Source organism: Cavia porcellus, unplaced genomic scaffold (genome assembly GCF_034190915.1).
Source record: "Cavia porcellus strain 051 isolate PalLab524CR breed Dunkin Hartley unplaced genomic scaffold, mCavPor4.1 scaffold_3, whole genome shotgun sequence".
Taxonomy (NCBI): Eukaryota; Metazoa; Chordata; class Mammalia; order Rodentia; family Caviidae; genus Cavia; species Cavia porcellus.
The window spans coordinates 73,423,973-73,496,061 of NW_026947486.1; positions in this window are offsets into that span (position 1 = coordinate 73,423,973).

Below are 72,089 nucleotides of genomic sequence, written 5' to 3' on the forward strand. Positions count from 1 at the left end.
TGTTTGGCTAACTATAGTATTTTCCTTCAGCTATAAGATCTAACAACCTTGGTTAAATTTTGAAAGGATGATGATGTGTAATTAGTACAACAACTGAGTTTTCTGTGAATTTAATACCACAATGGTAATCTGATTTTTGGATTTGAGATAAATAGCAACAATAATTCAGTCTTCATAATATCAAGCAAAGCAACTATAATAGTTCCATACATGAAAAATTTGTTGTTATTATAGCATAATAACCAATTCTGTACCACCTTTAGGTCTAGATATGAAATCTAAAAAAATCTTGAAAAAGTCAGATATTGACTTGCAGCTAATATGTACAAAATGTGACAAGTATAACACTGCTAATGGTATAAAAGGATTCAACTGTAATTTTATAGAGGTAAGCATCAAAAGATTGATTAAAGTTTATCATTTAAGCTAAATATAGCTTAAATCCATCAGGAATCTCTTTCAAGACTGACCATGGTTCCCTTACAATAGCTGTCTTTAATGACTGTCTCTCACTGTGTCAGGGTGGGAATGTGATACCTGAAGTCATGAATTAAAGACATTCCACAGCTGCTTTGAATCCTGCCATTCAAAGAAATCAACTCCTTCCTAGAATGGCTTCTGACCAATCACTCTCCCCAAGATTTATCTTTTTTTTTTTTTGTCTTTTCCATTTTTATTGGACCAGGGATCGAACTCACGACCACCTGCTTGCCAGGCAGGTGCTTATGCCGCTGAGCTAAACCCCCAGCCCCTCCAAGATTTATCTTTAGCACTTGGACTGGAGTTGCTTATCAACTGTTATCTTTGAAGAACTTATTTAGGAGTACAACTTCACACTAATCCTGGAGGTCACAAGTTCTCGTAAATTACACTTTGGCATTTCTTCCCAAAACCTCTGGAGTTCAGAGGTTTCCCCTTTTCTCTGTAGATTCTTTCTCACTTTTCCACAAGTTACATGTCAGAAGCTGGTGAGAAAGTGAAGATTTTCATTTCCTTTTATCACATTATGTTCTCTATCTTCAATTCTTTATAGGTTTGAATTTTCCTGTCAGTTTCCACCTGGTTCCTGGGGGATCAACTTCTCTGTGTTTTTTCTTTCTCAAATTGTTGTTTTCCAATATTTAGATTATGAATCTTGGAGAAGTTGAATTGTGGTTTATCACTTTGCCATTTTAATGGGGGTCATTACTTGATTTTTTACAATAAGAGATTCTATGACAACAGCTTCCAGTGAAGACAGGGCATATACACTCACCAATGTCAACCCTGGGCACACGTCCCACACTTCAGACATAAATGTTTACAAAACTTTCCTTGGAAAACTCTATAAGTATAAGGCTCCATAGACAAACACTAGATTTTAGTGACCAGAGACCTGTGCAGATGTACAAGTTCTGTCTATTCTAATAATAGTATCTAATTCATAGGGCTGGTATAAGGATCAACTTCATCCAGGAAGACTTCTCTGAGTCTTCCAAATAACTCGAAATTATGTATCCTGGCACTGCCTTGTAGTCTTTTGCATTGCAGTGTTGCTATTCTTCTTGATTCCCCCATACCAGAATCCTTCATGATTCTACAATGTATTATTGTTCTCATTGGTGAGACAAAGTATCCAACACCCAAATTTAAAAGAGGAAAGGTTCATTTAGGCTACAATTTATAAAGGTTTCAATCCATAATCACTTGGAATCATGGTAGTGTGTCTTAGCAGAGAAGTAACAAATCATGATGGTGGAAGACAACAGAAACAGTAAGAGCAAATAAGGAGAAAGAAGCCTCTTTTCCTCCTTTTTTTTTTTTTTTTTGCAAAATATCCTCCTTAGGGTGGGTGTAGCATCCTTAGTCCCAGCATTGCACTAGGAATCCTTCACAAACTCTAAATTCAGCCACCTCCAAAAAATCCAGACCCCTGGACCACATTAGGCTTTGGGAGGCAACTAGTCATAAAACATAGAAGTCCCCAAAATCTGCCCCCATGCCTGTATGAGGCCTGGGGGAGCATCCAAAAGCAAACCATAACATCATGACATTGGGCTTATGTCTTTTTCTCATTGTGGTTAACATTTTTCCCTGCTGGTCCAAGAGTTGACCCATCTACTCTAGTCACCTGCAGGAGATCTCTCTGACACTCCATCCAGCCTTGGAACCACCTGATTATGGTTTGAAACCTCCATAAACTGTGAGATAAATTAAAATTCCATTCCTTAATTTGAAGTATCAGGTATTTTTGTCTCATCAATGACAGAAAACTAACCCAGACAGAATTTGGTTCCAGACAAATGGTGTCATTGTTGTGAATGCACTTGATCATTGGGATCTGGATCCTTTGCAGTTGGCTTGGTGGAAGAGATTAGAAAAGCTAAAATACACCAGCTGAAAGAGTAGAGCTGGAGTCCTTTAGATATTCTGTATGGGAAATTCTAGTCAGAGTTCAGAAAACAAAGATGCTAGAAATCCTGCCAGTAAAGACCAGGCCCAGGAGGTTTCTGTCAGGTAGAAAGACTGCATGGGCTACTGCACACCAGATGACATGCATCATGTCTTGGCAAAACGTCTGCCTGCATTTTGCTTATATCCAGAACTTGAGACTGAGATTAAGGAGGGCACACTAATTAAACTAGAAGAAATTTCAAGGTAGTCTAATGTTGAAGCAGTGACATAGAGGAGACTTAGGGTTTGGACTTTTCAGCAATGCTGAAACTGTTAGGAGTTTAGAAACTATTAGAAGTGGACTAAATGCCTTTTGCATAAAGGCATGTGAATGAGAATTTGTGGGACAAGGGGTGGAATTATATGGTTTGTGTCTGGATGTCCCCTCAAATTCTCATGCAGTTATAGGGCAAGGCTATGTGGAAGTGGCTACATCTAGAGTTTGTGACTTATTCATTGTGTATTGCTGGAATTTGGGAGTGTGAGTCCTAAATCCACACTAGGGTGGGGAACCTACATACAATATAAGGAAGGAAAAGAGGCTTGCCTTTCATTTTTGCTGTTTTCTGCTACCATGAATTGACATCACTTTGCTACGCCACCCTGAATTGGAGCCAAATGATTGTGTACTGAAGCCTCCCCAAATTGAGCTAAATAAATTTTTGTCTCTTAATTTTATCATAAGGAGTTTTTTTTTTAGCAATGAGAAATAAGTAACCAAGACACACCACCTCCAGACTTTTTCTTCCTTTAATAGTGTTGTACTACTTTATACACCAGTACTCAGTTCTTTCAGTTACCTTTGGGTTGCTGGTGCACTGAAGTTGAGCTAGTACTTGTCACACATTCATGAGTTTCCCCTATCCAGTTGTTTTATCACTGTTGATTTGTGGCATATCTTGAAGTCAGATATTGAGGAGACACCTACATTGCTCTTGTACATGGCTACTTTTGCTATTCAGGATGTTTTTGATTCCATAGGAATTTTAGGTTTTTTTCTCTAGTTTTCTGTAGAATGTATTGATATTTTGATATGGATTGAATTAAAATTGTGCTTTAGTTTGGAGAGTATTACTGTTTTGACAACATTGTAATAAGAGACATCTCTATTTTCTGATATGTTCTTCGATATTTCTTTTTCAGAGAACTGCAAATTCCATTGCAAGTGTCTTTCAGTTGGTTGACTAAGTTAATTTCTAAGTATTGAATATTTCTTGATGCTATTGTGAATGGTATTGTTTTCCTGACTTATTTCTTTGAGAGTAGATTATTGATATACACGAATGCCATTGATTTTTGTGTGCTGATTTTGTGTCCTAATACATTGCTGATATTAGTTAATTATAGCAGTTTTTGTGGCCTGCTTGGGATTTCTATGTTGAGTAACATGATATCTGTAAATAATGATAACTGTATTTCTTTTTCCCTATATATCTATTTTCATTTATTTCTCATGGCTCATTGGTCTCACTAAGGTTTTGAGTACCGTGTTTTCAAAACTGAGGAGATAGGCCCACAGCCACCTGGGTTTGGCCTTGTGAGCTGAAAGTAAATGCAGCAACTTCCATCCAGTGGAGAAGCTTTGGTGGATTGCTCCAAGACTGATAGGTCCTTGCCCAGTTTCCCACATCACGTATGGATGCACTGGAAGGTCCCTCAGAGCCACCCAATCACCCCTGAGTGGTCTGCAGTGGTTTGCACTCTGGCTTGTGAACCAAAAGGGAACATAGTGATTTCCAGCCCATGGGAAAGCATTGGTGCAAGCTCTGAGACTGTTAGGGCCCCACCAAACATCCTACATTACCATAGGCTACAACAGAAGGTCCTTCAAGGCCTATTTGGGCCACACCCAATGATGCCTGATGGACCTGCAGACAACTGTGCTCCACCTCTCAAGCTAAAAGTGCATGTAGTGATTTCCATCCCACAGGGAAGCCTTGGTGCATTGCTTAGAGACTGTTAGGGCCACACCTGGTTACCCCAATTGGCTGGGAGTCACCTGGTAAGGTCTGTCTAAGGAACTTTATTCCACTGGTAAAACTCTGTGCAATAGGGTTAGATATTCTCAACCCTAAAAAACAACAGGGCCCCTGCTTTGGCTTCCTTAAGAGAATATAAGAAAATGACAAAATGAAAGAGCAAAATACAATATTAAAACTCCAGACCATCCTGAGCAAGCATAGGAGATACAGACATTGAAGACAACTTATGCCATACACCTAAAACTCCTGAAAAGACAACAATTGAAGTAAAGAAAAACTCTGGGAAGCTATAAAAGAACTCAGATCAGAAATAATCTCCCAGGTAAAAGAAGAAATGATAAATGTAAAGAAAGAAATGCTGAACACATTTAAAGAAGACATAGTTAAAAAAAACTAAAGGAACATTTTAAAAAGATAGAAACCTTGAATGAACAATACAAGAAACAAACAGAATGCATGAAACAGATTCAAAGAGATAGAACAAAATAAAAAATTCTATCAAAAGTTGGCAAAACTCCCTCAGTGAAAGTGAAGATAGATATTCAAACCTTGGAGACAATATTACAGCTAGTGAACAGGAAAAGAAAGTTCTTTCAAAAAAACACAGAATCAGGAAATAATTCAACAGCTGCAAGATGATGTGAATAAAAATAACATAAGATTGTTACTATAAAGAAACAGAAGGTGACAACACAAATAATATTGAAACACTATTTAGAGAAAGAATAAATGAAAATTTCAGAAAACATAAAAATAAAAACTGATATACAAATAAGTGAAGAATATAGAACTGCAAATAGCTATAACAAAAACAAAACTACACCAACACATATAATAATCAAAATCCTGGAAATCCAAAATAAATACAGAATATTAAAAGCTGTGAGAGAAGAGACAGATCACTTACAAAGGAAAGCCTATCAGAATCACAGCAAACTTTACCACACAAACAATGAAGTCAAAAAGAGAATGAAGTATTTCAGGTCATAAAGGAAAATGACTTCCAACCCAGACTGATGTACCCTGAAAAACTGTCTTTCAAAATGGATGGAGAAAAAAGATACTTCCACAACAAAAACAGTGGAACAATTTTATGACCACTAAACCAACACTGCAAAGAATACTGAATGACATTCTGGGTAGATATAGGAAAAAATTACTAAGCAAGGCAAACAATTAAACAAAGCAGAAAGATAAAGAATCAACAGCAGGAAGATAACATGTCAAAAATAAAAGAATACATATTAGTTAGGACCATTAATGTAAATGGCCTCAATTTAACAATTAAAAGAAACAGACTGAATAATGTATAAAGAAACAACACCCAACCATATGCTGTATACAATAAACCCATCTAACCCAAAAGGCAACTCAGACTGAAAGTCATAGGATGGAAAACAGTAATTCATGCATCAAGGGAAAAAAGCAGTGGTAGCTATTCTGTTTTCAGAAAATGAACTTCAAACTAAGAATGATCAAAAGAGATAAAGAAGTTCACTACATACTAAGTAGGTGAAAATTTCAAGAGGAAGAGATGACAATCTTAAACACATATCCACCAAATTCAGAAGCATCCAGCTATAGAAAACAAATATTAACAGAAATGAAAATTCAAATAAACAATAACACAAATATAATGGGAAACCCTAAGACCCCACTGACACAATGAGACAGATTAACTAGACAGAAAATCAGCAAAGAAATAACAGAGCTGAATTACACCTCTGAATAAATGGACTTGGACATATTCAAAGTGTTCCACCCAACAACATCACAATATACATCCTTCTCAGCATCACATGGGATGTTATCTAAAACAAACTAGACCATAGAACATGCTTATGTAAGTGTACAAGAACTGAAATTATGCCAGGCATATTATTGGATCATAGTGCCATGAAACTAGAAATTAATAACAAAAGAAACTGCAAAAACTCCACAATCACGATGAATTCCCACATCAGGAAAACAGAATGAACACAAATAAGGAAGCTGATGCTACAACTCAAACATCTAGACAAAGAGCAAATCAAGCCCAAAGCCAAAAGTAGGGAAGAAATTGTAAAGATCAGAGTAGAAATCAATGCAACAGAGTCGAAGAAAATAATACAGAAAATCAATGAATCAGAGTTGCTTCTCTGAAAACTGGAATAAAATTCATAAGCCCCTAAACAACCTTATTTTAAAGAAAGGAAAGAAAAAACTCAAGTTCATGCAATAAGGAATTAAAAGGGTGAAATCAATATAGATCCTGTAGAAATAAAGAAGATCATCAATAACTATTTCAAAATCCTCTACTCCCACAGACTTTATAACAGAAAAAAAAAATAGACAGATTTCTAGAAACATATGAATTACCAAATCAGGATCAAGAAGAAGTAAAGCTGCTTAATAACCCAATTAAAATTAAGGAAATTGAAGATGTTATTAAAACCTTCCCAATAAAGAAAAGCCCAGGTCCAGATGGATTCACTATGGAATTATACAAGAAATTCCAAGTCTTAGTGCTGACCCTCTTCAAAATCTTCAATGAAATTGAAATGGAAGCAGTTCTCCCTAACTCATTCCTGTAATCAAGTTTTACTCTAATTATAAAACACGAATAAGAACCAACCAAAAAGGAGAACTACAGACCAATCTCTCCAATGAACACAGATGCAAAAATTCTTTATAAAATAGTGGCAAACAGAATGCTGCAAATCATCAAGAAGATTATACACCATGATGAGCTGGGACTTATCTCAGGAATGCAGGGAAGCTTCAACATATGCAAATCAATAAATGTAATCCACCATATCAATAGAGCCAAAAATGAGAAGCACATGATCATTTCTATAGATGCAGGAAAAGATTTTGATAAGGTGTGCCACTCATTCATGGTAAGAAAATTGGAATAGATGGTCTTTGTCTCAATCTGACAAAAGTCATCTATGACAAACCAACGGCCAGCATCATATTAAATGCCCAAAAACTGAAAGCATTTCCTGTAAAATCAGGAAAAAGACAAGGATGTGCATTATCACTATCATTATCACTCTTATTCATTATAGTGCTTGAAATACTAGCCAGAGCAATCAGACAAGAGAGAGAAATAAAAGAAGGATAGGAAATGTACAAATTATATTATCATTGTTTGTATATGACTTGGTACTCAACATAGAAGACTCCCAACTCAATTGGAAAATTCCTAGGTATGATAACTAAATTGAGTAATGTAGTGGGATTACTCAAAACTGAAAAATAAATAGCATTTCTATATATAAACAACAAACTCACTGAGAGAGAAACAAGGGAAGCCCACTCTGCACAATAGCATCCAAAAACACTTAAACACTTAGGAATCCATTTAACAAAAGAAGTAAGAGACATATTAAGGGAAATTATAATACCCTGAAAAAGGTAATTTAGGAGTATCTCGGAACAAGCCATTCCTTGTTCATGAATACGAAGAACAAATACTGTGAAAATGGTCTTTCTCCTACAACTGTTATACAGATTTAATGCAATTCCAGGCAAAACACCACTAGCATACCTCACAGATCTTGAGAAATCATTCCTAAAGTTCATTTGGAACCAGAAAAGACCTAGAATAATAAAGGCAATTCTGAACAACAAAGGCAAGGCAGGAGACATCACAATCCCTGACTTCAAGTCATTCTCTAATGCTACTGTAATAAAATAACAATGATACTGGAATAAAAATGACCCGAATATCAGTGGAATAAATTAGAAGATACAACTACAAACAAAATTAGCGAACTTATCTTTGACTATGGGGCCAAACTCGCTCAATGGAAAAAAGATAGGCTCTTTCAGTAATGCTGCTGGAAAAAACTGGCTCTCCATATGATGAATACTAAAAATAGACCCATGCTTATCTCCATGTACTAAATTAAAGTCAAACTCAAACAAAGATCTAAAAATTAAAATAGAAATACTAAATCTGCTGGAAGACAAAGTAGGTAGAAATCTTGAACACATAGGGATAGGTAGAAAATCCATGAGCAAAAGTCAAACTGCATAGGTAATATTTCTCAGAATCAATAACTGGGATTTCATCTTATTAAAAAGTATTTGCATGTCAAAAGAAGAGTAAAATTGGAACCCATGAATTTTGAAAAAATCTACATCAACTCTCCCTCAGACAAATAACTTCTGTCTACACAATATAAAGAATTAAAATATATCAGACTCATCAAAATCAAAGACCCCATCCATAAATGGGAATCTCAAAAGATCACACAGTTCCAAGATAAGGAAATACAAATGGCAAATAAATACATGACAAAATGTTCAACATCATTGGTCACTAGAGAAATGAAAATTAAAACCACACTGAGATTCCATCTCACTCTGGAAATAATGGCCAGGTTAAAGAAAACTATGAACACAAATGCTGGGGAGGGTGCATCAATAAATGAACTCTTCTGCACTGCTGGTGGGAGTGTATACTGGTGCAACTATGGTGAAGTTCAGTCTGGAGGTTCCTCAGAAAGCTGGGATTGGAAGTCCTATTTGATCCAGCTATTCTACTTCTGGGCATATTTCCAGAAGAACTGAAAACATCATATCACAGTGATACTTGTGCAACCAGGTTTATAACAGCACAATTTGTAATAGTCAAATCTTGGAAACAACTTAAATGCCCATCAACTGAGGAATGGATAAAAAAGACGTGGTATTTTATACAGTAGTGTACTACTCAGCTATAAAGAATGATCACATTGAGATATTTATAAGTAAATGGATGCAACTTGAGATCCTACTCACAAGTGAAATAAATCAAAATTATACATGTAAATACATCATTCTCTCCCTAGTTTAAGAAGTAGTAAGAGTGCATAAGATAAAAAAAAATCTTCAATAAATACAGAGAAATGGTTAAAATCTACTCAAAAGGGAAAATAATATCTCAGGGAAAAGGAGGAAAAAGAAAAAGTAAAGGAAAATAAAAAATATCTAAAATTGTATAAACACATTTAGGATAGCTAAGATCATTGTGCTACAAATTCTATAAGTTCATGGAACAAAATAGTTAACATTCATATGATTGGAACAATTTTGCATGTTAGTGTCTGGTGATCTCAGAAACTATTGAAGATCACTGTATAAAATAAAAACCTTAGTTATGTTCTTACCACCTTGTTTTGAAGGCCTATTTTGTTATTGTTTTGAGCTCTTTACTATTGTGATTTATTCATCTATTTTGTTTCTTGTTTGTCTAGTAATCTGTTTTGTTTTGTCTTACACTCTCTCTCAGAAATGAAAGATGTACATGTAGATGCTTATACATATGTAGAACTTCTAAACAGTTTATGAGATTTGATATTATATGTGATGAAATGAACAGCTATTTTGAAGAAAAACAGGAATTATGCTATCCATTTCTGATTTCCTATCATGATGATGTGAAATCCTGTAATGATTTTATTCTTTGTTTATAGTGGTTTTAGTCTGTTTTGTTACTGTTTAATTTCAACATAGATGAAGGCATGGACAGCTATTTTGAAGAGAACAAGAGACCTTACGGCAGTCATTGTTTATTTTCCTATTGTCTGTCTTGAAGGTCTGTGATACTTTCATTCCTCTGTTCTGATCAGTTTTATACTATTTTGTTTTGTATGAGTTCATTGTGTGTGAAGATATACACAACTACTTATAAGGAAACAAATTCTGTGTCACATTGTTTTTTTCTGATCTTTGTTCTGTTTTGTTGTGTTTAGTTATAGTTTCTTTAAAATGAAGATATCAAATAAATAAATAAAAATGAGATACTGTTTCTGACTTAAGAGAAAAATATTTCACTTTTTCCCCATTTAATATGATATCAATCATTTTTCTCAAAAAAAATTTCTGCACTTATCAGTAGTTCATGCATTTTTTCTTGCTCCTTTTATGTGGTGTATTGTATTTGATAATTCATTTACTTTGCAACCCTGTAATGGAATCTACTTGGTTGTAATTTATGAGCTGTTTGATTATACTTGCTTCTTATTTCCCAATGTATTATTGAGGGTATTTTTGTCTACATTCATTAAGTATAGAGGCCTGTAGTTTTCCTTTGTAACAGACTTTATCTAATTATGTGCTCAGAGTGATGCTGGTTTTCAGAGATGAATTTTGAAGAACTTCTTTCCTTTCAAATTCTTTCAATATTTTAATGTGTATTAGTTGTAAACATGCTTAAAGATTTGCAGAAATTTAGCAGAGTCCATCAGGTCATGTGCTGTTTTCAGTTACTAAATGTTTATAACTTTTTGAATTTCAATGCTTGTCATGCAATTATGTAAGCATTTTATAATTTCTTGGTTCATTCAGAGGAACTCATTATGTTTAGATATCTGTCCATTTCCTTTTGATGTTTCTATTTCCCAAATACAGCTCTTCATAGTAGTTACCAACTATCTTTTATGTTTCAGTGAATTCTAGAATGATTTTAACTACTACACTTTTACTTGTATTGGTGTTAGTTGTCTCTCTTTTTTTTGTTAAGTTAGTTGTTTATCTGCTTTGCTTGTTTATTAAAACATACAGCTATTCAATTTGTTGATTTGAATTTTTATTTTAATTTTTTATTAATTTCTACTCTGATCTTTATGGTTACCCTTCTTAAATATGTTTTGGAATTTGGAATTTTAATATCTAAAACTTATGATGAGATTAAGTATTTTAACTTCTGCTTTTGTAATGTGAGAAGTGATTTCAAGAAACTTCCCTACCAGGACTCCATTCATAAAGTCTTATATATTCAGATGTCTTGTACTAGCAATGCTATTCAATTCCAAAGAGTTCTTTTTTTTTTTTTTTTTTTTTTTTTCTGTCTTTTTCGTTTTTACCGGTACCGGGGATCGAACTCACAACCATCTGCTTGCAAGGCAGGTGCTTATGCTGCTGAGCTAAATCCCCAGCCCAAAGAGTTCTTTCTTGATTTCACACGTGACCCACTGGGTATTAAGGAGTGCAGTTTCTATGAATTTCTAAATTTTTTTTTGTTTTTTCTGTGATTGATTTCGTTTCATTGCACAATGATTTGATAATAAACAGGAAGTGATTTTCATTCATTAACATTAATTTAAACTGACTTTGTTGACGATTTTGTGATCTATTTTGGAGAAAGAACCATGTGTGTCTGAAAAGAATGTGAATATTTTTGGAGTAAAGTAGAGCCATCTCCAAATGTCTACTAAATTCACATACTCAAGGTTGTGGTGCAGCTTGGATGTTTATTGGCTTTTGGTTTTTGTTGATCTGTCACTTTGCAAAAGTAGGGTATTGAAGTCACCCACTATGACTGTATTATCCTGGCAAGCATAAGGTTGTGAGCTTGATTCCCAGTACCGAAAATAAATAAATAAATAAATAAATGTAGATTGTAGGAGAATAACAATGATAAGTATGTTGTGTATTGTTACCTCCAAAGTAGTTGCTTATATTAAAAGATATAGATGTGAATAACTGATCAAACAATACAGGAGCAAACTATTCTTTTCAATGAACTAATAACTCTTAGTACTATAGCTATCTTAACTATGTTGTCTCTGTGTGTGTATATATACATACATATATATATATATATATTTTTTAATTTTCCTTCTTTTCTACTTTCCCTCACTCCAATTTCTCTTTCCTTTTTACAGTTCCTATTTCACAATATCTGCTGTATATTTTGGGTCTTAATTACTTTTTCAGCTTTTTACACTAGAGAGGAAACAAGATGTTTATACATGTGATTCTAATTTATTTCACTTATTAGTATTGTGTCAAGTTGCATCATTTTCCCTATAAAAGTCTCATTTATTTCTTTTATAACTGAGTAGTATTCCACTTTGTAGAAATGTCACTGTTTATTGGATTGTTATCTGTGTTCTTTCGAAGATTTAGCTTTACAAGTTGTGCGGCTATGAACTTGGGTGCCCATATATCAATGTGGCATGACTCCTTTAATTCTTTTGGGAAGATACCCAGGAGGTGAATCGCTGGATCAAATGAAATCTCTAACTCTAATTTTTTGAGGAATCTCCACAGTGATTTTCATAGTGGTTGAACCAGTCTAAATTCCCACAAACAGTACAGAAGTGCTCCCTTTATCCACAGTCACTTGAGATTATGTTATTGGTTGATTTCTTGATGACGGCCACTCTTACTGTGGTGAGATGGAATAACAATGCTTTAAGTTGCATCTCTCAAATGATCAATGATGTTGAACATTTTTTTTTAGATATTTGCTATTTGTATTTCTTCATCTGAGAATTATGTGCTCATCTTACCTGCTGGTTTTCGGTTAGGTCATTGAATTTGGGATGCCTGTTTTTTTTTTTTCAAAACTTTATGTTATAATGTATATGTCTCTTATTTGTGGTACAATTGGCTAATTTTTTTTCTCAGTATCTTGCATTTTCACTTGGTTGGTGATTTTTTTTTTTCATGTGCAATGGTTCTTAACAAGATGAAATCCCAATTGTTAACTATTTGAAGTGCTGCCTCAGCTGTTTGGCTTTTGTTCAAGACTCTGCTTACCCATGTGTCCTCAAGATTTTTATCTAATTTTTATTTCAATATATTTACTGTTTATGTTTTATTATTTACAAATTTGATCAATTTTAACTTTAGTTTAGTGCCTGACAATGAACATAGGTCTAGTTTTAGTCTTCTGTATTGGGAGAGCCTGTTTTTTCAGTATCATTTATTAAAGAGCCCATCTTTCTTCCAGTGAATATATTTGCTCTTTGTCAATGAAAAGGTGGCTAGATGTGTTTATAGTTGTGTCTGCATCTTCTAATCTGTTACAATGGTCTGCAAGTCTGGGAATGTTTTTTGGTTGTTGTTTGCTTTTTTTGCCAGTATCATCAGGATTTTATCACAGTAGCATTGTAATATAATTTAAATGAGGGATTGTTATATCCCCTACCTTGCTTTTGTTGCTCACGATTGCCATTGAATTGTAGGTCTTTTCTATTTCCAGATGAAATTTTAAGCATGTGTACTTTAGCTCGGTGAGGTATGTTAATGGTGTTTTGATTAGGATTGCATTAAACCTGTATAACAATTTTGGGAGTATGAGCAACTTCACTATGTTTGTTCATATCATCCATGAGGAAGGGAAACCTTTCCATTTTCTGATATCTTCTTTGATCTCTTTTTTTCAGATTACTGTGATTTTCAATATATAGATCCTTTACTTTCTTTGTTATATTGATTCCCAAGTATTTAATGTTTTTGGATACTGTTGTGAAGGTTGTTGTTTCTCAAATTTCTCTCTCAGTAAATTTGATTTTGTGTACAGGAATGGCATTAATTTTTGAGAGTTGACTTTATATCCAGCTACACTACTAATTGTGTTATTAACTCTAGAAATCTTTTGGTGTAGTTTTTGGTGTCTTTTATGAAGGCTATCATGGCATCAGTGAAAAATAATAGTTTAACTTCTTCCTTTCTTATTCTCTTTTCTTTCAATCTCTTTTGTCTAATTGCTCTGGATAATGGTTCCAGAACTATATTAAACAGGATGGATGATAGTAGACATTCTTTTCTTGTTACTGATTTTAGAGTGAAATCTTTCAATTTTTGTTCTTTTAGTATAAAGTTGGCTGTAAATTCATCATTGATGGCTTTTATCAGATTAACATAAAGATCATTTATTTTGTTTTTCTGAAGTTTTTATTATGAATGGATATTGAACTTTATCAAAATCTTTTTCCTCATCTATTGAAATGCTAATGAGATTTTTTTCCTTTGGCTTTGTTGATACGATGTATTAGATTTATTGATTTGTGTATTTTGAACTATCCCTGCCTTCCTCGGATGAATCCCACTTAGTCATGGTGTATAACATTCTTGATGACTTGCTGAATTCTGTTTGATAGTGCCATATTGAGAATTTCTACATCCATGATTTTAGGGAAATTGCTCTGTAGTTCTCTTTTATCATTGGATCTTTCTTTGGCTTTTGTATCAGGTCAATACTTGCCTCCTAGAATGAACAGAGAGTATTGAACAGAGAGTATTGCCTTCCTTTCAATTTTACTAAAGAATTTCAGGAATTTTGACATTAAATATTCTCTAAATTTCTGGTAGAATTCATCAATGAATGATCAGAATCTGGATTTTATTTTTGTTAAGTGTTTCATTGTTTTCAGTCTTATTAACTCACATTGGGTTATACAGACTATGTATATCTTCCTGGTTCAGCTTTGGAAATTTATATGTATCGAAAAATCTGTCTAATTCTTCTGTTTTCCAACCTATGAGAGTCAAGATTTTCAATATAGGTATTGATCTTCTGAATTAGCACACTTCATTCTTCTACATGTGAATTTGAGTCTTTTCTTTCCTTTTTTGATGATTGACTAATGATTTATCAATTTTATTTATTCAATCATAGAACCAAATCTATTCATTAATTCATCATACTGTTTTCTTGATCTCCATTGCATTAATTTCTGCCCTGATTTTTACAATTTCCTCCCTTATATGAGTTTTGGGTTTGTCTTGATTTTGTTTTCTAAAACTTTGAGGTGTTACATTAGGTTATTTGTACTTGTTCTGTTTTCCTGAGGTAAGAATAGCTTTCCGAGTTTTAAATGTATCTCTCAGGACTGCTTGCATTGTGTCACATAAGTTCTGGTATGTTTTAATGCATTCTTGTTTAGTTGTAGATATTGTTTAGTTTCTTCCTCTTTTTCATCTGTGACCTATCAGTTTTCAAAAAGGATTTTATATAATTTCCATGTGTTTATGGTGCTTTTGTGGTTTCTTTTGCCATTAACTTCCAAATTTATTGCACTATGGTCATATAATATGCATGGGGTAATTTCAGACACTTTGCATTTACTTAAGCATATTCTGTTGTCTAATATATAGTCTAATTTAGAGAATGTCCCATGAGTAGTTGAGAAGAATGTATATTCTCATAATGTTGCATGTAATACTATGAAAATATCTGCTAAGTCTATTTGTTCAGAGTTTTAATTAAGTTTCAGTATTTCTTTGCTGAAATTTTATCTAGTTGATCTATCTCTTTGTGACAATGGGGTGTAGAGGTCTCCTGTTACATGTGTGTCATTGTTTATTTGATTTTTCATGTCTATTAATAATTGTCTTATGTTTTGGATGATCCCATATTTCATGCACACGTATTTATGATTGTTATCACTTCGTCTGAAATTTTCCCCTAATAAGTGACCTTCATTATCCCTTTTGATCATTCTTGATTTGAAATTCACACTGTCTGCATACACAGCAGCCACCTTTGACTTTTTTCTGGGTTCCTGTTTTATGGATGATTGTTTTCAATTTTGCTTTTCAGTCTATGAATTTTTTGTTATTTGAATAAGTTCCTTGTATACAAGGACATTGTTGGACCTTGTTTTTTGATTCATTCTGCCAGTCTGTGTCTTTCGATTGTTAAATGGGGTTATTTACAGTGATAGATATAACTGGTATGTATTGACTCTTCTTTGTCCTTGTGTTTTCCTGCGCTGTCCCCTCAGTTTCAATGCTTACCTGACTGGTAGTTTTTTCTCTTGTTGTTCCTGGAATTGTGGTCATTTCTTTCTCTGTCTAGAATATTTTTCAACAGTGTCTTTTAATTTTAAAAGTGAAAAAAGAACAACATAGATGTATCTTATTTCTACATTAATTTTGAAAAATGAATTGCAGGATCCATCAATCTGCATTGGGAGTTATTTTTTTTTCAGTACATAAAATACTTCAAGCTCTTCTTGACTTGGTTTTGTTGAGGAGTCTGTAATTCTGATGTACTATCTTTTATAGGTGATCTGATTCTTTTCTCTAATAGGTTTTATTATTGTATTCTTGTGCTGAATTTCTGAAATCTTGCTTATTACATACCTTGGTGAAGTATTATTTTGGTCATGGTTGCTTCGAGTTCTATACGCTTAGTTATTTGCATGTCAAACACTTTATTGACAATTCAGAAGTTGCTTGCCATTACTTCTGTTAAGATATTTGTTTTAAATTTGTGCTATCAACAGATTTTTCATTGATGTCAATCAATCTTATGTTATCTCATTTGCCGCATGTCTTCTTGTAGCCGTTGGATTAATTTTTCATAGTCATTTGCTATATTTAAGATGCTTTTGTTTACATGGTCACTAGGTGTAATTCTGTCTTCAAGATCTGAAATTCTATCCTTTCCATTAATTCTGTTCCATTTACTTTCAGCGGAGCGTCAATTGACTTGGATTTCTCCTTGGATCTGTTTCACGTATTCCATTTTTTTCTTATTTGAGAAATTTGTTGTTTACATCATTTTTCTATGTTTATCTTTTCCTTTATCTGTTTCTTTTCTTATATCTTTGATTTTAAGCATCATTTCTTTGTGCTGGAGAGATTACTTTCTCTATAGTTTTTTTCACTCATGTTTTTCATTTCCATTGGTATCACTTTAGAAAGATTTAATGTCTGAGTGCAAGTTTTATGTATGTCTTTGAGTTCCAGGCTTTTCCTAGTTCTGCAATTGCATTTGGCTTCTTTGTCTTGTCATTTTCCATTTTCTCCTTTTTATTTTGCATTGCTTTCTATGGTGATGTTTGCTGATTTTTTATAATGCATAGCTTTATCACTAGTATTGAGGTTTCCCTAGGAAATGTCCGTTATTCAGGGTTGTATTTTACATATAGTTGTTCTTCACGGATATCTCAAGAACTTATGGCTCCAGTTTATAAAGGATACAAAATTACTATTTGGCTCAACTCTCAATCCTTTCATTATGTCTAGATGCATTTGCTTTATGAAAATTGGTAGTGTAGTACTTGGTAAATATATATTGACAAGTCTTGCCAGAATAGTCTTCGAACTAATATATAATGATTTTTTTTCTTTTATAAACCGATTTAGCTTGATATTCTGTGAGAGTAAAATTTCTATCACTGTTTCTTTTAATATCTTGGTGCCTGCCATACTGTTTGTTTTCATTCAATTTTTAGTTTTTGAGTATCATTTTGAATATTATTTTGTACAATGCAAAAGACAATTAGATTTACAGAAATGAAAAACCAAATTAGCAGTAAAGCAATTATGCCAGGAGACCTGAACACATCATTGACACCAAGGGACAGATCAACCAGACAGAAAATCAGCAAAGAAATAACAGAACTGAATCACACCTGTGAACAAATGGACTTGTTAGACATAAACACAGGGTTCCATTCAACAACATCAGAATACACATTCTTCTGAGCAGTACATAGGACATTCTCTAAAACAGACCACATATTAGCTCACAAATATATTTAAATGAATGCAAAAGAGTTGAAATTATCCCTTGCATGACATCGGATCATAGCACCATGAAATTAGAAATTAATGGTAAAAGATACTGCAAAAATCCCACCAACACATAGAAACTGAATAATAAACTCTTGCATAATCAGTGGGTCAACAGCGAAATTGAAAAAGAAATCAAACAATACTTACAAGCAAAGAAAAATACAAATACAACTTACCAGAATCTGTAGGATGCAATGAAAGCAGTCCTCAGAGGAAAATTTATTGCACTGAGTTCCCATAACAGGGAAACAGAACAAATACAAATAAATAACAAGACACTACACCTCAAACATCTAGAAAAAGAAAAGCACGTCAAGCCCAAAGCCAAGAGACGAAATTATAACAATCAGAGCAGAAATCAATGCAATAGATACTAAGAAAACAATACAAAGAATCAATGAATCAAAGAGTTTATTCTTTGAAAGAAAAATAAAATTGATAAGCCCCTACACAACCTTATTAAAAAATGGAAGAAAAAGCTCAAATTCATGCAATAAGGAATGAAAAAGACAAAATCACAATAGACTCTGTAGAAATACAGAAGATCATCAACATCTATTTTGAAAACCTCTACTCTCATAGGTTTGATAACACAGGAGAAATAGACAGATTCCTAGAAATATATGAAGTACCAAAGCTAGGCCAAGAAGATGTAAAACTGCTGAATAACCCAATTTCTATTAATTAAATTGAAAATGTAATTAATTCCTTACTTACAAAGAAGAGCCCAGGCCCAGATGGATTCACTGCAGAGTTCTACAAAAAGTACAGAGAAGACTTAATGATGACACTCCTCAAACTCTTCAATGAAATTTCAAGGGAAGTAATCCTTCCTAAATCATTCCTGGAAGCAAATATTACTCTAGTACCAAAACCCGAGAAAGACCTAGCTAAAAAAGAGAACTACAGACCAATCTCCCTAATGAACATGAATGCAAAAATCCTCAATAAAATATTGAAAAATAAGATGAAGCAAATCATCAAGAAGATTATATACCATGACCAAGTGGGATTCATCCCAGGCATGCAGGGATGGTTCAACATAAGTAAATCAATAAGCGTAACCCAACATATCAATAAACCAAAAGTAAGAATTACATGATCATTACTATAGATGCAGAAAAAGCTTTTGATAAAGCCAAACATTCATTCATGATAAGAACCTTACAGAAAATTGGAATAGATAGTCTTTACCTCGATACAATAAATGCCATCTATGACAAACCAACAGCCAGTATCATACTAAATGGCCAAAAATTGAAAGCAGGCACAAGACAAGGAGGTCCCTTATCACTGCTCCTATTTAATATAGTCCTGGAAATACTAGCCAGAGCAATTAGAGAGGAGAGAGAAATAAAAGGCATAAAGATAGTAAAATAAGAAATTAAATTGTCATTATTTGCAGATGCCATGATACTCTACATAGAAGACCCACAAAACTCCATGGAATGACTCTTAGATATAATAAATAAATTCAGCAATATAGGTGGATACAAAATCACTACTCAAAAGTCAATAGAATTTCTACATACTAACAGCAACCTCACTGACAGAGAAATAAGAGAAGCCACATCATTCACATTAGCAATCAAAATATGAAATATTTAGGAATTACTTTTATGAAAAAAGCAAAGGATCTATACAGGGAAAATTATAATACACTGAAAAAATTGAAAATAAACTCAGTAAATGGAAAGATATCCCTTGCTCATGGATAGGAAGAATAAATATTGTGAAATGGCCATTGTCCCAAAACTGTTATACAGATTCAATGCAATCCCAATAAAAATACCATCAACATACATTATAGATCTTGAGAAATCACTCCTAAAATTCATCTGGAACCACAAGAGACCTAGAATAGCAAAGACAGTTCTAAGCATCAATGGCAAGGCAGGAGGCATCACAATGCCTGACTTGAAGTTATACTACAAAGCAACAGTAGTAAAATCAACATGGTATTGGAATCAAAACAAAGCCGAAGATCAATGGAATAGATTAGAAGATACTACCACAACTACAAACACACTCAACCATGTTATCTTTGATAAAGGGGCCAAACATGTTTACTGGAAGAACAACAGTCTTTAATAAATTGTGTTGGAAAAAATGGCTCTCCATATGCTGAAAACTAAAACTAATCCCATGCCTATCACGATGTGCTAAATTAAAATCTGAATTAATCACATATCTGAATATTAAAACAGAAATACTGAATCTATTGGAAGAGAAATTGCGTAAAAACCTTGAAGACATAAGGGTAGGTAGAGAATTCATGAACAGGAATCAAACTGCGTGGGAAATACTTCGCAGAGTCAGTAACTGACATCCCCTCTTATTAAAAGTTTTTGCATGTCGACAGAAATCTCCAGCATAGTGAAAAGAAAACCCAAAAACTGTGAAACAATCTTAGTTAACTGTCTCTCCAACAAAGGAATTCTGTCTAAAACATATAAAGAATTTAAAAAACTAAACCTCCAAAATTCAATGATCCAACTCAAAAATGGGCATCTGAGATGAACACACAATTCTCAGATTCAGAAATACAAATGGCAAATAAATACATGAAAAAATGTTCATCATCATTACTCATTAGAGAAACGTAAATTAAAACCACACTGAGATTCCATCTCACTCCAGAAAGAATGGCCAGGACCAAGAATACCATCAACAACAAGTGCTGGAGAGGCTGTGGGGAAAATGGAATTCTCCTACACTGTTGGGAGGAGTGTAGGCTGGTGCAACCATTGTGCAAGTCAGTCTGGAGATTTCTCAAAAAACTGGTATTGGAAGTCCCATTTGTTCCAGCTATTCCACTCGTGACATATTCCCAGAGGAACAGAAAGCATCATACCACAGTGATATATGTGCACCCATGTTTATAGCAGCCCCATTTGTAGTAGCCAGGCCTTGGAAACAACCTAAGTGTCCATCAACTGAAGAATGAATTAAAAAGTTGTCATATTTTTATATAATGGAGTACTACTCAGCTATAAATAATGATCACATTGAGATATTTTAAGTAAATGAGCACAGCTTGAGACCATACTCGTAAGTGAAATAAATCAATGTCACATGTGTAAATACTGAGTAGTTTCCCTAGCGTAATAAATGAGAAGAATACATAAAAGTATGTGTTAATCATGATTTCCCTTTATATTGCTTTGAAGCCTCATAATGTTGTCATCCATTAATTGGAATGGTTTTATTCTGTGTTTTTTGATTTTGTCTGTAACGGTATGAACATGTATTTTGAAGAAAACAAGACATCATAATAGCTAGTGCTGATGTAATATCATCTTGTTTTGAAGTCCCATCAAGCTTTTGTTCTGTCTCCGTCATTTTTATCTTGTTGTATATTACAGGATTTTATTATATGTGATAGTACAAACAAAATTTTTTATAGACAGGGAGATTTTATAGAAACCATGGTTCATTCTCTGTTAGTTGGTTCTAAATACCCTGTAATACTTTAATTCTCTTGAATGGTTACACATTGTCTCGATATGGTTTATGCTACAGTATATGAAGTTATACTCAAATATTTCAAGCAAAAAGACTCTATGGTAACTACTGTAATGTTGGATTACCTTGTGGTGAGACACTATATTGCTTAAATTGTTCTGTTCTGACCTGTGCTGTTGTGCTGTTATGTCCTCTTTTATCTCTGTCTCTTTTTGTTTATTCATTTATTTTTTAATTAAGTAAAAAATACAAAAATAATATAGCAGGATATATTGTTATAACCATTTTGATTTCTTATTAATTGATTTGAAGCCCTGTATTGCTCTCACCATATTGTTCTGACTGATTTTAGTCTATTCTGTTTTATTTGATAGTATCAAGTTTGAGGGTATAGGCAATTACTTTGAAGAAAATAGGATTCCCTGTGATGCCCATCCTAGTTTGACTATACCTTCTTTTGAAATCCTATAATGTCTTCACTGTTTTTGTTTTATTGTTTTTGTTCTGCACTGTTTTATTGAATTTTATTATACCTGATTATATAAGCAATTCTTTTTAAGGTAGCAAGAGGCATTATGGTAATGATTGTTGGTCACCTTGTATTCTGTTTTTACATCATGCAGTATGTTCATCCCTTTATTTTGACTGACTCTGTTTTGTTTTGTCACATTTGGCTTTATTCTCTTCAAAAAAATAATAAGAACTGTGGGAGTAATAAAAACCAAAATGTGTAATTGTTATTGTAAAAAAGAGAGGGAAAGAAAGTGCTCTAAAGTATATAACTGCATGTATGTTTAAGTGTGTAAGACAGATAACCTCATTACTAAGTTTTTGTTGGATCATTGAACAGAACTGTTTGCAGTCTCACTGTTTGAATGTCCACTTTATATGCTTTAATTTTGTAACTTGAAAAACTATTTCTAAGATGACAATATGTAATGTATTTACTAGTGATTTCTTACTGTTTATTTTTTTTAATTCTTATTGCTTGTACCATTTTCTGTTGTGTTTTGTTTTTCTTTTTAGGTAAAATTTTAAATAAGACAATTAGATTCTGTTTTCTGATTCAGGATGCCAATATGCAATTTTTTAAATGGGAAATTGAGACCATTAACTTTGAGAGTTATTACTATAATATGATAATATTTTTGTATCATTGTGCTCTTTTTGTATTGATGACTTGTTTCTCATTTCTTTTTTCTTTTTCTAGCTATCTTGCTAAGGGTATTCATTTTATTGTGATTTTGACTGTGTTAGCTTCATCATTTCATTCTAGTATAATCTTGACTGTTTTCTGCAATTCTAAGTTTGTGTTTCATAAGTAACTTCACATGTTCTTTATCAAGAAATGTCATATTTCTCAATCTATTTTGGAGTAAAATTTTGATGATTATGGTAATCTAGATTTGAATTTGTTTTTGGACTTGAAGTATTCTATTTTATGATCTTATGGGCTTTAATGTTTGCATTGAGAAATCTGTCACCCATAATTATAATATTTGTATATGATTTTTCCTGTACTTTGGGACCATGTAAGTTATGGCCTCATGTGTGACATTCACAATTTTAATTATCATCTTTTGTGGAGATTTTCTTTTTTCATAGTAGTTGGTTGGTGTTCTGTAAGCGATGCTATGTTTATTTGAACTTTCTTCATATTTGCAAAGTTTTCTATTATGATTTATATAAATAATTTATTAATTCAATATGTTCTATCTTCTAGCTTGTATCTAACTGCAATTAATGTTGGTCTTATTAGTGTGATCTACTAAGTGTTGGTGAATTTTTCTAGAACTGTTATCAATTTTTAGGCTTCTCTGAGTCATTCATCATAATTTAACATTTTTCCTTATTTCAGAAATTGTTTTCATGTTGGTCATTTTGTGCAATATATAAACTCCATAGTTCTCTTAATTTAAAAATGTCAAAAAGATAGAAGGATAGAAATTATACAGAATTTCAAAAAATAACATTAAGAAATTATCACTAGTTGATATATTATGTATTATTGTCTTAGAAGAAGTTGTTCAAGTTACAAAATCAAAGCATAAAAATGAACAAACAATGGCAACACAAACTATTCTGTTTCATGTATTAACAAAAACTTATTTATATATTTATATGGTTATCTATCTACTTATATGCTTATCTATCTTGCACACATAAACATACATCGAGTTATAAATATATACCTACAAGTTGTTCTTTCCTTTTGAGCACTTTCCTTTTCATAATTACAGTGTGTATTATACACTTTGGGTTTTACTACACTCTCAGGTTGTTTTTATAACTATTTTTCCACTAGAAAGGCAATATGGTATTTGCAAATGTGAGACTTAATTATTTCACTTATGAGAATAATCTCAAGTTGCCTCCATTTACCTATAAAAGACTCAAAAACATCTATTTTGTAGCTGAGTAATATTCCATTGTATAAAAATACCACATCTTTTTCATCCATTCAGTGGTTTATATGCATTTGGGTTGTTTCCAAGACTTAGCTATTACAAATTTTGCTGTCTACTAACGGTTGCACATACATCACTGTGACATGATATTTTCAATTTTTTTGGGAAAATACCCACGAGGAGAATATCTGGATTGAATGGAACTTCCAATCCTACTTTTTGAAGGAATCTCCATACTAATTTCCAAATTGGCGGCACCATTCTACACTCCCACCAACAGTGAAGTGTTCCTTTTTTCCTATAGCCCTACCAACATTTGTTAATCATTGATTTCTTGATGGCAGCCATTCTTTCTGGAGATGAAATCTCAGTGCTGTTTTAATTTACATTTCTCAAATGACCAGTGATGGTGAACATTTCTTCATGTATTTATTTGCCACTTGGTAATCTTCATCTGAGAAAAGCGTATTCATTTCAAATGTCCATTTTTGGAGTGGATCTTTGAATTTGGGAGGCTTGATTTTTTAAAATTCTTTGTATGTTCTGGATATAAGTCCTTATTTGCAGGACTTCTGGCTAAAATTCTTTCCCATTCTGTGGGTTTTCTTTACACTTTGTTGGTGATTTCTTTTGAAGTGAAAAAGCTTTTTAATAAGATGAGATCCCAGTTGTTGATTCTTTGAAGTGCTTCCTGTGCAGTTTACATTTGGTTCATAAACTCTTTTCTTACCCTTGTGTTTCCAAGATTTATAACGTGTATTCTGATGTGGTTGGGTAGAATACACTATAAATGTTTACTAAGTCCATTTGCTCACAGGTTTGATTCAATTCTGTTGTTTCTTTGCCAACATTTTAAATTGATATATCTGTTTATGACAATGGGTTATTAAGGCCTGCTGTTACAATTGTGTTGTTGCTTATTTGGTTTTTAGTATCTATTAATATTGTCTTATACAGTTGGCTACTCCTGTATTTGGTGTTTATGTTTATAATTGTTAGCACTACTTCTTGAAATATTCCCTTGGAAAATATTTACTGATCTCCTTCATCTCTTTTCATAATTTGGTTTTAAATTCATATTATCTACAAATAGCATAGGTACTCCTATATTTTTCTGGATTCTTATCACATGGAATATTGCTTTCCATCCTTGGTTTTTAGTCTTTGAGTTTCCTTTGGAGTCAGATGTGTTTCTTGTATACAGCGTACTGTGGGATCATGTTTCTTGATCCATTCTATCAAACTATTTCTTTTGGTAGATGAATTGAGGCTATTTGCATTGATGGATATAATGATATGTACCGGATCAACTTTGTCATGTTAGTTTTCTGCTGTGGTATTCTGCTTTTCCATCTTGTTTAATTGCTTGCCATTTCTGGTGGTCTCTTTCTGTTGTTGTTCTGGAAATTTTAGTCATTGTTATATCTATCTAGTATATTCTTCAGTCCTCTTTCTAAGATTGGTTTGATGGACATGGATTTCTTCAGTTGTTCTTTGTCATGGAGGTATCTTATTTGTCTATTAAATTTCAAAGAAAATTTGCAGAGTATATCAAACTGGGTTGAAAGTTGTTTTCTTTCAGGGTTTGAAATACTTCACTCCAAGCTCATCTTAACTTGAGGGTTTATTTTGAAAAGTCTGCCATGATTCTAATGGGCTTTTCTTGGTAGGTGAGTTTTATCTTTTTTCTAACAGGTTTTATTATTCTGTTTTTATGCTGTATGACTGTGATCTTAATTATCATATGTCAAGATGTAGATTTATTTTTATTATGATTGTTGGGCACTCTAAATGCCTCACTTATCTTTATATCAGATTCTTTCCCAATGTTTGGAAAATTTTCGGTGATTCTTTCTGTGGATAATTTATTGATGTTATTTATGTTAACTACTGCATATTTATTGATTCCTATTAGTCTTATATTGTTTCCTTTGCATCATCTTGACTCTTTTGGATTGTCATTTCATACTGCTGTTTTGTTTTCAAAAGTTCTATCCTTGCATAATCACTAGCTGTGGCCTCCTCCTCAAGGCCTGAATTTCTATCTTCAGCTTCATTTAAATGTTTTTGCAAGCTTTCAATATAATTTTTATTTCTTGGATATCTCTTTGGATTTGTTTCATGCATTCTCCTTCTTTTGTATATTGTTCATTCAAGGTTTCCATCATTTTCCCATGCTCTTTTACTTTTTTATCTATATCTTTCCTAGCTCTGCTGGGAAACTTCTTTATTAAGGTTGTCATTTTTGTCTTTACCTGGGACATTGTTTCTAATCTGGTTTCCTCTATTTGCTCAAGAACTTGTGTCTTCATTTCACTTGATATCTTTTCAGAAATTTCAAGTACATGACTTCTAATGTCCTCTATTTCAATGTGTCCTATACTTATTCCTGTTGGACTATATGTTTGAGATTGCATTTTGCTTTTTGTTCTGTCATTTGCATCTTTTAAGCTAATATTTGCTTTTTAAATTTCACTATTCTCAACTGTCTGTAGTGCATATCTTAGGGTCCTACTCTGTGGTTGATGTTTATCCAATTTCTGGGTACCACAATGAAGAGGAAAGCCAGTCACCTGAATTCCTCCTGGAAGGCCATTTGGGTGAGTCTTATATTCTTCCTAGGCTGACTAGCCTAAGAGTATTGATGTAAATCAACCCTTAGTTCCTCCTATTACTAGGTCTTCAGGTTGTTCCAGGCTACCAGATTTATCTGTCTGCCTCAGCTGTGACCCTACTGTGTCACTAGGAGTCTCATAAGCTTATTTGACACCATCCAAGTAGAGGGGGGTTTATGGACACTATCCTCAACACACTTGATGTTCTATGTATACAGGGAATTCTCACTCACGTTCTTGCTAGGCTCATCAAGGTCATACTGCTGAAGAGAACTTTGCTACTACTCCTGCTTACCCACTGAAGTCTTCTGTTTTAGGGTAAAACTTATCACACCAATGCAAAACTGCTGAAGTTCTGCATTTGGATAAGGAGGTTATGAGTCTCCCAGCAGTCCAGCAAGGTTAATCCACTGCAGTAAAAGATCCTGGGAGGAGGAGGGGCAACTGAAGATCCACAGCAGTACTAGGTCCAGAAGGTTGAGGGGGGAGGGGCAGCCAAAAATCTGTCATCCTCAGGGAGGTCCAGGGTGTGATGGGATTGGGCAGCCTAAGGTCCACCACACTATGAGTTTTGAGGGGAGAGGGGCTGGGCAGACAATAGTCCACAACCCTCCAAGGTCCAGGGGGTAAGGAGGCCTGTAAACTTCATAGTTTTTATATGTGTGATTTTTCTCTGGTATATTCTTTTTTAAAAATTGTATTTAAAGAGAAAAAATAAAAATAGAAAAAAGGATAATAATACAGAATTTCAAAAAAATAAGCAGTAAGAAATCACTAGTTGATAAATTCCATATTTTCCTCTTAGAGATAATTGTTCAAGTTACAAAATTAAAGCATACAAAATGGACATTCAAACAGTGAGACTGCAAAGAGTTCTGCTCAATGATCCAACAAAAACTTAATAATATGGTTGTCAATCCTACACATTTAAACATACATGCAGTTATGTCCTTTAGAGCACTTTCTTTCTTCTCTTTTTTATAATAGCAACTACACAATTTGAGTTTTATTACTGCTGCATTTCTTATTACTTTTTACACTAGAGACACAATGTGATATTTATAAATATGTTTCTTATTTATTTCACTTATGAGGATAGTTTCAAGTTGTCTCCATTTACCTATGAAGGCCTCAAGATCATCCTTTTTATAGCTGAGTAATATTCCATTGTATAAAAAACATCTTTTTTCTGTGGTTGGTGGGCATTTTAGTTGTTTCCAAGATTTAGTTCTTACAAATTCTTATGTATTCTATCTTTAGTAAATTTATTATTCATGTTTTGAAATATTTTGGTCACCTCTTCCAATGTTTTATTTGTTTTCCCAAATTCACATATGGCAGTTTGTATAATTTCAAGAATTTTGGTCAAGTGCTCGCTGACCTCTCCGAATTACATTATTTTGTTTTAATCAATTTGTACACCTCTGGCATCTGATATTTGATTTCCTGCTCATTGGTGCACCCTGGATCTTCCTTGGGAGAGTTTGGAGACCATAGGTGCTTTCATTGCAAGGTTTACTATGTTCCACTGTGTCTTCCCATTTGTTTATTTCTATATTTATGTCTGTCTATATCTATTTATTTATTTATCTAGTATATATATTCATTGTGTACTTTTTTGCTTTGTTTTGGGGGTATTTTTGGTTCTGAGTGTTGATGTGAATTAGAATAAAAAATTGTTGTAGTTGATACATAAATTTTTAGTGATATACAACCTTGCAATGTTATGTTTCCAGTTCTGTTTATCCAAAGATAACATTTACCACTTTAGCTATTTAACTGAACTGGTTTGGACTGTCCTTGGGTTTTGAGGAAATAATTCTTGCTATTGCAGTATCATCAGATTCAAACACATATTGCTTGTATGTGAAATATCTTGAATTTACACTTCCACAGTTTATTACCATTATTTGTATCTACTATTAAATTTTTGCTAGCAGTTATTCCATAATTTGGAAGTCAAGAGGATAAAAGAAATGGAGTATTGGGGGAAACATGAGTGTAAGTCTGTAGGAGGAGATGTAGATAAGAGAAAAAGTTGAAGAAAAATTTGATATGAGATCAGAGTTAGCTAAAAAAGTCTCTTAGTTGGATTGCAGCGTTATATTTGAAGGTTTTAAGAAGATATTTGTGTGCACAAGAATAGGATATTTTAGGGAGGATTTGTAGTTTGAAATTGAGGAAAGCTATTAGGTTTTTAGAACCAGTTGATTTTTTGAGCACTTTTTAAAGTAAGCCAGAAGCAATGCAAAACAGAGAGCTATGTAAGATAAGAAAGAGTAAAATGTATAGAATAGAGAGTACAAAAATTTAATTAAAGAGAAGATCAGAGTTACAGAACAGGAGCAGAAAGTAATAAACTAAAAGATTGAGATAAAGATTTAAAAAGTGGGACAAGCAAAAATAAAATATCACTGTGATGGAAGCTTCAACTGAAGACATAAAATAGGGAAATCAGAAGAAGAGGTGAAAATAAATACTCACTAAAGTGAAGGTTAAAAAAACAGCCAGGAGGAAATCTTATCAAATATTTCAACAAAGAATACTTGTGATTTACATATGACAGCTATACAATTGTCATTTTGCCTTAGTTGTGGTGTATTGCAGGAAGACACATGAGATTCCTGTTTTCCCTTGTATTCAAAACCTAAAGTATCACACCCTCAGGATTTCTCTCCAGCAAGAAAGAAAAATCTAATATTGTACTAGAGCTTCAGTTTGGAACTGTAACCCAGACATGATGATAGAATCTTCAGGTGCTTTTGTTCACAGGAAGGAGTACACCGGAGGCTGTAGGCATGTTTATGTGCCAACAGGTGTTAAGAAGAATTGGTAAGTATATTAGCATATGGAATGGGGTTCTGTGTGTATCAGAAAGTGCATTTAACTATTCATATGGTATATGAGAGATGAAAGGCAGCTTTCCTGCTGGCAGGGCGGTCTGCAGAGATGATGGTGAAAATGCACACGTATGGGAGGCTATAGGACTTGTTATCTTACTTCTCCCTTCTGTCTACAATAGTTGTGCTTTGCTCACTCTCAGTGACTACTGATGCAGATGACTTTGGCCATAGTCAGAGCTTGTGTGGATGTTAATAGGCTACAGCATTAACCAGTGTTTGAAGGTGGGTGATGGGAAGGGGCTGGTATATGTAGAGTCTAACCCAGGAGTCCAACTTCTGCAACACTTTTTCATTCTTCGTGGTTGTTTGTAATGGTCTCATAGTTTCTGACCTCCACAGTGATAGGGACTGAAGCAACACAGAACAGCTATGGTGATTCTGCTTTCCCACTACAATGGTTAGGATGTTTGGTTTAATCTACATTTATTGTTTTTATTATTATTAGTTTTCTGCTTCAGAATGTAAGTCTCCTCCCCACTATAGAGTACCTGTGGTTTCAGTGAATCCTATCTGGGTATTTGTGGCATAATTCCTCTTCTAGTCAGCCATGTTGGAGTCTCTCTAATAGGTACTTAAAATATTCATAAACAAATTATTGTAGAAATATATAAATGAATCAAATAACGAATAGTTTGAATGCTTCAGACATGAAAATATATATATATGAGCTGTTTCTACATATAAGATAGCACCTGTGTTATATAACATATAGAACACCATGTTTTTCTAGCTCTTAAGAAATTATTTAGTAGGGCATATGATGTAGGCATGAAAGTATTTTTGCAAGGCAAAAAAGAAATTCCTTAAGTAAGTAATATGTAGATAAAGTAATATGCAATTTAAACTTACAGAATCTATGTTTGGGTGATGGAGCCAGGTTGAACATAAAAGGCAAAATAACATTTGAAATACAGTGTTCCTATATTTTAACATGGTTTGGAGACAGACATTTCATTTTTTATTTTTTGCTAATTTTTATTTTATTAGAAAGAGACTAGAGTAAAACCAATTAAAAAAAAAACAGTGCAAGAGCTACAGAACTTCAAAACTTTACAAAATCAACAATCGTTATTATAATGTCTTTTGATATTTTCAAGCTAGCTAAAGATAACTTCAGATATAGTAAAAATCAAACAATGTAATAGAACAGAAACTGTAAAAATTAAACAATAAATGCAATAAAATACTTCAAAATAAGCCAATGATAAATTTAAAATTGTTACCATAGTATATCTTGCTATCTTTGAAATAGTTGTTCCTGCTTTTGGATTTGACATAATCAAACAAAACAAAAGAAAATAAAAACCAACCCCACAAAACAGTGGAAATGATATAGGACTTCCAAAACAAAACCATAGGGAATCAATAATGGCTGCAACCCTAAAAAGGCGATCCTCCCTTAAATGCCTCACTGTGTACTGCTATCCCCTTAATTTATGATCAGACCACCGGCCCTAGACCTACAATGTTAATTAAATGCCAAAGAACCACAGTCATCTGGTTGCATTTCACTTCCATATCTATCATCATAGCCTGTGTTTCCCTGGATAAACCAGTCTCTTACAGCACGGATGGCTTGTGTTGGTACTTCTAGTTTGCCAGCCCATGTAGCAGAAGGGGTTGAGGACTGATAATTCCAGTCTGGTAGTGGCCTGTGCATGAAACTGGTTCCCATATGGGCTTGCTCCCTGGTGTGGCCTTCTTCTCTCTATTCTAGGCCCATGAATTGCAGAGGAAAATATTTCAAAGAGATAAAAACAGTATAGATAAAACAAAGGAATGTGAGAACACAGAATATTTGCACATAGTAAATGTATTTCAATATGCATATAGCTGACATTGTAGAGAATGATAGTTGGAGAATAACTAGTAACAGAACATTGAGTTGAGAATATGTATAGCTAATCACTCCTTTGTGCCACTCTGATTACAAACAAGACATATCGACCCATTTTGTCGCATTACAGGCAGATAAATAGTGACTCAGCTTATATTATACCCAGGACAGAAGGTATTGTATACCTGAAATCTGTCTTTATGTGCTCTTTTTTATGTGATCACCACACTAAACATGTGTAGTAGTTGTGCATAAATTTTTGGCAAGGCTTTTGGTAACCCAGAAAATGAGAAGCCTAAAGAATATTTTAAAATGTTACAGAAATAGGCTATGAATTTAAACACATCATTTTAAAGAAGACAGTGATACAACTCTCATTGAGCCAAGGTGTATTTATATAATACCATAAATATAAAATATAAAATTGGGAAAATGTTTATTTTTACAAAATTAAGTGTTTCATTGCATCACAAATGAATAAGCATTAATGATCTACTATTACATCTATATGTGTAAAGCACTGAACTAAGAATTCTACAGTAAAACATTAATATGTAACATTCATGTAAAGCATTTCAAAAAACATCTTATGGAGAGAATAAAACATCCCTCTAATACGTCACAATACTTTAAACAGTATAACTGTCATTTTTTTTTTTACTGGGCAGAAAGTTTTTATCATTTAAGTCCTTGAAACATCAATCAAAATAACTTTCATTTAATCACATAAATGAAATGACAGAGTGTGCAAAATACATGCCCACTACTGGGCAGTGGAAAGCATTTTGAAATGATTTCATTGATCCTGGATCTTGAAGGATAAATAGGATTCAGTGTGAAAAATTAGTGGTGCATTTTATGGAGATTATGTTCCACTAGAAAAGATAGAGAAATGAGAAGATGAGCAGTCTTTTCATTTTTCTTAGATTTGAATTTCTTTACATAAAACTAGGTGAGTCTACCAATAGGTAAATGTTTGGAATAAATACATTCTATAATTTAAATATACTAACATTTTTATTTCATTAAGAATGTCCATGCCCAATAAAATTATTTCAGGAGTTCTTTAAATGTACTATGCACAGTAATAACAGCAAACAGTACCGCTTTCAGTTGTAAATAAAGAGTGTGACTGAAAAATGAAAATTGTTCATTTCAAATTGCATTTGATGGTCTATGTGATGACAAATAACTGGACTGAAAAACTGTATTTTGTCCACTGATGGTTTATTACTGTTTATGTAGATATTGGTAAAGAGCTATTGCATATTTAAAGTACATCACTTGAGCTTTTGTAATGATTTCCACATTCTTATTGTCATGACTATCTCTCTTAGAAAACAGAGCTGATTTTCTTTTGAGTAGCTACATGAGCTTTCCACACATAAGATGTATTACTTTTTAAAACAAGAGATGTGGGAGGAGCAACTAAATTTGTATTTACTAAGAACTGCACTGCTCTGTCTTCTCTCCTGAAAAGCTGTCATTTTTCTGATAAAAACCAATATTTCTTCTAAGTGTACACATATGACTTTGAAATGCCTGGATAGTAAGTATATAATGAATACTTATGAGTTCAGATAAAGTTACTTTGGACAATTTTCTTATAAATCAATATTAATAGTATTATGGTAAAAACATGTTTACATGTTTGAATAAGTCAGTGGAGGAAAAATTATGCTTAGTTAAATGTGTAAATCCAAACATGACAGTTAAGTTCTATTTCTCTCATTTAATGCTTTCTTCTTTTAATGCTGCATAATATATTTAATCTACAATAAAATGATACTCATGGATTAATTTATGAGTCAAAATGAGAACATAAACAGCCATAGAGATGACTCATTCAACAACTCAAGCAGTTTTGAAGTTTATTTCATATGAGAAACACAATTTTTAAAAATTATTTTTAGTTATTGTGTTGAAAAAAATATCTGAAAATTTTGAGGTATGTTATGATAGTTTTGATGCAAGTATACATTTAGTAATTGAAAATCAGGGTAATTACCATATACATCACTTTTATGGTTCAGGATTTTTAAAGAGAAAATTGAATATCTTTTCTATTTTCAGATATACATAGTTGTTAACCATATTCAATTTTCAGTGTCATAGAACACCAGTATTTGTTCTTCTTATCCAACAGTTACAGCATATGTGTCAACCAAATACTCCCTACCTCTTACACTACTACTATAAACAGGCTCTGAAAATAATATTTGATTCTCAGCTTCAAGTTTTTAAAACATTTATTAGACTATGTTTGCAGTATCTGTTACATTGATTATGAGGAAATTGCACATATACGTAATACATCAATTCTTTTTTCTCCTTAAACTACACATATTAATTTTTCCATTCCTGCAAGCACCAGATGTTTCTCTTTTTTATAAGCCTTGTCAAGACAATTATCATAAACACAAGATTAACATCCACACTAGCAGGCAAAAAGCCATGAGAAACTTGTCAATTATACTAAATGAAATATATTTTTAGATATATTATCCATGCTGAATTACCAAAACTATTTATTGTTTGCATTTTATTTATAAGTTGGGTTTCTCATATAAGCAAAACTATGCACTATTTAAGCTTGTGTATCTGATTTAGTTTACCTAGTGTTATAGTCTCAATGTGCATCCATACTCCTATAAATGACTACATTTTCTTTATCCATTCCTTTGCTTACAGGCATATAGGCCACTCCTAAGATTGAGGTACTAGGAATTGTACTATCATAAATATGGTTATGTTTGTATCACTCTTAAACAACATTGTTAACTCTTTTGGGAAGACACCTAGAAGGAGAAGAGCTGGGTAAAAAGAAATTGCTAATTTTAGTTTTTGAAAGAAACACCATACTGAATTTCATAGTGGTTCTGCAAGTGTACACTTCAATCAACAATGAAGAAGTGTTTCCCTACAACCCTGCCATCAACTTCTCCAAAATTTATTATTTGATTTTTTTAAAAAAGACTTTTAGAACATATTTGCAAATCATATTGTTTACAATCATCTTGGGGGTGGTTACATATACATACTACTGTTTGTTCTTCTTTTCTCTTCCCCTTCCATTACTTTCTGCTGTAGTCAAGATTTGTGCAGAAGACAGTAAAAATCAGGACATGGAATTTATAATATTATTTTATGATGATCACTCTGACTTTAACACAAGAAAGTGCAGGAAATCCTTGCACAACTCTAAAGACATAGAATATTCAGCCAAGTGCCTGAATCCCACAGCAATGTCCTACATGAGTCCAGATGAAAGCCTAGAGCCCATAATAATGCCTCTCACACATCCTACTGGTGGTCTAGAGCCCACAAAAAAGACACACACCAGAGTCTTTGATGGATCTGTGCTGGGAAGGCCCAAATGTCAGCGGTGGAAGCTAGAAAGTCTATGCCAGTGGAGTGCAGGAGCTGTGCTGGTGGGCTGAGGGTTCTACACTGGAGCCAAGAAGTCACACTCATAATAAAGACAAGGGCTATGGGGCTGGGGATTTAGCTCAGCAGCATAAGCACCTGCCTTGCAAGTGTGCGGTCATGTGTTTGATCCCTGGTACTGATAAAAAAAGAAAAAGACCAAAAAAAAAAAAAAAAGAAAAGAAAAAAGACAAGGGCTGTCCTGAAAAGCACTACAACCATCCTCAGCAACACAGAGGCTCCAAGCTCCTCTGACAATAAGAAGAGTCAAGTATGTGCCAGAAAACCAGCATGACAAGTTTGTCCTGGAGATTAAATGGCACACATCTTTCCCTCTGGAGCCAAGAAGCAATGATGCTGGATGTAAGGACCAGAGCTTCCTCAGTGTGAACCACAGCCACTCCAACCAACAAGGTCCCAAGCTCCTCCAATGGTAGTGTTTGAAATCACCCTGAGAAGCTAATCATGATGAGGTCCTCCAGCAGAAACAAAGCCTCAAATGGCAACACTTTGAGAGACTCACAATTCCTCGGCTCTTCTTCTCCACGTCTCTATGCTAGCAACTTTCCTTAGGTTGATCATCTATGCTCAGCACAATGCTGATTTAATCCAGCTAGTGTATAATAAGTTGCTTTAACTTACTATATGGTGAGAAATGTTCAGTTTCATTCTTCTGCAATAGATAATCAAGTTTCCTCAAGCCACATGTGGAATAGGTTATCTTTCCACCAACACATGCTGTGGTACCTTTGTTAAATATCAGAATTAAATGTGTCTAATTAGGTATGTGTATCCTACATTCTGTTCCATAACACCCTCCCCAACCAGTTTTCCTGTCTCCTTTTTCATACTTGTTGATATTATTTGTCTTAGCTCACATTGTGGCATATAGTATTTACATTAATTGGTGTTACTATGTTTGTATACAGGGCATACCTATATTTTTCTTATTTCCCCTTCTTCTCCTCACTCCTTACCCTAATTCCCTTGGACCATGTCACTGTTGCAAGAAATCATCCTCTTGTCTCTATCTAACACACACACACACACACACACACACACACACACACACACACACACACGTATGTATGTATATGTAAATTGTATTATACTTCACTCTAGTGATACCATATGGTATTTAAGCTTGTGTGTCTGGCCTATTTCACTCAATATTTTCCAGGTTCATCCATTTTCTGACCAGAATTTCAAATTTGTCATTCATTACAGCTGAGTAGTTTTCCACTATATATAGATGTCACATTTTATTTATTCAATCGTCTGTCAATGAGTGTACAGGCTGCTTTCAGGATTTAACCATTACTAATTCTGCTGCTACCAAATATTGTAGTATGACACAAGTATTGCTTTGGTATTGTGGCTTGTGTGTTTCAGGGAAGATACCTAGCAAGGGAATTTCTGGATCACATGGAATTTCTATTTTCAGTTCTTTGAGAAATCTCCATTCCAATTTAAATGATGGTTGTACTAGTTTACATTACTACAAGTAATAAAGATGGGTTTCTTTTTCACCAGAGCCATTGCATAGTTGTAATTATTTGATTTTCTAATATTTGCCATTCTTTCTGGAGCAAGATAAAATCTTATGGTTTTAATTTACATTTCTTTATTGAGCAGAGGCATTGAACATTGTTTACATATCTTCTGACTCTATTCTTCCTCTATGAAATGTCCATTTATTTCCCTTGCCCATTTTTGACTGAGTTTTTCATTTTAGAAGGTTTAATTATTTTTAGCTCTTAAATAGTCTAGAAATTAGTTCTGGTAATTTTTTCCATTCTGTAGGTTGTCTCTTCACTCTACTGATTGATTCTGTTGACCTGCTGAATATAAGATGGTTAGTTTGGTATAATCCCATTTGTTGATTCATGCTACTATTTCTTGTGCAGCTGAGATTCTGTTTAGATGATTGTTTCTTACACCTATGTCTTCCAGATTTTACCTGTCTTATCTATGAGACTTTTTTTAATTCAAAGAGAATAAAACAAACCATAACAAAACAGAACAAAGCAGATCAGAAGAAAACAATGTAAATGCCATTCATTTCAAAGTAAGACAACAGGAGATCAATGTTAGCTAGCATAATGTCTGTTGCTTTCTTTTAAACAGTTGTCTTTATCAAGAAGTTTTAATATTTGTGTTGAATTGTATAAATTTTTATTTTAACTTACTATATGGTGAGAAATAAGAGTTCAGTTTCATTCTTCTGCAAATAGATAATCAGTTTTCCCAAAGCCACGTGTTAAATAGGTTATCTTTCCACCAACACATGCTGCGGTACCTTTGTTAAATATTAGAATTAAATGTGTCTAATGAGGTATCTGTAGCTTACATTCTGTTCCATTGATCTATGTCTATTTTTGTTCCAGTATCATGCTGTTTTTATCACTTTTATTCAAATTCAGGTATTGCTACACCACTACTTTACTCTTATTACCTAGAATTAATTTTGCTATTCTTGATCTCATTAGTATTCTTATTAATTGTAGAATGGTTTTCTCTACATCTGTATAGTATCCTGTTGGCATTTTGAAGGGGCCTACACTGAATCCATATAACAGTTTTGGAAATATGTTTTTTGACATTATTGGTTCTGTCTATCCATGGGCAATGACATCTTTCCATTTTCTGATGTTCTCTTCAATCGTTCTCTTCAGGGCATTATAATTTTCTCTGTATATTTTTTTGCCTTTTTGATTAGATTAATTTCTTATTTTTAAATTTTATGTAAGGAGAAAAAGAAAAAAGCAGAAAAAGGGTACAAGTTATGCAGAATTTCAGAAAAAATAAACAGTAGGAAATCACTACATAATAGATTACATATTGTCATCTTAGAAATATTTGTTCAAATTACAAAATTAAAGCATACAGAGTGGACATTCAAACAGTGAGATTGCAAACAGTTCTGTTCAGTGATCCAACAAAAACTTAGTAATATGGTCTTTTATCTTATACATAAATATAAATGCATTTATATCCTTTTGATCACTTTCTTTTCCTCTCGTTTTTACAATAACAATTACACATTTTGGGTTTTATTACTCCTACAGTTCTTATTACTTTTTTTTGAAGAGAAAGAAAATCAAATGTGACAAAGCAAAACAGAGTCAGAACAGAAGGATTGACATAATACATGATGTAAAAACAGAATTCCAGGTTGTCAACAGTGGTTACAATTATGCCTCTTGCTATCTTAAAAAGAGTTGCCTATATCATCAGGTATAATAGAATTGAACAAAATAGTACAAAACAAAACCAATAAAACCTAAACATTTAAGACCTTACAGAACTTCAAAAGAAGATAATAGTGAAACCATAATGGGCATTATAGTAAATCTTATTGCCTTCAGGTGGTTGCCTATACCCTCAAACTTGATACTATCAAAACAGATTAGAGTAAAATCAGTCAAAACAAGATGGGGAGAGCAATACAGGGATTCATTTCAGGTTAATAGGAAACAAAAAAGTTACTATAATATATCTCACTATTTTTAAATTTATTTTTCCCTTAATTAAAAAAATAAGAAAAAATAAATTAATTTTTTAAAAAAAGGAAAAAAAGGGGAGATTGAGATAAAAGAGGACATAACAACAGAACAACACAGGTCTAAACAGAACAATTTAAGCATCATAACCACCACCAGATAACCTGACATAATAGTAGTTACCATAATGTCTCCTTCCTTGAAATATTTGAGTATAACTTCATATACTGTAGCATCAAACATATCAAGACAGTGTGAAACCATTCAAGAGAATGAAAGTATTACAGGGTGTTTTAGAAACAGCTAATAGAAAACAAACAACAGTTATTATATTATCTCTTTGCCTATAAAAAATTTCATTTATACTATCACATATATTAAAATATAATAAGATACAACATGCTAAAACCAATGGAAACAGATGAACAACAGCTTGATGGGACTTAAGAACAAGACGATAACTAGATTAATTTCTAGACATTTTATTTTGCTATGTTACTGTAAATAGTATTGTTTTCATAATATCCTTATCATCCCATTCTACGTTGGTATACACAAATGCTGATAATTTTTGTGTATTTATCTTGTAGCCTGCTACTTTGTTGAAGTTTTTTATTATTTCTAAGAGTTTGGGTGAAATTATTTGAGTCTTTTTTTAAAATGTTATGTCATTTACAAGTAATGATAATTTGAGCTCTTACTTTCCTATATGTATCCATTTTATTTCTTTCTCTTGCCTAATTGTTCTGGTTATATTAAACATTGTGTTGAACAAAAGAGGTAATAATAGAGATTATTTTCTTGTTACTGATTTTAGGGGGAATATTTAATTTTTCTTCATTTAATATGATGTTAGATATATATGTCTGTCAAAATGGCCTTTATGGTAATCAAGTATCATATTTTTCTCCCTGTTTTCTTCAGACATTTATCATGAAGTGGCATTTTGTGTCTATTGATACGATGGTGTAGTTTTTTTTTAATTTTATTTAAAGAAAGACTAAACAAAACAGAAAATAGGTAGAAATAATACATGCATTCAGAGAAAAAATAAACAGAAATCACTGGTTGATGTTTACATATTGTCATTTTACAAATAGTTATTCAAGATACAAAAATGGAACATGTAAAGTGAGAATTCAAACAGCGAGACTGCAAACAGTTCTGTTCAACTGTCCAATAAAAACATAGAAATATGGTTATCAATCCTATACACTTAAACATACATGCAGTTATCCATATCTTCAATTGTGTTGAGATAGAAAAAACCCAAGCAGGCTAATATCACTCTGAACAGAGAATAATACTATCGCTGGGTTTCACATTATGACACACCAGAATCAGCACTGGGTTCTTTAGTGACTCTTTTTCCTCAAAGTATCTATCTGTTCATTTCATCATGTGTCATAAGATCAGCTTTCATAAAGTGTTTATAGATTCTACACATGCATGAGTCTTAACATGTATTTCTGTTCTTTCTATATTAGAGGTAGAAATGAAACAAGGCAAGACAGAACAAAACATATTCCTATAAACACATGAAACAAAAAAGACATATAAGACCATTGTGCAAGGACTTCTACCATAGTTCCTGTGTTGTCTCTTGTTATCTTCAATAGAACTGGCTATATCATCAGACATAGTATAACTGAATATATCAGTATATAACAGTATTAATTAAAACCCAACTTTGTATATAGTATAGAACTTCAAAAACTGGCAGTTATCAAACCAGAATGTATATCGTAGGGTCTTGTCTTCTTCAGTGTAGTTGCCTATAATCCCAAACTTGATACTATCAATCATATTAGTTTTTTTTATTTTATAGAATCTGAAAATGATTTTATAAGTTCATGTAAATTGCACAGAATAGTGGTTTACATTTTAGTGTACTGCAACTTACATATAATTTACATGGATTTTTTTTTCCGGAGGTATTGGCCTGGCTTCACAGAGTCCTAAGTTCCAACATTGTGTGGATCTCAGGAGATACTGCTAGTTCTCCCCCTGGAAGGGCTGCAGTGGGCTAAACTACTGCCGCTTACCAGGTAGGGGAGATGCTGGCTTGGCTTCTTGCTTATATGATGTGATAGATTTATTGATTCATATGTGCTGAACCATCCTTCCATCCCTGGGGTGAAAAATATTCGATATGATATATGATCTTTTTAATAATGCACTGAATTATATTTGCTAATATCTTGTTGAGAATTTTTTCATCTATGCTCACTAAAGAGATTGGCCTGTAGTATCCTTTTTTACTTGGGTCTTTAACTGGTTTTGGGATCAGGGTGATATTGGCTTTCAAAAATAAATTTGAGAACATTCCATCCCTCTCAATTTCTTTAAACATCTTGATGATCTTTGGTAATAATACATCTTTAAAGGTGCTGAAGAATGCCCTGAGCCTTTCTGGTAAGCCATGCACGCTGTGCAGGTTCCAGGGAGAGAAAAGCCAGTGCCTGCTGAGACAATTGGCCATATTGGAACTGGAATGACCCTGCAAGAAATTAACTAGCCAATTTTTCTGGTGAGCCATGCAAGCTGCATGGGTTCCAGGGAAGGAAAACCAGAGACTCCTGAGGATCAGCTATGCTGGGACTCGGAGAACCCAACAAGAAATCAACTACCCAGGTTTTCTGGTAAGCCCCGCAAGCTGCATGAGTTCCATGAGGAGTAAAGTCATATAGTGCCTTCTGTGAGCCTACCAGCACATGGGCTGAAAATCAAACACTTTGTCTCCCCTATTCCTGTAAGAAAACAACTGGTTCAGAGGACAGGCTGATTTGACAGTAACTAAGGTGTATAAAGCAGCTAAATACTTGTATTGTTTGGTTGATTTTTCAGGCCTGAGACTGGCAGTCTGAGAATCTCTTGGAAGGATGACAGTATGCAATGAAACAAATATGAGGGATTTCCTTCTATCTTGTCTTTGAAGTACAATATTTTTCCCCTTATTTTGCTTTACTCTGATTGTTTTGCTTTATTCAACATTCTGTTTTGATTGAATTTATTCTGTTTTGTGTTGATTTTGCTATACATGATGGGATGGACAACTAATGTGAAGATAACAAGATGTACTATGTTAACTATAATTTTCCTAGTATCCTGCTATGAAGTTCTGTATCAATTGTGCTGCATTGTTTTGATTGGCTTTGTTTTGTTTTTGCTGGATTGTATTCTTAAAGAAATGAATTCCTCAGGTCCTGGATGTATTTATTTGGTAGATTCTTTATTACTGAGTCAAATTTACTGCTTGCGACTGGATTGTTAATTATATCTGTGGCCCCTTGGGTTGGTTTTAATAGCATGTGTATGTTTCAACATATGTCAATTTCTTCAAAAATTTACTAAATAGTTGAAATATCATTTTTATGTAATTACTATCTTCTAGGTTTCAACAATGCTGTTGTTATTTCATTTTTATCATTTGTAATTACATTGATGTCTTTTCTTTCTCACTGAGTCATGATAAGTGCTTGTCTATTTGATTCTTTTGAAGAACCAGCTCTTTGATTCACTGATTTTAAGGTTTTTTTTGTTCTGTTTTTGTATCTATTGCACTGATTTTTGCTTTCATCTTTATAATTTCCCTCTTTCATTTTGGATTCAAGTTGGTTTGTTCTTTCTCAAGTATCTTCAGTTTTTTCATAAAATAATTTATTTGTGCTTGCTCTGTTTTTCTAATGTGTGCACTGATAGTGATATTGATGGCGGAGGCACAGAGTACATGCCCAAATCAGACCAGTGTTAATTCTGTATCTTCAATAAATGTCCAAATTTGCTTGGAAAAAAACAATGGCCCCTAGGGTGACTCAGGTGTGCTCAGTGGCCAAGAGTTTCTTGTTTACCTGCTTTGAATATCAGAATGAGTGGGTGGGTTGGGAGAGGGAGCAGGTTCCTAGTAAGTAATCTCTGCTGCATGCTGATGAAAAATGTTGCAAAACTGCAATATCTTTTATTTGAAGGATAAAAATTATGTGAGGATCCATATACCACAAATCTGTCCTGTGGCCTGAATCTAGTGTGACACTTGGATACCACTAGTTGAACTTCTCCAAATGGTGGCTCCTGTGTTGGGTACGGGTTGAGGCCCGATAGCCAGCAATGTGAGACCATTTCACCTATTTTAATTTAAAATGCTATGTACATATTTTGTTTGATCTACAAGAATCTTCTTTCAAACTTATTTTTTTGCAGTAGAATGTATGACCCTCTGTATCTTTAAAGTATGTGAGTTTTTGGTAGATTTTCTCTGTATCTTTGTGATGTGATTCCTGCTCTATTCAGCAACATTGCAACATGTTATTTGACTTCTTAATGGAAGTAATATTTTCAAGAATAAGAATCTCAACATTGTTTTAACTTATATTTAAATAATGGCTAGTAATATTAAACATTTTATCATATATTTATTGGTTATTTGTACTTCTTCAATTGAGAATGTTTTTTATTTCTAATGGCCATTTTTGGATTGGGTATTTAAATTTTGGAGGCCTAATTTTTGTGCTGTTTATGAAGTCTAGACATTAGTTCTTTGTCTAATGAGAAACAATGAAAATTTTTCCTATTTTTATATTGAATTTTTACTATGTGGTTTCATAGTGATTGAGATATTTTAGTTATCATTTTGCAAATTTTCTGGAAGGCCACCACCTGCTTCTTATTGATACTAATCCACACTAAGGCAGACCAGATCGCCAGTTACCCTTGGCAGTGCTTAAAAAGTGTTTCTTCCACTGGTATGATTCCCAGAGTTTCCTAGCTTTATGTAGCCCAGTGCAAGGACCTGGCATCATACTTTGGGGGAGGGGCGCATGGCTAGCCATAGAGGTTCCAGAGGTTCTGAGCTGTGCTCAGCCTACCATCCCAATACAATCCATCTAGGAAATGTTCAGCCAGATATATGGGTTTTAGCAGTTCTGACATTTGTCCAGCACAATAAAAGGCCCTAGCATCACACTTTGCAGGTGCACCATGGAGAGTCATGCACGTCCTGATGATCAAATCTCCACCCAACCCAATGCAACACCTTGGCATCATCGATCAGAAGACTGCCCCAACAAAGCTCATAATTCTTAGAAGAGCCAAAACCATCTGTTGAGAAATGCAGGAAAATGCTTGCATCTGAAAGACATCATTCCAGAGACCTTTTAGATTGGGGGGAGCACTGGTGAGCCAAAGGAAGGCAGAAGCCATGCCTGTCATTTTCTGTTTCCCATGAAAACCTGTATTCAGAGGAACAGGTACCTCTCCAACACTACATAACAGGACAATCAGTAAGCATCTTTGACATAATCAGATTATCTGGAGGAATGTAAAAAATGACAAAATAAAAGAGCAAAATGCAGTCTCAGACTTTTAGCCTATCAAGAAAAAACCTAGGAGACACTGACATGGAAGACAAAGGAAAATGTCAAGCTAAAATTTCTGAAATGATAGTAGCTGAGGTAAAGAAACACCATGAGGCTACAGAGGAAATCAGATCAGAGATAATCTCTCAGGTATAAAAAAAAAGAAATGACAAGAATTATGCAATAAATGATGTCTTTCTAAAAAACACATACCTAATAAAGTGGAGCATACGAAAATTATGCATACCTTGAATGAACAATATAGGAAAGAAATGAATGCATGAAACAGATTCAAAGACACATTGAGGAACTTAAAGTTTCATTGAAAGCTGGCAAAACCACTTGAATGAAACTTAAAATAGACTCTCTGAACTTGAAGATAGGATGGGAGCTAATGATCACAAAATGAAAGACCTCTTCAAATAACAAGGAATCATGAAACAAAATTTGTCAGCTTCAAGGTGATGCAAAGAAAAACATATAAATAAGGTAAATATCAACAAAAAACCAGGAGTCAGTACAAATGACATGAGGACTGTTTACAGAAAATAATAGAAAAAAATTTCAAGTATGGGAAAAGAATCTTCTATACAGACAAATGAGGCATACAGAACTCCAATTCACCATAAGATATAAATCTTCACCAAGACATATAATAATTAAGATCCCAGAAGTACAGCACAAGAATAGAATACTAAATGCTGTGAGACAAATGAAACAGATCATCTATGAAGAAAAGTGCATGAGCATCAGAGATGTTTTCTCAAAACAAAGCATCAAATCAAGAAGAGCACGGACTGAAGAACTTCAAGTCTTTAAAGAAAACAATTTCCAAACCAGAATGATGTATCCTGAAAAACTACCTTTCAAAATCAATGGACAAATAAGATATTTTTGTGAAGAACAACTGAAGATATTCATGAACAAAAAACCAATAATACAAAGAGTAGAGACAGATACTCTAGAAAGAGATAAAGATGACCAAACTTCCAAGAACAGCAACAGAAAGAAAGCACCAAGCAGGCAAGTACTTCAACACAGAGAATAATTAGAAAATCAACAACAGAAAGATAATGTGACAAAGATAAGTCAGTATATATCAATTATAATCATCAATGCAAATGGCCTCAATTCACCAATCAAAACAAACAAACTAGCAGAGTGGGTTAAGAAAAAAAAAATCAGCAATATACTATATACAAGAAACACATTTAATTCAAAACTTTCATAGACTGAAAGTCAAATGATGGAAAACAATACTCCATGAGATACGAACCCAGAAAAAAACAAGGGATAGGTCTTCTGTTGGAAGACATTGTGACTTCAAGCCAAGAATGATCAAAGTGATAAAGAAAGTCACTACATACTTGTTCAGGGAAATTTTCAAGAGGAAGTGATAATATGCATATATTCATCAAATATGTGAGCACCAAACTATGTAAGACAAATGCTAATAGATATGAAAAATCAAATAAGCAGTAACATAATTATATTGTGGAATCTTAACACCTCATTACCACAAAAAGGTGGGTCAACTAGACAAAAGATCAGCAAACATATAATAGAACTAAACAAACCAGGTGAACAAAAGGAAATAGCACACGTGTACACAGTTTTTCATGCAGTGACATCAGATTACACATTGTTGTCAGCTGCACATGAGTCATTCTCTAAAACAGACTCATATTAGCCCACATAACATGCTTAAATAAATGCAAAGGAATAAAAATTATCCCATGCACATTGTGTGACCAAGTGCAATAAAATTGGAAATTAATAAAAGAAGAAACCACAAAAATTCCATAAACACATGGAAATTAAATAACACTCTACAAAACAATCATTGGGTCACAGAAGATATTAACACATTATAAAATATCTACAATCAAATAAAATGCAAATAAAAGTTACTGGAATTTGTAGGACAAAATGAAAGCAGTCTTCAGAAGAAAATTTATGCCAGTGAAGTCTCACATCAAGAAAATGGAATAAACACAAATAAATAACCTAACGTTTCCCCTCAAACTTTTAGAAAAAGAAGAGCAAATCAAGTGTAAAGCCCAAGAGGGGAGAAATTTGCAAATATTAGAGCAGAAATTAATGCAGTGACACTGAGAAACAATACAAAGAATCAACGAAGAGTTGGTTCCTTGAAAGAATATATAAAATAGATAAACTAACCTTATCAAAAATAGGAAAGAAATAACTCAAATCCATGCAGTAGGAAATGAAAAGGATTAAATCACTAAAGATTCTGGAAAAACTGAGAATTTCATCAACACCTGTTTAGAAAATCTATACTCTCAAAGTATGGAAAATACAGAAGAATTGGACAGATTCCTGAAAATAAAGGCATTACTAAAACTAGATCAAGAAGATATGAAAATCTTGAATAACTGAATATCATTTAATGAAAGTGAAAATGTAACTAAAATTTATCAAACAAAAACAAGCCCAGGTTCTGGTGGATTGACAGATTAACTTTACAAAAAATTTAGAGAACATTTAGCACCAATACTCCTCAAACATTAATGAAATTGAAAAGAGAGCAATTCTTCCAAAATCATTCTTGGAGGCAAGTTTTACACTGATACCAAAGCTAGATAAAGACATAACCAAAAAAAAAAAAAAGAGAGAACTACAGTCCAGTTTCCTTAATAAACATACATGCAAAAATCCTAGATAAAATACAAGAAAAAGAATGCAGAAAACCATCAAGATTGTATAACATGATCAAATAGTATTTGTCCCAGAAATGCAGAGATAGTTTAACAAATGCATATCAATAAATGCAATACACCATGTTAACAGACACAAATTTATCACATGACCATCTCAATACATGCAGAAAACAACTTTTGATAAAATTGAACACTAATTCATGATTTAAAAAACCTAGAGAAAATTGGAATAGATGGTCTTTATCTCAAACTGATAATAGCCACTTAAGGCAAACCAACAGTGAACATTATACTAAATGTACAAGAACTGAAAGCTTTCACGCTAAAATCAAGAACACTACAAGAATTTCCACTATCACTATTCCTACTACATTAGCCAGTACATTTAGAAAAGAGAGAGAACTAAATGGAATAATAATAGGAAAGGAACAAATTAAATTCTCATTATTCACTGATGGCATGACACTCTACCTAGAAAATTACCAAAACTTCACCAACAGATTTCTAAACTTAATAAACAACTTTAGTAGTTTAGTGGGGTAAAAAAATTCAACACTCAAAAGTCAATATCTCTACTGTACATAAAAGATGGAGTGAGAGAGAAATTAGAGGAACCACACTCTTTACAATAAGATAAAAAATAATGAAATACTTATGAATCAATTTAACAAGGGAAGTAGAAAACCTATACATTGAAAATTACTGTACTCTCAAAAGGAAACATAAAGGATATCAAAAAATGGAAAATACTCCTTGCTCATGGATAGGAAGATCCAACATCTTGAAAATTGCCATACTTCCAAGACTGTCATACAGATGCAATGCAATCCTGATCGAACTACCATTAGCATACCTCACAGTTCTAGAAAAAACATTCCTAAAATTCATCTGGAACCAGAGGAGACCTGGATAGCACAGGAAAATACTGAGCAACAAAGGCAAGGTAGGAGGCATTACTATTCCTGACTTGAAATTATACTACAAAGCTATTATAATAAAATCAGCATAGTACTGGCAAATTAATAGACCTGTGGATCAATGTAACAGAGTAGGTGATGCAGACAGAACTACAAACAGACTCAGCCAACTAATTTTTATGGTGAGGCCAAATATGTTCACTGAAAGAAAATAGCCTCTTAGGTAAATGGTCCAGGAATAATTGGCTCTCCACATGCCAAAGACAAACTAGAGCCAAGCCTATCACCATTGACTAAACTAAAGTCAAAGTAGATCAAAGATCTTAATATTAAGGAAAAAATACTATATTTTCTGCAAGAGAAAGTAGGTAGAAATCTCAAGGACATAGGAATAGACCAAGATTTCATGAACAAAAACTAAACTGCACAGAAAGTACTTCAAAGAATAAACCAATGGCATCTCATTTTACTAATAAATATTGTACATCCAAAGAAATCACCAACATAGTGAATATAATACCCACAGATTGGGAAAACTTTTACTAACTCTCAGTCTAACAAATGATTTCTATCTAGAACCTACATATAATTGAAAAAAATCAGGCCCACCAAATTTAAAGACCCAAACCAAAAATGTTCCTCTGAGATGAGTACACAATTCTCAAATGAAGAAATTCAAATGAAAAATAGATATATGAAAAATGTTCAACATTATTGGTGTTTAGAGAAATACAAATTAGAACAACACTGCGAATCCATCTCACTCCAGACAGAATGGCAATCATCAACATCTAAAAAATGCTGGATGGGTTTTTTTGGGAAAGGAACACTTCTACATTGTTGGTGGACAGGTAAAACCACTGTGGCAACAAGTGTGGAGATTCCTCAGAAAACTAGGTTTAGAATTTCCATTCAACCCAGATATTCCCTTTCTGGGTATTTTCACAGAAGAGCTTAAAACATCATACCACAATGATATATGTGCACACACATTTTAGCTTCACAAGTTGTAATAGTTATATCTTGGAAATAATTCAAATGTCCATCAACTGGTAAATGTATAAAAAGTTGTGGTATTTTTATACAACAGAGTACTACTCAGGTGTGAAGAAAGATAAACTAGATGCTTTTCTAGTAAATGGATGCAACAAGAGAACATACTTGTAAGTGAAATACATGAGACTCGTGTAAACACATTATTGTCTTGTTGGTGTGATAAATTAAAAGTAAATAAGGTGTAAAAGTCACAATAGATACAGTTAAAGGGAAAGAAGCTAATCAAAGGGGAATTACATTGTTTGATCAATTCTACATGGCAGTATCTGGTAACCTGAGCAAGTATTTTGAAGATAATACTGTTCAATAAAACAACAGTTGTTAAATTCCTAACATCTTGGGTTTTTTTTTTTTACATTTTTATTTAAGAAGAAAAAGAAAAAAAACAGAAAAAGGGTACAGTACAAAATTTAAAAAATAAAGAGTAAGAAGTCACTGTTTAATAGATTACATATTCTCATCTTAGAAATAGTTGTTCAAGTTACAAAATTGAAGAAAAAACAGAAAAAGGGTACAATACAAAATTTAAAAAATAAACAGTAAGAAGTCACTGTTTAATAGATTACATATTCTCATCTTAGAAATAGTTGTTCAAGTTACAAAATTGAAGCATATAAAGTGGACTTTTAAACAGTGAGAGTGCAAACAGTTTTTTTTTTGTTCAATGATCCAAAAAAAACCTCAGTGCTATGGTTATCTATCTTATGCACTTAAACATATACACAGTTATAACCTTTAGAGCACTTTCTTTTATTTTCCTTTGTACAATGACAATTACACATTTTGGGTTTTATTACTCCCACAGTTCTTATTACTTTTTTTGAAGAGAGTAAAACCAAATGTGACATATCAGAACAGAGTCAGTCAAATCAAAAGGATGGACATTATAGATAATGTAAAAACAAACTACAAGGTGATCAACAATGGTTACCATACTGCCTCTTGCTATTTTAAGAAGAATTGCCAGTTATAATAAAATTGAACAAAACAGTAAAGAATAAAACCAAAGCATTGGAGACATTACAGGACTTTAAAACAAGATAATAGTCAATTGGAATGGGCGTCATAATGAATCTTATTGTCTTCACAGTTTTGCCTATACTTTTGAACTTGGTACTATCAAGCAAAACAGAATAGGGGAAAATCAGTCAAAACAAGATGGTGAGGGAAATACAGGATTTCAAATCAAGTTAATAGGAAATCAAAGTATGTTACTATAATGTATCCTGCTATTTTTATTTATTAATATCTTGTTTTGAAATCCTGTATTAATATTTTTATTTTAGAAAAGCAAAACAGAAAAAAGGATAGAAATGATGCCGAATTTCTGAAAAATAGTAGTAATTTAACATTAATTAATATAAGGCATGTTATTAGAAGAAGTTTTTCAGGTTGCAAGGTTTAGGCATAAAAATGATCAAACAGTCAAATAACAAAAGCACAAACTGTTCTTTTGGATAAGCTCCCAGAGATTAGTAGTATAGTTATCTATAAGGCTTTTATAGGTAAATGGAGGCAACTTGAGACCATACTCATAAGTAAAATAAATCAAACTCACATTCGTAAATATCGTATTATCCCCCTAGTGTAAAAATAAAAACCTGAAAGGGTAATAAAATCCAGAATGCAAAATAGATACTGTGATAATAAAAAGGAAAGAAAGTGCTCAAGTGAGATAGGAGAACAAGTGAGATAGGAGAAAGGAGAGAAGGAAGAATGGAAAAGATTTTATCTATATAGGCATATACATATATACTGTTTTTGTTTTTGTTGTTACAGTTGATGTCATTTTGCTTTTTTTCTTATTTTTATTTCCTTTGTTGCATAGCTTTGTGACTTTTCTGTGCTTTTTTCTTTAAAATAAAAAAGAAGTAAACAACATAAGTGATTTACCTTTAATATTGCCAGAAACTTCAGGACACTAAATGGACATCATGCACCATGTGGCACTCATGCCACACCAACAGTTTACCTATGGAACCAGGTATCTACTACCAACAGAGGAATTTATTTCATAGTGTTCATCTTCAAGGTGTTTTATTCTTAGGAAAGAAGAGGAGTCTGTAGCCAAACTCTTTCTGAACTTCAAATGAATTATGTTTGCCAAAGTGGGTTGAGGTACAACTGCCCAGTTAGGATGATTCACGTGGACAGAAATAAGAACTCTACTCTATAGAAAGCCAGATGTTCTCTTCTTTCTGACTGTCTATAGAGTGTTTCTGCTTGTTTGGGTAGTCAAAAGTGAAAGACCAGTGACACTAAATCAGTCTTTTTCAAGTTTAACTATGCTCACTCAGCTTCTGGGTGGTCAATTTTAGGTTCCTTATGTAAGTGATATAATCTGAGGTTTTCATTTCAGTGTCTGATTTATTTTATTTAAAATAATGTCTCCATGACATTCTTGTTGCAAATGACAGGATTTCATTTTATCTTTTAACTCTTAATTTTATTAGAACAATATTTACAGACATAACCATTACACTATTCATTGATTGTTGGGACATGAACATAGCACATGTTAATTCTATAGAATCCCATGGGAAAAATGTATACACATTTTAGGAAAAGAAAAACTTGCATAAATATTTTAATACCAAATTTATTCAAACATTATGGGATTAATACAATTTATATTTGGCCTTTAAAGTTGCAATACATTCTCAAAGTGATTGCCATTATCTTCCAGACATTTATTAGTATGGTAAGCTGCTACACAGATAATCTTGTTTAAAGTATCCATTGAAAAGACTACACATGCATTTTATATTTTTTCTCTATGGACCAGCCAGACAACATGTTTTCTGTGATATGTTACATTCAGGAGGGTAGCTGGTAGGTAAAAGCCTGAAGCTGTTAAATCAGGAGAACATAGGGAAACTCAATTGCAGTTCTTTTTTTATTATTTAGAGGGAAAAAACAAAACAGTATAAGGATGCAAGTAATACAAAATTTCAAAAAACAGTAAGAAATCACTAGTTAATAGATTAAATATTGTCATCTTAGAAATAGTTGTTAAAGAATTAAAGCTACAAAGTGGACATTCAAGCAATGAGACTGCAAAAACTTGTGATCAATGATCCAACAAAAACTTAGTAATATGGTCATCTATCTTAACACACCTAAACACAGTTGCAGTTGTATCCTTTAGAGTGCTTTTTTTCCCTCTTTTTTTACAACATTTACACATTTGGGGTTTTATTACTCCCATAGATCTTATCGGGTTTTTTGTGAAGAGAATAAAACCAAATATGACAAAACAAAGCACCCAGTCAAAACAAAGGATGCACATAGAAAATGATGTAAAAACAGAATACAAGATAATCAACAATGGTTACCATAATGCCTCTTGCTATCTTAAAAATAATTGCCTAAATCATTAGGTATAATACAATTGAACAAAACAGTACAGAACAAGACCAATAAAATCTAAACCTTGGAGACATTACAGGACTTCAAAAGAAGATAACAGTCATACCAGAATGGGTGTCATAGTGAATCTTATTGCCTTCAAAGTAGTTGCCTATACCCTCAAACTTGATACTATCAAACAGAACAGAACAGAGTAAAATCAGTCAAAACAAGATGGTGGGAGCAATACAGGGCTTCAAATCAAGTTAATAGGAAATCAAAAGATTACTATAATATATCCTGCTAACTTTTTTGATTTTTACCCTTAATTAAAAATATAATAAAAATTAAATAAATATTTTTTTTAAAAAACGAGGAAGATTGAGATAAAAGAGCACATAACAACAGAATAATACAGGTCAAAGCATAACAATTTCAGCAACCAGGTGCATCACCGCAGAATATCCCGACTTAATAGTAGTTACCATAGTGTCACTTTCCTTGAAATATTTGAGCATAACTTCATATACTATGGCCTCAAACATATCAAAGCAGTGTGAAACCATTCAAGAGCATGAAAGTATGACAGGGTATTTAGAACCAGCTAACAGAAAATGAACAACGGTTTCTATATTATCACTTTGCCTATAAAAATTTTTGTTTATACTATCACATATAAAAAATCTAGTAAAATACAATATAATAAAACCAATGGAGACAGAAGAACAACAGTCTGAAGGGACTTCAAAACAAGATGATATTAAATCAGCATTAGCTATTATGATGTCATTTTTTTCTTTAAAATAGATGTTCATATCAACAAAGTCAATAATATCAAACGTCCCAAAATAAAGCCATTCCAGTTAATGAGTGAAAACTTTATAAGGCTTCAAGGCCACATAATGGGGAATCGTGATTACCACATACTTTTATATATTTAAATAATTTCTTACAATAGGGAAACTATTCTGTATTCGTACATATGAGTTAGATTTATTTCACTTATGGGTATGGTCTCAAGCTGCACCCTTTTATTTATAAATATCTCAATGTGATCTTTCTTTATGGCTGAGTAGTACTCCATTGTATAAAAATACCACAACTTTTTTATCCATTCCTCAGTTGATGGACACTTAGGTTGTTTCCATGATCTGACAATTAAAAATTGTGCTGCTATAAACATGGGTGCACATATATCACTGTGGTATGATGCTTTCATTTCTTCTGGGAATATGGTTAGAAGTGGAATAGCTGGAACAAATGGGACTTCCAATCCCAGGTTTTTGAAAACATCTCCAGACTGACCTCCACAATGGTTACACCAGTCTACACTCCACTAACAGTGCAGGAGAGTTCCTGTTTCCCCACAGCCTCTCCAGCATTTGTTATTGATGGTTTTCTTAATCCTGGCTATTGTTTCCAAAGTGAGATGGCATCTTAGTGTGGTTTTAATTTGCATTTCTCTAAAGAGTAATGATGAACATTTTTTTCATGTATACATTTTCCATTTGTATTTCTTCATCTGAGAATTGTGTACTCAGCTCAGATGCCCATTTTTGAACTGGATCTTTGAATTTTGGAGGTCTGATTTTTAAAAATTCTTTATATGTTTTAGACAGAAGTCCTTTGTCTGAAGGACAGTCCACTAAGATTTTCTCCCAGTTTGTAGGTTTTCTTTTCACTGTGCTGGTGATTTCTTTTGACACACAGAAACTTTTTAATAAGAGGTGGTCCCAGTTACTGATTCTGGGAAGTATTTCCCATGTGGTTTGAGTCCTGTTCATGAATTTGCTACCTACCCCTACATCTGCAAGGTTTCTACCCAATTTTTCTTCCAATATATTTAGTGTTTCTGTTTTAATATTCATATCTTTGATGAATTTAGATTTTAATTTAGGACATGGTGATTGGCATGGGTATAGTTTTAGTTTTGGGCATATGGAGAACCAGTTTTCCCAACACCATTTATTAAAGGGACTTGCATTCTTCCAGTGAAACTTTATCAAAGATAAGGTGGTTAGGGGGACCAGGCCAGAAGGGTGAGTGTAACAGCAGCGGCTGGAAGCTCCACCCAACCTGCGGGAACTTTCTCCCTGACCTGGGGACCCAGGCAGGTTCCCCACCAGACTGGGGACCAGGCCAAATCAGAGACTGTGGCAGTGGTGGCTGGGAGCTCCACCCAGCCTGAGGAGACACTCTTCCTGGCCTAAGGAGCAGGCCGTAGTTCCCTGCTGGGTCCAGTGAGTGGGGCCATCACAGGGTACCCCATTCCAAGCTGGAAGATTTCTCTGCACAACTGGAACAACACTTGAAGCTCCAAAATACAGGAAAATGACAAAACGAAAGTCCAAAATGCAATCTCATACATCCAGTCCATCCCAAGAAAACCCAAGAGGCATGTGCATAGAAGAAAACACATGCCACATGACTGAAATACCTGAAATAATGGTAAGTGAAATAAAGAAGCAAGTATGGGAAGCCTTAAAGGAATTCAAACTAGAAATAATCTCTCAGATGAAAGAAGAATTGATAAAAGAAATGAAGCAGATGCAAAACATAGCTAAAAAAGATGCAGTTAAAAAATTGGAGGAACTAAACAAAAATATAGAATCCCTGGATGAACAATATAAGAAACAAACAGAATACATAAAACAGATGCGAAGAGATATACAGGAAACAAAAACTCCACTGAAAGTTGTAAAAACTGCCTCAATGAATGTGAAGATAGAATCTCAGACCTTGAAGACAAGATTGCAACCAGTGAACAGGAAAGAAAAGATCTTTTAAAAATAACAAGAAATCAGGAAATAACAATTCAACACTTATAGGATGATGCAAAGTGAAACAACACAAGGTTGATAGGCATAAATGAAAAAGAAGGGGACAACATAAAGGATGTCAAGAGGATATTTAGACAAGTAATAGCTGAAAATTTCCCAAACATGAGATTGGAAACTGATATCAAGATCAATGAAGCATATAGAACTCCAAATAGTCACAACCAAAATAAATCTACACCCAGACATATAATAATGACCATCCGAGAAACTGAACAACAGAATAGAATATTAAAGGCTGTCAGAGAGAAAAGACAGATCACCTATAAAGGAAAACCAATCAGAATTACAGCAGACATCTCAGCACAAACAATAAAGTCAAGAAGAGCATGGAGTAATGTATTTCAGATCCTAAAGGAAAATGATTCCCAAACTAGGATGATGTACCCTGAAAAACTGTCCTTCAAATTTGATGGAGAAATAACATACTTCCATGACAAAGATCAGCTGAAAAACTTCATGGTCACCAAGCCAACCCTTCAAAGAATACTGAAAGACGGCCTAGACACATTTAGGGAAAAAATCCACTAAACCAAGCAGACAGTTGAACAGAGCAGAAAGATAAACATGCAACAGCGGAAAGATAATATGTCAACAATAAACCAATTTATAACAGTTTTTACTATTAATTTAAATGGTCTCAATACACCAATTAAAAGAAACAGACTGGCAGAATGGATCAAGAAACAAAATCCAACCATATGCTGTCTACAAGAAACCCACCTAAATCAAAAGGATATTCACAGACTCAAAGTCAAAGGATGGAAAACAAGACGCCATACAACAGGAACCCAAAAAAAGCAGAGGTAGCTATTCTGTTTGCAGACAAAGTCAAATTCAAGCCAATAATGATCAGGAAGGATAAAGAAGGTCACTACATACTGGTTAAGGGAAAACTCCAAGAGGAAGAGATGACTATCTTAAATATATGTGCACCAAACTCCAGAGCACCCAGTTATATAAAACAAGTACTAACAGAAATGGAAAACCAAATCAGCAGTAACACAATTCTGACAGGAGACCTTAACACACCATTGACACCAATTGACAGATCAACCAAACAGAAAATCAACAAAGAAATAAAATAACTGAATTGCACTTGTGAACAAATGGACTTAATAGACATATACAGAGTATTCCACCCAACAACAACAGAATACACATTCTTCTCAGCAGTACATGGGTCATTCTCTAATGACCATATATTAACTCACAGAACATATTTAAGTAAATGCAAAAGAGTTGAAATTATCCCTTGCATGCTATCGGATCATAGAACCATGAAATCAGTAATTAATGATAAAAGATACTGCAAAAATCCCACAAACACATAGAAACTGAATAACAAACTCCTGAGTAATCAGTGGGTAACAGAGGAAATTAAAAAAGAAATTGAGCAATACCTACAAACAAATGAAAATACAGATACAACTTACTGGAATCTATGGGATGCAACGAAAGCCGTCCTCAGAGGAAAATTTATTGCACTGAGTTCCCACATCAGGAAAACAAAACGAATACAAATAAACAACATGATGCTACACATCAAACAGCTAGAAAAAGAAGAGCAAGTCAAGCCCAAAGCCAAAAGAAGAGAGGAAATTATAAAAATCAGAGCAGAAATCAATGGAATAGAGACTAAGAAAACAATCCAAAGAATCAATGATTCAAAAAGTTGGTTCTTTGAAAGAATAAATAAAATCGATAAGCCCCTATCCAACCTTATTTAAAAAAGGGAAGAAAGAGCTCAAATCCATGGAATAAGAAATGAAAAAGGTGAAGTCATTACAGACTCAATAGAAATACAGAAGATCATCAACACCTATTTCAAAAACCACTACTCTCAAAGGTTTGATAACACAGAAGAAATAAACAGATTCTTAGAAACATATGAAATACCAAAGCTAGATCAAGAGGATGTAAAACTGCTGAATAACCCAATCTCTATCAATGAAATTGAACATGTAATTAATTCCTTATCTACAAAGAAGAGCCCAGGCCCAGACGGAGTCACTGCAGAATTCTACAAGGAATACAAAGAAGACTTAATACCGACATGCCTCAAACTCCTCAATGAAATTGAAAGGGAAGCAATCCTTCCAAAGTCATTCCTGGAAGCAAATATTACTCTAGTACCAAAACCTGAGAAAGACCCAACTGAAAAAGGGAACTACAGACCAATCTCTCTAACGAACACAGATGCAAAAATCCTCAATAAAATATTGGCAAATAGAATGCAGCAAATCATCAAGAAGATTATACATAATGACCAAGTGGGATTCATCCCAGGAATGCAGGGTTGGTTCAACATACGTAAATCAATAAATGTAATCCACCATATCAATAAAGCCAAAAGTAAGAATCACATGATCATTTCCATAGATGCAGAAAAAGCTCTTGATAAGGTCCAACATTCATTCAAGATAAGAACTTTACAGAAAATTGGAATAGATTGTCTTTACCTCAGTATAATAAAGGCTGTTTGTGACAAACCAACAGCCAGAGTCATACTAAATGGCCAAAAATTGAAAGCCTTTACTTTAAAATCAGGCACAAGACAAGGATGTCCTTTATCACCTCTCTATTTAATATAATACTGGAAGTACTAGCCAGAGCAAAGAGAAGAGAGAAAAATAAAATGGGTAAAGATAGGAAAAGAAGAAGTTTAATTTTCATCGTTTGCAGATGACATGATACTCTACATAGAAGACCCCCTTAGCTCCATTGAAAGACTCTTAGATATAATAAATAAATTCAGAAATGTAGCTGGGTACAAAATCAATACTCAGAAATCAATAGCATTCTTATACACTAACAACAAAATCACAGAGAGAGAAATAAGAGAAGCCACACTCTTCACACTAGCAAGCAAAAAATTGAAATATTTAGGAATTACTCTTATGAAAGAAGTGAAAGAACTATACAGGGAAAATTATAATACACTGAAAGAAGAAATTGAAGATGATCTCAGAAAATGGAAAGACATCCCATGTTCAAGGATAGGAAGAATAAACATTGTGAAAATGGCCATTCTCTCCAAATTGTTACACAGATTCAATGCAATCCCAATGAAAATACCATCAACATACCTTATAGATCTAGAGAAATCATTCCAAAAATTCATCTGGAAGCAGAAGAAACCTAGATTATCAAAGGCAATTCTATGCAGCAAAGGCAAGGCAGGAGGCATAACAATCCCTGACTTGAAGTTATACTACAAAGCAACAGTAGTAAAATCAACATGGTACTGGAATCAAAACAAGAGCAGAGGATCAATGGAATAGATTAGAAGATGCAACCACAACTACAAACACACTCAATCACCGTATCTTTATAAAGGAGCAAAGCAGGTTCACTGGAAAAACGACAGTCTTTTTAATAAATGGTGTTGGAAAAACTGGCTCTACATTTGCCAAAAACTAAAACTCGCCCCAAGCCTATCACCATGTACTGAATTAAAATCTAAATGGATCAAAGATCTGAATATTGAAACAGAAACACTAAATCTATTGAAAGACAAATTCGGTAGAAACCTTGAAGACATAGGGATAGGTAGAGAATTCATGAACAGGACTCAAACTGCATGGGAAACACTTCCCAGAATCAATAACTGGGACCACCTCTTACTAAAAAGTTTCTGTAAGTCAAAAAAAAAAATCTCCAGCATAGTAAAAAGAAAACTCACAAATTGGGAAAAGATCTTAGTGAACTCCCCCTCAGACAAAGGACTTTTGTCTAAAACATACAAAGAATTAAAAAAAATCAGACCCCCAAAATTTAAAGACCCAATCCAAAAATTGGCATCTGAGATGAATACACACTTCTCAAAGGAAGAAATACAAATGGAAAATAAATACATGAAAAAATGTTCATTATCCTTGGTTATTAGGGAAATGCAAATTAAAACCACACTGAGATTCCATCTCACTCCTGAAAGAATGGCTAGGATCAAGAAAACCAACAACAACAAATGCTTGAGAGGCTGTGGGGAAAAAGGAACTCTCCTACACTATTGGTGGGAGTGTAGACAGAGACAACCTTTGTGGAGGTCAGTTTGGAGATTTCTCAAAAAGCTGGAATTGAAAGTCCTATTTGTTCCAACTATTCCACTTCTAGGCATCTTCCCAGAAGAACTGCAAGCATCATACCACAGTGATATATGCACACCTATGTTTATAGCAGCACAATTTGTAATTGCCAGATGTTGGAAACAACCCAAATGTCCATCAACTGAGGAATGGATAAAAAAGTTGTGGGATTTCTATACAATGGAGTACTACTCAGGTATAAAGAAGGATCACATCAATGTATATCAATAAATGGGCACAGCTTGAAGCCATACTCATAAGTGAACTAAATCAAACTTGCATCTGTGAACACCGAATAGTTTCCCTAGTGTAGGAAATGATTCAAATATATAAAAGTATGTGATAACCATGATTCCCCATTATGTGGCCTTGAAGCCTTATAAACTTTTCACTCATTAATTGGAATGGCTTTATTCTGGGCTGTTTGATATTATGGCCTGTGATGCAATGATCAGCTATTTTGAAGAAAACAAGACATCATAATTGCTAGTGCTGATTTAATATTATCTTGTCTTAAAGCCACACCATACTATGGCTCTTCTGTCTCCATTGATTTTATCATGCTGTAGCTTGCTGGATTTTATCATATGCAGTAGTATAAACAAAAATTATTATAGCCAAAGAGACAATATAGAAACCATTGATCATTTTTTTCTGTTAGCTGGTTCTAAATACTCTACAATACTTTCATCCACTTGAATGGTGTTATACAGTCTTGATATGTTTGGTGCTATAGCATATGAAGTTATATTCAAATACTTCAAAGAAAAAGACACTATGGTAACTACTATTAAGTTGGGTTATTTGGTGATGAAGCACTAGGTTGCTGAAAGTGTCATGCTTTAACCTATATTGTTATGTTGTTATGCCCCCTTTTATCTCATCCTCTCCCTTATTCATTAAAAAATATTTAATTTTTAAAATTTCTTTTATAAACTAAGGGGAAAAATAAAAAATCTAGCAGGATATATTATAGTAACTTTTTTGATTTCCTGTCAACTTGAAGTCCTGTATTACCCCCGAAATCTTGTTTTGACTGATTAAACTCTATTCTACTCTGTATGAAAGTATTAAGTATCAGAGTATAGGCAACTACTTTGAAGGCAATAAGACTCACTATGATGCCCATTCTGGTTTGACTATTATCCTCTTTTGAGGTGCTGTAAGATTTACAAAGTTTAGGTTTTATTGGGCTTGTTCTCTACTGTTTTGTTTAACTTTATAATACCTACAGACATAGACAATTCTTCTTAAGGATGCAAGAGGCATTATGGTAACCATTGTTGATAACCTTGTACTCTGTTTTTACATCATGTGCTATGTCTATCCTTGGTTTTGACTGACAGCTTTGTTTTATCATGCTTGATTTTATTCTCTTGCAAAAAAGTAATAATATCTAAGGGAGCAATAAAGCCCAAAATGTGTAAATTTTGTTGTAATAAAAAGAGGAAAAGAAAAGTGCCCTGAAGGATACAACAGCAAGGGTGTTTCAGTGTGTTACATAGAAGACCATAGTAATATTTTGGATTGGATTACTGAACACAACTGTTTGCAGTCTCACTGTTTGAATGTTCGCTTTGTATGCTTTGATCCTCTGACCTAAAACACCGTTTCTAAGATGATAGCGAGTGATCTATTAGCTGGTGATAGCTTACTGTTTTTTGTTTTTTGCTTTTCTGTAGTTTTGAATTACTTGTATCCTTACACTGTTTCATTTTGTTCTGCTTTTTTTTCTCTTTTTCCTTTTAAATAAAATATTTTTAAAAACTACAAAAAAAGATAAGGTGGTTGAGTGTGTTTGTAGTTGTGGATGCATCTTATAATCTATTCCATTGATCTTTGGCTCTGTTTTGATTCCAGTAAGATATTGATTTTTCTATGACTGTTTTGTAGTATAACTTCAAGTCAGGGATTGTGATTCCTCCTGCCTTGCCTTTGTTGATTAGAACTGTCTTTGCTATTCTCGGTCTCTTCTCACTCCAGATGAATTTTAGGAGTGACTTCTTGAGATCTATGAGGTATGTTGATGGCATTATTTATTGGGATTGCATTGAATCTATAAAAGACTTTTGGGAGAACGTCCATTTTCACAGTATTTCTTCTTTCCATCTGTGAGCAAGGGATGTCTTTCCATTTTCTGAGATCATCTTCAGTTTCTTTTTTCAGCGTATCATAATTTTTCCTGTATAGGTATTTCACTTCTTTCATAAGAGTAATTCCTATATATTCCATTTTTTTTGGTTGCTAGTGTAAAGGGTGTGGCTTCTCTTGTATCTCTCTCTGAGATTTTGTTGTTTAAAAATGCTATTGATTTTTGAGTTTTGATTTCGTATCCAGCTACATTACTGAATTTATTATATCTACGAGTCTTTCAAAGGAGTTAAGGAGGTCCTCTATATAGATTATCATGTCATCTGCAAACAGTGATAATTTAACTTCTTCTTTTCCTATCTTTCCTCCTTTTATTTCTCTCTCTTGACTAATTGCTCTGGCTAGTATTTCCAGTATTATGTTAAATAGGAGTGGTGATAAAGGAAAACCTTGTCTTGTGCCTTATTTTGAAGTAAAGGCCTTCAATTTATGGTCATTTAATATGATACTGGCTGTTGGTTTGTCATAGATGGCCTTTATTATATTGAGGTAAAGACCATCTATTCCAATTTTCTGTAAAGTTCATATCATGAATGAATATTGTACCTTATCAAAAGCTTTTTCTACATCTATAGAAATGATCATGTGATTCTACTTTGGGCTTTATAGATATGGTGGATTACATTTATGGATTTACATATGTTGAAGCATTCCTGCATGCCTGAAATGAATCCCACTTGGCCATGGTGCATAATCTTCTTGATGATTTGCTGCATCCTATTTACCAACATTTTATTGAGAATTTTTGCATCTTTGTTCATTAGGGAGATTGGTCTATTATTGTCCTTTTTAGTTGGGTCTTTTTCAGGTTTTGGTACTAGAGTAATATTTGCTTCCAGGAACAACTTAGGAAAGATTGCTTCCCATTCAGTTTCATTGAAGAGTTTGATGAGTGTCAGCTTTAGGTCTTCTTTGTGTTTATTGTAGAATTCTGCAGTGAATCCGTCGGGGCCTGCGCTCTTCTTTGTAGGTAAGGACTTAATTACATTTCAAGTTTCATTAACAGAAATAGTGTCATTCAGCAGTTTTACATCCTCATGACCTACCTCTGGTCCTTCATATATTTCTAGGAATCTGTCTATTTCTTCTGTTATCAAACCTTTGAGAGTAGAGATTTTCTAAATAGTTGTTGATGATCTTCTGTATTTCTACAGAGTGTGTAGTGATTTTGTCATTTTCACTTTTTTGCATGAGTTTGAGCTTTATCTTCCCTTTTTAAAATAAGTTTGGGTAGGGTCTCATCAATTTTATTTATTATTTCAAAGAACCAACTCTTTGATTCATTAATTCTTTGGATTGTTTACTTAGTATCTTTTCCATTAATTTCTGCTCTGATTTTTGTAGTTCCTTCACTTCTTTTGGCTTTGCGCTTGACTTGCTCTTCTTTTTCTAGATGTGTGAGATATAGTATCTTGTTTTTTATTTGTATTCGTTCTGTTTTCCTGATGTGGGAACTCAGTGCTATAAATTTTCCTCTGAGGACCACTTTCACTGCACCCACAGATGGCATCCCACAGACTCCTGTAAGTTTATTTGTATTTTCATTTGCTTGTAGGTATTCTTTAATTTGCTTTTTACTTTTCCCTGTGACTCACTGATTGCTCCATAGTGTGTTATTCAATTTCCACATGAATAAGGGTTTTTGCAGTTTCTTTTATCCTTAATTTCTAGTTTCATGGCATTGTGATCTGATAACATGAATGGGATAATTTCAATTTTTTTGCATTTATTTAAATATCTTCTGTGGGCTAGTATATGATCTGTTTTAGAGAATGTCCATTGTACTACTCAGAAGAATGCATATTCTGATGTTATTGAATGGAACTCTCTGTATATGTCTGCCAACACAATTTATTCACAGGTGTGATTCAGTTCCGTTATTTCTTTGCTGATTTTTCTCTCTGGTTAATCTGTCCCTTGTTGTGAATGGTGTGTTAAGGTCTCCTTTTATAATTGTGCTGTTGCTTATTTGATTTTTCATTTCTATTAATACTTGCCTTGTGTTCCTGGGTGCTCTAGAATTTGTTGCATATATAATTAAGATTGTTATCTCTTCCTCTTAACCATTCCCCTCACCATAATATAGTGACCTTCTTTATCTCTTAGGATCATTCTTGATTTGAAGTTCACATTGTCTGCAAACAGAAGAGCTCCCCCCACTTTTAGGGGGGTTCTTGTTTTATTAAGTATTGTTTTCAATCCTTTAACTTTCAGTCTGTGAGTTTCCTTTTGAGTTAGATGGGTTTCTTGTAGAGAGCATATGGTTGAATGTTGTTTCTTGATCCATTCTGCCAGTATGTTTCTTTTAATTGGTGAATTGAGGCCATTTGCATTAATGATTATTACTGTTATATACTGTTTTATTGTTGACATGTTATCTTTCTGCTGTTACACCTTTATCTTTCCATTTTATTTAATTGTCTGCCTTTCTTAGTGGAATTTTCCTATTTGTATCTGGGCTGTGTTTCAGTATTCTTTCAGAGTTGATTTGACAATCTTGCAGTTCTTCATCTATTTTTCTTTGTGGAAGTATCTTATTTCTCCATGTATTTTGAAGGACATTTTTTTAGGGTACATTAGTGTAGGTTGGAAATCATTTTCCTTTAGAATCTGAAATACTTCACTTCATTCTCTTCTTGATGTCCTTGTTTTTGTTGAGAAGTCATCTGTGATTCCAATATATTTTCCTTTGTATGTGATCTGTATTTTGTCTCTAATAGCTTTTAATATTCGGTCCTTATTTTGGATTTTTGGGATGGTAATTATTGCATGTCTGGGTGTAGTTTAGTTTTGGTTATGGCTATTTGGAGTTCTATATGTTTCACTAATCCATATGTCAGTTTCCATTCTCATGTTCAAGAAATTCTCAGCTATGAATTATGTAAATTGCCTCTTAATATCATTTGTGTTGTCCCCTTCTTTTTCAATTTCCCTTTTATTATGTTGTTTTTCTTTGCATCATCTTGCAGCTGTTGAATTGTTATTTCCTGATTGCTTGTTATTTTTAAAAGATCTTTCTTTTTACTAGCTACAATCTTGCCTTCAATGTCTGAAATTCTATCTTCAGTTGAACTGTTCATTATTTTTATGTCTTCTAGTTTTATTTTTTGGTTATTCATATGTATCTGAAAATTTATCAATTTATTTGTCATTTTGTCATTTATTGGAGTATACATTTTCAACATAATTACTAATAATCTTCTGGATTTTACTACTGTGTTTGTGGTTGCTCATTTTTCACTTTATCTTCATTGAAACAGATTGCTTCTTTTTAACTAAATTACATTGATCAATAGTTTGTCTATTTTGTTGGAATTTTGAAGAATGAGTTGTTTCATTTTTTTAGTCTAAAATTTATTAATAACTTCTCTGACTTTTATACTTTCATTCTATGTACTAGCTCTGAACTTGGATTTCCCTTATATTCTAGGACCTTGAGTTGCTTCATTAAGGTACCTGCTTTGGGTGTGTATTATTTTTTGATGTATGCACAAGTATAGTTCTCTCTCAGGAATGGTTTCATTGTATACCAGAATTATCCATTTGATTTAGAAAATATCCAATTTGTTCTTGATTTCTGCCATGCCACATTGATTATTCAAAAGAGTATTTTTATTCTCTATGTGTTTGCATAAGTTATTTGGTTCTGTTGCATTGATTTCTATTTTCTTTTTTTAAATTTTATTTAAGGAGAAAAAAGAAAAAAAAACAGAAAAATGGTACAGATTATACAGAATTTCAGAAAAAATAAACAGTAGGAAATCACTAGTTAATAGATTACATATTGTCATCTTAGAAATAGTTGTTCAAGTTACAAAATTAAAGCATATAGAGTGGACATTCAAACAGTGAGACTGCAAACAGTTCTGTTCAGTGATCCAATAAAACTTGATAATGTGGTTACCTATCTTATACACTTAAATATACATGCAGTTATGTCCTTTAGAGCAGTTTCTTTTCCTCTTTTTTGTACAATGACAATTACACATTTTTTGTTTCATTACTCTCATTGTTCTTATTACTTTTTTTTTGAAGAAAGTAAAACCAAATGTGACATAATAGGACAGAGTCAGTCAAATCAAAAGGATGGACATAATACATAATGTAAAAACAGAATACAAGGTGATCAACAATGGTTACCATAATGCCTATTGCTATCTAGAAAACAAGACATCATAATAGGTAGTTCTGATTTAATATCATCTTGTTTTGAAGTCCCATCAAGATTTTGTTCTTCTGTCTCCATTGGTTTTAATCTGTTGTATCTTATTGGATTTAATTATATGTGATAATATAAATAAAAACTTTTATAGACAAGGAGATTATACAGAAACCATTGTTCATTTTCTGTTAGTTGATTCTAAATACACTATAATACTGTCATTCTCTTGAACGGTTTTACATTGTCTTGATATGTTTGATTCTACAGTATACAAAGTTATACCCAAAGATTTTAAGGAAAGAGAGACTATGGTAACTACTTTTAAGACGAGATTATCTTGTGGTGAAACACTATTTTGCTTAAATGGCTATGTTTTTACCTGCACTGTTTTGTTGTTATGCCCTCTTTTTTATCTCAATCTCCTTTTTATTATCTACATTTTCATTTTTATCCTTTCAATTAAGGGAAAAATAAATAAAAAATAGCAGGATATATTATAGTAACCCACATTGATTTCCTATTAACTTGATTCATTTTTGATTTCTATTTTCTTTGCACTATGATTTGATAATATCTATAGGATAATTTTTGGTTCTTCTTTAAGGATGCTTTGAATGGGTTAAATAGCTCATTTGTGAGAAAGTTCCATAAGCTGCTGAGAAGACTGTGTATTCCATTGCTGTTGTTCTACGAACATTTATCAAATCCATTTTTCAAAGCTTTAGCTTAACCTTGATATTTGTTTGTTGTTTTTGATCTGTATGTTTTTGAAATGGTTGTTTCACATTATAATTGTGTTCATACTTTTTTCCTCTTGCCAGCACTGTTTAGTTAATGAAGTTAGTTTCTCCAACATTCATTGTATGTATATTTAATTGTTATCTCTTCTTTGTGAAATTTTTCCATAATTGATGATGTATTGATCTTGTTTGCCACTTATTATCAGGTTTGGCTTGAATTCTGCTTTATATAAAAATATGATAGTTACTCCTGTTTGTGTTCAGGCTACCACCGAATATAATAATTATAGTTCATTCTCTGCTTTTTTTGTCTGTGAATTCCTTTTCAGATTCAATATTTTTCTTGTATAGAGCTTAATGGTGGATATTTTTTTGAACCCATCTTACAATTTATGTCTTGATTGGCGAAATGAGTTCATTAACACTGAGAGCTACTATTTTTATTTATTCTTCTCCTCGTATTCTTTTACTGCTGAATCCTTTTTTGCCTTTTCTGCTTAAGTACTAACCCCACCTGAAGCATTCATTTCATTATATAGTTGACATTGTTGACTTCATTGTCACTTTCTAGAATATGATTTAAAAGGTTTTTTAGAAGTCTGGCTTCTTGGTTATAAATTTTTTTTTGGTCTTTTTCATTTTTATCAATACCGGGGATCAAACTCACGACTGCCTGCTTGCAAGCAGGTACTTATGCCGCTGAGCTAAATCCCCAGCTCCCTTAGTTAAAAATTTTAAAGCTGTTCTTTTCTCCTGGTAAGACCTTATTTCTCCATAAATTATGAATCATATTTTGCAGGGTATATAATTCTGGTTTGGAAGCTTTTTGCATTTAGACCATGAAACACAGATTTCTTTTTCTATTAAGTACATTATTTGCTTAGCTAGGTATACTTTAAACTTGTGAATATCTTGTGGATCTGCTTTCTGTGTTGCTTTTTCATTTTTTATGGCGGTTCCTTGTCTTTCCATTTTCCGTTCATCTGTGCTCCATCGAACAGGTTCAGGGAAATTGAGAGTTTTAGGAGACATTTTTTTACTGTTGTCTCATGTTTGTATTCTCTCTCTCTCTCTTTCTGTCTCATTGTGTGTGTGTGTGTGTGTATTTCTTTGTGTGTTTGTGTGTATGATGAAGACTGTACAACAATAATAGTGGGTTGACTTTGCTAGTATGGTGATCACTTTAGGCACTGTCTGCTTTCAGGAGATGAACTCTAAGTATGTTTTAGTAAAGATTTTTTGCTTTGATCCAATATCCAGCCACCTCATTTAATTTGTGGAGCTAAGTGTGCAGCGCAATTAACCAAGCATCCAGTTCTATTGGACATATTTACAATATTTGTGATGATACAAATACAAACCAGATCTTAGAATATAGTAAAAATCAATAGAAACTCATTTGTTGCCCTGGAAATAGCTAACGATAAAATCAGCCACAGTGGTAGATTCAAAGACGAACAGAATATTGACATGCCAAATAATCAATAAAATCTACCACTGAGTCACCTTTAACAATAGAAAAGTGATTTGTAATTATAAACATAAAGGAAAAACAAACATTCACTTGCAGAAAATACATATTAATGAAAATTATATCACCATTATCAAAATAAAATAATCACCAACAGTAACATAAATTCATTGAAAGAATTGCAAAGTTTAATAGTAATATTAATAAAAATGGAATCAGAAATGGGAAATGAATCAAGTAACATTTGTAAAATAAAGAAAAGAAAGATGAGAGGGAGAGAGAAGTGAGAAACAGGAATTTATTAAAGGGCAAAAAAATGCAATTTTATAAAACTAACTATAAAGAAGAAACAAGAAAAAGTAGAAAAAACATAAAAATCAAAAATCAAAAAGAAGACACATTTAACCCAATAAAACCATCAAAAGTAAATGAGGAGAAAAAAATCCCAGACCAAAAATCCATCCTTGATTTGGAATGTGTTTTCTTTCCAATGTCTGTAGTACAGTAAGTTCCTGACTTGAAAATACATGAGTTGTGAACTTTCACATATATGAACAGACATTGTATTATGAACAGTTGTATATGTGAGCAAATTACTGTAGTATCTGACATCTCTGGCAGACATTGTCACAAGTATGCTGACGTGTGCTTGCTTTATAGTGTGATATTATTTAGCAGTACAGTACTCAATCAGAGCCTAGGATGTCTAGAAGCAAAAAGAAAAGTAATGGTCATGTGGAGGGGACTGCCAGGGAGTATCAAGACACAGCCATGATAACAAAAGTGAAATTACACTGTATTTACAATTGTAATGTACTTCATCACAGTTTTAAGGTAACTTCAAAAGAAAAAATTATTTACCATATTTGTGTGTATGTTTGTATGCTTAGTTTTTTCATGCTTTACATTGCAAATTTTTGTCAAAGTTATAGAAGTATATCAGACTTATGAATAAATCTTATTTACAAATATTTTCCCAGAATGGAACTGATTCATAAGTCAAGCACTTACTGTATTGATGTACACCAGATAGTGGGAAGCAAAATGCATCTTAAGACCTATTTTGTTTCCGTGTAATCTGGTATGAAGTTGAACTTTTTAGGAGTTCTGAGTCTAGGCTTCACCCTCTCTGTGACTATCTCTTGTATCTGTCTCCCACCCACTTGTTGTGGTATGATGACCTTACAATTTGTTATGTATTTCACTCTGAAAATCTTAAGCCTGATCAAAACGGCTACCAGTAGTCATTGTCAAATATGCTGTGCCTCTTCTCTAAATCTAGCTGGGATTGCACATTTTAAAAAGAGAATGGAGTAATTCTCTTTTTATACTTTAGAGAAGCTGTGGACTTTTCTTGAAGTTGGCATGGCCACCTCTGTTCATTGTTTTTTCCTGTAGCTACTGATTATCTCCCTGGATACCTCATGTTAGTAAAGAAGAGTCACCCTTCCTGGGAACCAGGGTTAACTTTCTTTAGTGTTTAAACTGCTTTATTATTTTTTCTGGAGTGCTTAACATGTCTTTAGCTTTTCTGTAATTTTTTGTTTTCCTGTCAACTCTTTGCTAGTTCCTGGAGATCCATTTGTTTTCTCTTCACTTAATTGTTGTTTTTCAGAGGTTTCAATTCTCCACCCTAGAGAGGGTATAGATTGCTGCTTGGCCCTATTCCACCATTTTAATCATGATATTTCATGTTATTTTAATCATAAATAATATTTTAATCTGCTGACACTCCATAGGACTTCTGTGTATTTTTAGCACTTTCCTAAGCTCTTTTACACATTTCAACTCCTAGATCAATAAAATCATACAATTGTAATTTTACCTCTCAAGTTGTCCAGTCTTGGTCAAGTTGTTTTGGATTACATGAGATAACTTATTCTCACTGTTATATGACTCATTTTAAATGGATCAATTTACTTAGAATAATGATGAATTCTTTTTAGACTATTCTATTCTTTGATTAGAGAATTATCATAATTCTGGTAGTTGAGGTACTTAGGAAAGAGAAAATTAAGTGAAATTTTACATTCATGGTGATATTTTATTGTTGCACTTAGATTACAATTTGAGATCAGAATGTCTCTGAGTGATGACTCAAAATTGTTACAAAAGAACTAAAGAGGGGAAATTAAGGTAGATGTGAAGACCTTAAAGAAAATTTTCTTATATAGTAGCTTATTTCTATTCAGTTTTGCTTGGTTGAGATTTAAAATGTCTTCCAAAAATTCATGAATTCAGAAATGGCGTTTTTGGAAGGTGACTGTTTCATGGGTACACTACAGTCATAATTGGATTAATCTATTGACAATTTCATGGCAAGATATGCTGTTATAATTTGATATGTTCAAAGGTAATTTTCTAGAAGAGTGTTAACTTAAAGGTGTGTTCTTGTTTTGGCTTCTTCATCCTCTCTTTTTTCCGACCACCATGATGTAAACAACTTTCCACTGCCATGTCCTTGTGTCATGCTGTTTCTGCACTAAACTAAAACTCATGAAACCATAAGTAAAAATGACCTTCTTTAAATTGTGGGTTTCAGATACATTTATTTTTTCATTTACCAGAAAGAAGATATATACAGAAAATAAGTACCATGTAAGCAGGGACATTTTTCTGAATATGTCTGACTACATAGTTAAGAACTTTTTGGTTTGTGGGAGGAGTTAAAAAATGTTAATAAAAACAGATAGAAAAGCTATATAATTGTGCAATATGAGCTTGTTGTATGATTCTAGTGGAGTTTAGAATACCAGAATGCTTATAAAAATGCCCACAGTAAGAGGCAGGTATATAATGTTTCAAATGTGAATGAGGATCCTATTGGAAACTCACTCACTGGTCATGCATGTTACATTATGGGAAGAAGTTTATGTACATTTCTTCTCAGTTCTAAGAATTTGCATGATGATGAACTTAAATATGGAATACTGATAAACCTGGTCAATCTTATTTACATGCAGGCTGAATTTCAGACAGTAGCATGGATAATTTTTGCTGCTTTCTGTCAGATTTAAAATAAGAATCAGAGAAGAAAAGTAGGCCTGAATAACTTTAAAGGGTTGTAATTTCACAAGAAAGAAGAACCTGCAAAGCTGGGACCCAGGAGATCATAGTTGCTGAAAAAACTAACATTAAAAGAAACCAGTCATAAGAATAATACGCTATTAGGTTCTCAAAAATTGGAGACCTCAATTTTCACAGTCTCAAAGGTCTAAAAGTGTGAGCCTTTCATTTAAGAAACTGTACATCCACTACTCAAGAGTGACAGCAGGAAAAATGCTTCCCAAGATTTATTTTACCATATTCACTCATCCAAGTATTTATAAGATGCTGCAACCATTGTTCATGAGACCTCAGCTACAACTTGATCTTGTATCAGACCTTAACATTCTTTCATCATGCTAGTTTTCAGTATATGGAAAATGTAAGATCTGTAACATCACAGAGACACCCACCTAGGTTTCAGAAGAAGGTCTCAGAGGCCAGGCAATGTACATCTGAGATGTAAATACGTGAATCTATGAAAATGAATGTGAAAGTTTAGTGGAGACATGAAGGTGTTAGATATATCAGCAACATAGATCATCCACTGAGGAAAACCACAGAAAGTATGTGAGGCCACCTCACTAGAAGGGGCAAGTGGGCTACAATGATCAAGGTCATAAGGTTGTAGCCATGCAAACCATTTAAATTTCAAAATTTTCTAGAAACTGCCCAAAAAGTTGGACATGGAGCTACAGGATTTAATGACTAATCTCCTCATTTTTGGTTTTGCTTTGGTTTGTGTCCTTTCTCTTCCACTATTCTTCCTTTTTGGAATGTGAATTTTTAATTATATCACTGCATCTTAGAAGTTTTTTATTTTAAAAGAGGTTCATAGCTCAGTGTCTTACTTAAGTCTCCAATGAGACTTTGGACTTGTCAGAAATACTAGAAATTTTAAGATTTTAGCAGTCATTACAGATCGACTAAATACATTTTGCACAAGGTGAATATTGCCTTTGGGATGCACAGAGCAGAATATTGTGAATTAAATCTAAAATTTCATCCCCTTTGCATTCAGGAATCAGACTTTACAAAGGCGCTTAACTCATGTGAGCACTGTCCTTATCAGTAGGTTAATCCTTTGATGAGTTCATGGCTGAATGTTCTGTCAGCACGTTGGGCATTTATGCAGGTGCATCACTGAGGTAATGACCGGGAATGTGTTCTTGTCTCTGGATCCTCCTTTCACTTGCTGTTTTCTCATAATCATGATGTAAACATCTTTCCTCCAACCTCGTATGGCACACCAGGCGATTGCTGCCACAGAGCTGGCTAATGTAGACTGAAACCACTGAAATTGTGAACCAAAATAAATTCCTCTAAGTTGCAGGTGTCCTACATTTTTACACAGTGATGCAAAAGCTAAGTAATGCAGCAGTGAAATAATTGGACTGTCATGGTATCAAATGTACCAGGTTTTATGGATTTTGTGAGGTGTCCTCCTCTGATTTGTGGTTCATTTGGTATATTAGAGGAGCAAAAAATCATTAGAGGTAGTAGAATGACTCTGAAATTTTGCTCAGAGGTCACAGGCAGTAAAAGTTTTATTTCCCAATGTAAATTGTAATACATTTAATAGATATGTAATCAACAGTTTTCTAGGAAAAACTAGGAATGTCAGCCAATATTTGGATATGACATAATTTATTATTTTTATAATAGCAGTTGTAATAATACACTTAGATATATTTAATGTTCATATTCTTCATAGGGAATTTTTACTGGTATGTGACAATTTGATTACTATCTTTTTTCCTAATTCCATCTTCTCCATTCAATCTCTCTTTTACTATACATTTACAAAGCTTTACTTCAATTTTATCCTTTTTTATCACTTTTTTACCTTTTCCTTTCCTTCTTTTACATGTTCTGCAACCCTATTTCTTTGCTTTTAAATAATTACTTTCCATTTCATTACATTGTGAATTTGATATTTATTTATTCTTTCAGTTTCTCAAAACAGAGATACAATGTGGTACTCGCACATGTGAATCCAGTTTATTTTACCTAATAGAGTGTGGCTCAAATTGAAACTATTTCCCCACAAAATTCTCAAGTTTATTCTTCCATAAGGCTAAATAGTATTTTATTGTATAAAAAACACATCTTTTTCATCCATTCCTCATTTGATGAACATTTAAGTTGTTTTCAAGATTTGGCTGTTACAAATTGTGCTGCTATAAATATGTGTGCACAAATATTGCTGTGGTATGAAGTTTTCAATTCTTCTGGGAATATGTCCAGAAGCTGAATAGCTGGGTCAAGTGTGATTTCCAGTCCCAGCTTTTGAGGGACCTTCACATTCATTTCCACTGTGGTTGTATCAGTCTGAATTCCCAACAACAGTGGAGAATTGTTCCTTTTTCTTCAGTTC